Source organism: Spinacia oleracea, chromosome 3 (genome assembly GCF_020520425.1).
Source record: "Spinacia oleracea cultivar Varoflay chromosome 3, BTI_SOV_V1, whole genome shotgun sequence".
In the NCBI taxonomy this organism is placed as follows: domain Eukaryota; kingdom Viridiplantae; phylum Streptophyta; class Magnoliopsida; order Caryophyllales; family Amaranthaceae; genus Spinacia; species Spinacia oleracea.
This window is the reverse complement of record NC_079489.1, coordinates 5,356,115-5,412,890: the sequence shown is the minus strand read 5'-3', so window position 1 is coordinate 5,412,890 and position 56,776 is coordinate 5,356,115. Positions and strand designations below refer to the sequence as shown.

The 56,776-nt window shown below is 34.8% G+C and overlaps 5 protein-coding genes across 7 annotated transcripts; 2 read left to right on the top strand and 3 right to left on the bottom strand.

Moving 5' to 3' along the window:
- The first annotated feature begins 9,093 nt into the window (after positions 1-9,093).
- Positions 9,094-13,057, top strand: LOC110783100 (two-component response regulator-like PRR1). Its single transcript, XM_021987395.2, has 4 exons — positions 9,094-9,406; positions 11,243-11,740; positions 12,071-12,217; positions 12,576-13,057. Exons 1-4 carry the CDS (start codon positions 9,299-9,301, stop codon positions 12,660-12,662), a joined length of 840 nt encoding a protein of 279 aa, XP_021843087.1. The 5' UTR covers positions 9,094-9,298; the 3' UTR covers positions 12,663-13,057.
- Positions 13,058-16,224: 3,167 nt separating this feature from the next.
- LOC110783099 (histone-lysine N-methyltransferase ATX5) lies at positions 16,225-28,908 on the top strand. The gene is made up of 23 exons (XM_021987394.2): positions 16,225-17,923; positions 18,034-18,089; positions 18,182-18,392; positions 20,559-20,687; positions 20,838-20,906; positions 21,016-21,084; positions 21,169-21,257; positions 21,418-21,510; positions 22,229-22,364; positions 22,799-22,904; positions 23,046-23,145; positions 23,293-23,417; positions 23,813-23,958; positions 24,780-24,884; positions 25,221-25,285; positions 25,378-25,594; positions 26,038-26,124; positions 26,237-26,293; positions 26,378-26,467; positions 27,005-27,091; positions 27,795-27,869; positions 28,081-28,181; positions 28,274-28,908. Exons 1-23 carry the CDS (start codon positions 16,766-16,768, stop codon positions 28,362-28,364), a joined length of 3,462 nt encoding a protein of 1,153 aa, XP_021843086.1. The 5' UTR covers positions 16,225-16,765; the 3' UTR covers positions 28,365-28,908.
- A 988-nt stretch (positions 28,909-29,896) lies between these two features.
- Positions 29,897-36,053, bottom strand: LOC110783098 (uncharacterized). Of its 2 annotated transcripts, none has more exons than XM_056838420.1 (6): positions 35,566-36,053; positions 34,419-34,587; positions 34,194-34,325; positions 33,114-33,581; positions 30,884-32,424; positions 29,897-30,275 (listed from the first exon to the last, which is right to left on the bottom strand). In XM_056838420.1, exons 2-5 carry the CDS (start codon positions 34,520-34,522, stop codon positions 32,286-32,288), a joined length of 843 nt encoding a protein of 280 aa, XP_056694398.1. In that variant the 5' UTR covers positions 34,523-34,587; positions 35,566-36,053; the 3' UTR covers positions 29,897-30,275; positions 30,884-32,285. The 2 variants fall into 2 exon arrangements, with proteins under 2 accessions (XP_056694398.1, XP_021843085.1); XM_021987393.2 differs by having other exon boundaries at positions 29,897-30,272.
- A 2,178-nt stretch (positions 36,054-38,231) lies between these two features.
- On the bottom strand, positions 38,232-40,434 carry LOC110783052 (F-box/kelch-repeat protein At3g23880-like). The gene is made up of 3 exons (XM_056841141.1): positions 40,245-40,434; positions 38,896-40,076; positions 38,232-38,570 (listed from the first exon to the last, which is right to left on the bottom strand). Exon 2 carries the CDS (start codon positions 40,022-40,024, stop codon positions 38,903-38,905), a length of 1,122 nt encoding a protein of 373 aa, XP_056697119.1. The 5' UTR covers positions 40,025-40,076; positions 40,245-40,434; the 3' UTR covers positions 38,232-38,570; positions 38,896-38,902.
- A 6,895-nt stretch (positions 40,435-47,329) lies between these two features.
- LOC130470635 (uncharacterized) lies at positions 47,330-50,111 on the bottom strand. 2 transcript variants are annotated; one of them, XM_056841140.1, is made up of 2 exons: positions 48,710-50,111; positions 47,330-47,569 (listed from the first exon to the last, which is right to left on the bottom strand). In XM_056841140.1, the coding sequence occupies exons 1-2, from the start codon at positions 49,135-49,137 to the stop codon at positions 47,557-47,559; spliced, it is 441 nt and encodes a 146-aa protein (XP_056697118.1). In that variant the 5' UTR covers positions 49,138-50,111; the 3' UTR covers positions 47,330-47,556. The 2 variants fall into 2 exon arrangements, with proteins under 2 accessions (XP_056697118.1, XP_056697117.1); XM_056841139.1 differs by having other exon boundaries at positions 47,330-47,565.
- Positions 50,112-56,776: the final 6,665 nt, after the last annotated feature.

The following is a 56,776-nucleotide window of genomic DNA, read 5'->3' as shown; positions in this document are numbered from 1 at the left end:
TATATGTAAAAGTTATCCATTTTTTAGTGATAAATTTTTTCATTTTAATAAAACTTATTTCTTCAAAATCACTAATAATGTATAAAATTAATCATTTAACTCTTTAAAATATTTATCTATCAACGTTTTTTTACTAATATAAAAGTTAATCAAAACTAGGTTAAAGTTACAAAAAAATGGGTAAAAGTTATTTTGTTGTACAATAAATTTATTGCGCACCTAGTGCGCGCAAGACCTTTTGAAGCTATTGTGGGAGACTTGGACTTGTGGGGGTCATTTGACCCCACTTAAAATTTGTTTTTTCTGTTATAAAATACTTCCTCCGTCTTTTAATACTCGCAATGTTTGTTAGTTTCACGTATGCCAATGCACAACTTTGATCATTATATCTTAAATTCTCTTTATGCAAAAATTAAAAAAAGTTTATATTTTGAAAATACACATTGAGACAAATCTAACAAGATCTCACATGATTATGTTTTATCTTATACAAAAAACACTATGAATAGTCAAAGTAGATTATAGAAATAGTGGCAAAAGTCCAAACGTTGCGAGTATTAAAAGACGGAGGAAGTATGAAAAAATGTAAGTTTTCTATAAAAATTTGACCATTTACCCCTACTAAGTTTATCAAAAAGAATATTTAACGTTATTATTGTTTTGCATTTGGTTTGTTAAGAAGTTGTATTGAGTGAGTTTTTTTTTTTTTTTTTTGATATCGGAGTGAGTTTAGTTCTTAAGGATAACATACATTTGAATATGCGACTGATGTGGGATTACTTATTCTAAACATGAATGAAAATGACCGAGAAATGCAAATTTAGTGAACTAGTCAACCTATTACCAATTGGCGATATGATGGAACTTTGTTGGGTTGACAGAGTTGTATGTAGCCAAACTCTATTTCGATGTGGACTTAATCTAGCAAAATAAATATTTAACATAAATCTCCCTGAAATGAACATTTTTGCCAACAATTAAAGATGTTCATTTCAATAACTCACACAGATTAACATTTCAAGCATGTTTAATTATTTGGCATAAGAGGTGGGATAACACACTCACTTACTGCCTACTTATTTTGTCTGAATTAGTCTAGACTTTGTAGGTCATAATAATTTAAATAAAACAAGATCTTATACCAAAAAACTACTCCGTAAGTCATATACAAAGTAGTAAAATTACCAATTACCAATTACCAATTACCAAATACGGAGTATGCATTAAATAAATTTCCATTTAGAAAGAGGGATTATCATAATTTTTAATTAGGTTACACTAAAATATAAAGCTTCTAATTTCTAAATGTATTCAGTGCATCAAGTAAAAGGCAATCTTGTTGTTGATCCCATGTGCAGAGGTGTGTAGGTAACAGTGAACTAGTGGCTAGGCTACACAGCACCTAAAACCAATGCAAGATCTTTCATACTGTACATTAAATTATTGAGGGGCTGTTATTGTTATGGTGTACGGAATACTTTAATTTTTAAGTGTATAGGATTTCGACATTTGTACTCTTGAAGTATCTATCATAAAACGCCCGCGGTTAATTAGCGTTAAACTAGTATAAGTACCCGTACGATGCATAATTTACGATTTAAATTAGTCAACTTCACAATTAAATGAGATTTTACTTTAAAATAATATGCAGTTAAGGAGTTAAGGGAGTAAATTTAGCTTTATAAAGTGAATAATTCTTTTACTTTTTTAAAATCAATGTGTGACACTTACACGTAATTAAGGAAGCACACAAATAAAATTGTTCGTTAAAAATTTGTTATCAATTCGATGAATGTTCAGCTCGAGCTTGATTCTTAGACTCAAAACTCAATGGTGTTCGGCCAAAAACTCGTGGACTCATTAATTAATTTTTTTTTAATAATATTGCATATTTATGAGATTGTTATGTATAGTTTAATACCAACACTAAACTATCAATTGAATGACATAGAGGAATAATATTATACGTAGCATGTCCAAGAAAAATACTATTATTAATTAAAAAAATATTATATCATAGTACTCCGTACTATTGTTGGAATATGGTTTATCGAGTCAAAATTCAAAACTCGGCTCAAACTAAAAGAATTATTATCAAACTTAACTCGATGAGTATTTTTAAATTCGAACTGAGTTTGACATCAAGCTGGAACTCGGATAAATTTATTCAAACCAAGCCGAGACATGTTAGAGTTCGGCTTAGATCGACTCACGTCCAATTCCTACATATATTGTTTGACAAGGCTATACTTCAACAACTAGGAAGTATATAAATATATAATACATTAATTAAGGGGAGATATATTAATATATTATTAATGAACTACTCCGTAACATCTAAGTACGGAGTATTCTATAAGTATCTCAATAATATCTGAATTTTGGTTGTATTAAGCACGGTCTTGTGGGTCCCATATGACATACTTCTATGATAATACCTCAATTATTGCAAGTCATAAGTTATTACCATTTGCAAAAAAAAACAAAAACTATGGCCCCGGCCTCATCTTTAAACTCAAGTTTTAATAGTAAGCTCATTGGTTATTGCAAATTTGCAATCACATTTTGAGATGACTTGAATTTGAGATGACTTGAATTGACCTTTGATGGTGTAGTTGTGAGTGTGATCCTTCTAATCTATAAATTAATGTTATTTTAGAGGTTTTTAGAGTTAGATTATGTCTAATTGGTTTCGAGAAGTATTTATTACAGAGTATACATTTAAGTGTACCACACACAAAAACTGTCGACACAACTACATCTATATTTTTTTTCAATTACTCGTTTGGACACTCCTAATTACATGAGCAAATTTTGGTTTTCATTCGGCCTTTTAGGTGCATAATTATTTCTGAGGTTATATTTGAAATCACGTTATCAAATATGGAGTAGTTTTGAATCAAAGCATACAATGACAATTCATGATGTCTTATTGATATACAAATGACTTTTAATATTATGATTATAAAATGTTTTAGATCGACCGGAGATACAATCCACGAAAAAGATGAATATGTATATATAGTTACATGAAATCTAGCTAACTTTGACATGTCTACCATACACAAAGTATCTATGTTCTTTGGTCAATGGGTGATCGAGGAAGATTTTTTTTTGTTTCTTTTAAAATTTATGTCAAAAATTCAAAACCTAAAAGGATCTCAAGCTAATATGTAATAATTTTCAAAGCCTCCATACCAATTTAAAGTTTGATACTTCGTATCATTTATATCTATCGTAAGGGAGCTTGGAGCAATGACATATTTATTACGAAGTAAGTTTTTAGTTAGAGTAAAAGGTTCTAACTTTCGACATTTTACCCCTTTTGTAATTGACGTTTTAAGCCTTTAAATGTAAAATAAAAGTGGTAGATGCTAGTTAGTTTAATTAGAAATAATGGCCAATTGCTCCAAAATATAAAACATATTACTTCTTATAATATTCGAGGTATCGCTTGGACCATCACTAATCTGTTTGACAGTCTAGAAATGTATCGATCTATAGTAAGTTAGTAAATGTTCCACGTGATAATAACCGTGTGGTGTTTAACTAACTTGAGTAGATTAAACTAATTATTGTTTGCAATGAACACACTTTGGATGGTTTAAAGTTAATTAAACGAGCTTTAGGCCTTTACCCTTTAGTTACCTTTTTGTGAGATAACCGAAAGGGTAAAAGAAGCCCAAAAAGCCCATAAGTTAAAAGGGTCGGATAATCGTCCAAATTCATTTGAAAGTAGTGCCCTACACGCCGTTTTGTCACGTGAGGTAAACTCTAGGAAAATATTTTCTATTACTAAAACATTATTAATAGCCCACCATCACAATAGAATTGGAGTAAGCATAATTGCAAAAAGCCCCTAGCCATCAATTGAGCATTACAATTACAAATTTACAATGGAAAAAGTATTATTCTAGTGATTAAAATAATTAAAATTGAAGTTATGCATACGAACAATATTGAGGACAGTGTACATGGTAGCAGGTGAAATTTGGTGTGCTCCTAAGTCAACTCAGTAGCTCCTAATCAGAACATGTGATTTTGTACTACTATAGAAACAACCAGCCTTCTGTACCTCCATCCCTCTGATGGTAGCAACTCAATTTCAGTAGAAAAGCTTCAAGGTGTTTCTAACTATAGGTCGTGGAAAAAATCTTTGTAAATCACCCTTGCTGCTAAAAGAAAGCTAGGATTTTTAACTGGTGTAGTTAAAAGGGATCCTAATGATGCAGTTAAACAGGAACATTGGGATACCTACAACAATATGGTCATATCATGGATCATTGGTAATGTGAATGAATCCATCAAAAAGTCTATTATGTTTGTGACAAATGTTGCTCAAATCTGGACTCAACTGGACCAGAGATATTCAGTAACAAATGGTTCCAAAAAATACAGACTAAACAAGCAAATTTATGACTCTAAGCAGCATGGTAAACCCATTACAGACTACTACACAAATCTAAGAGGCATGTGGGAAGAACTAGAGTCCTTACAAAACTATCCACCCATTACCACCATGACAACAGAGATAAATGCCTTCATAAGAGCCCTGAATCAACAGCAAGTAGAGCAAAGACTGTTTCAATTCTTGAATGGAGTTGATGATACTTATGCAGCATTGAGAAGCCAACTGCTTATGATGAGCCCCTTACCTTCTGTTGACACTGCTTGCAGTACATTGCAACAAGAAGAATCTCATAGAGGGATCTTAAACCCGTAAAAGAAGAAGCTGAACCACTAGCCATGTACAACAAAGGTAATGAGGAGACTTGTGCAGCATATGGGAAGAATGATCATAACAAAGAAAAATGCTGGTCAGTTGTGGGATTCCCAAGTTGGCACCCTAGAGGTCAGAAAGATCAATATCAGAAAGGCAGAAATAGAGACTTTGGGAACAATTCAAGAGGAGGAAGATGGAATAGAGGCAGAAATGGAAGGGGTGGTGGAAGAACTGCAGCTAATGCTCAAGGGCATGCAAGTTCAAGCTCCAGTTCTAACACAAACAACACTTTCACCACTCAACAACTTGCAGAACTCATGAAGTTGCTCCCAACTCCTTCTAAAGCAAGCAATATTTCAGATTCAGAAGAAGATATGGACACAAATTATGCTGGTATGGTGAGCTGTCACTATGCAGATAGCATAAGAACATAATGGATCATTGACTCCGGTGCTTCAGATCACATGACAAGATCATTTGTCATGATCAAAGATGCAGAGAAAAGTAAAAATAAACAAAAAACCAACCTAGAATGAAACAAAGTCACTGCTAAGCTAATAAGCAGATGACATCAAGGCAAAATAAAACGGCTACATAGTATAGAATCACATGTTCTAATTAGGAGCTGCTGAGTTGGCTTAGGAGCACACCAAATTTCACCTACTACCATGTATACTGTCCTCAATAAACAATTACATGTTCAAATCTATACTATTATTAAATCTCAATGGCATTTCATGCCATCTCGCCACATGTCGCCGTCATTAGATGACAAGTGACATCACTGACATGGCATAGCCACATTGACATACATGTCGCCCCCATTAGATGACAAGTGACATGACATAGCCACTTTGACATATAATATTGTCTTACAAAAAGATGAAGAAATGCAAATATCAATGCTTGAAGCCATGACTTCATGTTCATAAGTTAGAACTTTAACTACTAATCTAATAATATAACTTATGATATTTAAGCAATCGAAAACATATAAGTTATATGTTTATTAATACATTGTACTAATTCTTTAATGCCTACCATAATTATACATTTTAATAATTTACATTTTCATTTAGGTTCATTTATAATTACGTTTTTTAGCAGGCCAGTTCATGTAAGTTTACCTAGAGCAATAAAAAAAGAGTATTACACATGACAAAAGACTATTCCATTTTAAATTTAAATTTAGTTTACTAAGATGTTTAACCAAATTTTATATTGAATCACCCTTACATAAATAAAATATAAAAATAAATTATGCACAAATATTTATCTCATGTTATATGTAAGTATTTAATATCAAACTATTGTAATTATTTTTATTTAACTCAAATTTTATCAAGATTAGTTCTCAAATTATATATAGTCACCGGGGCATCGCTCGGGGCAATAGCTAGTTTCTTTTTCTATTTATATAGAGTAATTGGTATTTATGTATATATAAATACTAAATTAGGTCCCATACATGTACGAGTATTCAAAACTTATTATTTGACAATGACTTTAAAGAAAATATTTAATTGAAATATTTATCCTCTAAAGCTGATATATAATTAATAAATCTTAACTTATTTAATCATTTACTATGCAATTTCTGTCCCGTATTACATAATTTATATGCTTAATATGATAACTTAACCAAAATAGTCGACATGCTTAATATTCTAATTTGACCAAAATATTGAGTAAAAATGAATTTTTGTTATTGATATGTTGTTTTGACTAAAATTTTACCAACATCATCTATCATTATTATACTCTATATCCGATATTTTTTTTCCATATATAAATTGTTTATAAAAAGGGGGAGAAAATAAAATAAAATAAAGTAATGTGTTTTTCTTTTCTTCAGGAAAGAGGTTTCTTGGCGAGAATATTTTGTACCAGAAAATTACATATGTTATTCATGATGTCTGATTTAATATAAAGTAATAGATGGATTATAATGTTATACTAAGTATAGAAACATTAACTATTATTTAAAACAATATTTGACATATATTTATGAATCGTGTAACTGTGATAACACTAACAGGGTCGTATATGTATTTTATAAGGAAACACTAAAAAGTCAACCTCATGTATTCGTTTAAAATAGAGATTTTTTTATTATTCTTATGGCTCACTTGCTGGGAAAAAAACAAAAACAATTGGGCATTACTCGCCGTCCCTTAATACACGTTCCACTTTCTTATAAAGTCGTCCTTAATACTCGCCCCGTTTCCATAAATAGCTTATGTTTATAAATATTACATCATTTATCCCACTTAATCATTGACACACATATATTTCTACTTCCTAAAAAATCATTAAAAAATTGAAATACCCCTATCCCATCTCGATGAAGTCATATATGATATGTATTGAAAATGCATATCACAACAAAAGACAAAATAGGAAAAAGACAAAAATTAAATAAATTGTTGTTAACTTTTTTTTGGAAACTAATATTTTATGTTTACTTTATGCATGAGATTAATTATGAATACGAAAAATTGAAAAAATGTTACTTTTTTTCTAAAAAAAATGATTTTTTTAAAATGGTACTTTCTCTCCCCACTTGTTCACTTTCTCTCTCTACTGCCGTCTACTTTTCTCTCTATTTTTTTCATTCTCTCTCTGCTTTTCCCCCCCCCCTCTTTCTCTCTTATTGTTCTCCTCAAGTGGTCGTGTTTTGTCATTTAGTGTTTTGTCTTTATCTATTACAATTTTTCTTTTTTTGTCATGTTATGAAGTGTGTTCTGGCATGTTGTGGGGTGATTTGTGTGGTGATATCCGCCTCTCCAACCTCACCCCACCTCCACCCCTACTTTGTTTGACACATTTCTCATCAACTATATTAAAAAAAATACCATACTACCTAATAAATTAACTAGTCAATTAAATTGTTTAAAACTCTATGCCGGTCGAATCGGATCGGATATTAAGGAACGGATGTAGTACAATTTAATCATGACATAATTACGACATTAACCCCAATCAAATTTTTGCCTATAAGGTAATAGGGACTAGACTAGATGTTAACAACTTTGTCTTCATGATATATTGGACTACATTCACTTCTAGAAACTAAGGTACCCTCAATAATAGGGCAAGTTACATCAAACTTTTTTTTTTTTTTTTGGGGTGGGGGGGTGGGGTGGGGGTTTACATTAACATTAGTATATGTAGAGAAAGCTAAATTTTTGAGTATGTTTCAATTAGTTGCTCCGTATTTAACAACATTAACCGTTATAGGAAATAAGAGAAACTATTTGATGTATGTGGAGGATAACTTTCGTTAGAGAATAATATTTAGTTAAACTCCGTATAGTCTTACACACACAAGATTGTACAAGTTCATCTAGAAATATGTACATTTATATTTTCTAACATACCTAAAGTTCTGATAAGCTAAGTAAATCATGTACATAGAGTACATGTGATCAAATAACTATATATCCTATTCAATCAGTTAATGAAGAAGAGAATATCAATAATCATACTCAATACTTGATAACATGAGTTACATGACAAATTAATTTGAGGATGTAAATTTTCTTATTTATCATAGTTGAGATTGCATTGAGTTACTTGAAAAGTGAATAGCCGAAATCTTTTACCTTTTCCATCATTTTAACTTTGAAGTATCAATCTACTTTGAAAAGTATAACATTACATTGTTTTTAGCTATGATATATAAACTAATAATCTAGAAGATTTAACACAAATTAGAATAAACAATATGATCTTCACCTTCTATATTCACAACAGTTGATCTAAAAAATGGATCATCCAATTCATCTAAAAATGAAAAGGATGTTCAACTTGTTTTGATTTTTGTCGTTAACTATTCACAACCATTGATCTAAATAAAAAAATGAACCATCCAATTTTTCATAACCATAAAATCAATAAAAAAACTTTATTTAATTCAATTTATTATGTACCTTATATTTGTTAGATTTATATTTCACTTATAAATTTCATATGATTCTTTTTTATTCGTGAATTATTTTACATAAAAGGATCCCCACTCGAGTGAGAGACATACCCATTAAAATCAACTAGGAAGAAAAAGAGAAAAAGGGAAATTCCAAAACATTGGGGGCTGATGTAACAACAATCAAAATGATAAAATAAAGGAAGAGGCATTATTTATAAATTTTTATCATTAAAAAATTGAAAAAAAGGGGGGACATGTTTGACAGTGCACAATAATATTGATGATATTATTATTGTCCTTTATGCCGTTGTCCTTATTGTGTACTGTTCATATTGAAAAGCAAAACCAAAATGTCTTAGTTTATTTTACTTTATTTTAATTTTAAAATTTTGTTTTTTCATTTTTCTCCTATAATTAATTTACAACCCCACTTCCCAATTTCCATACAATTTGTGGGAGTAAAATTTTCTTGTATAAATTCTCTCTCCTCTTCTCTATGACTCTATCCCCACCAGCCTAGAAGAAGGAACCATCCCATTTCAGATTCTCTTTTAAGGCTGCTGCTCTTCTGTTCTTCTTTACTCCTGCCACTCACTCTTTTTTCTCCAACTGATTTTCTGCAAAAAAGTTATCATTTTCAGGAAAAAATGTATGCAGAAACAGGTTTAATGTATCCATATTTCCAGAATTTCTCTCATGAAATTCATCCATTAGAGGAGCTTTGTTGTTACTCTCAAGAACCCACTTCTTCACTGGTAAAAACTTCTATCTTTTTTGTTCATTTATACTAATTTCTGTTTATTGTTCTAATCTTTTTGGGTTTTGGGTATGTAATGTTGAAATGGGTATCTGGGTGTTTCTTTTTGGATTACTCAATTTGGTGATATATTTTTTTTTTTGAGTACTCAATTTGGTGAAATGGGTATCTGGGTTATACACTAATTACTTAAAGTTCCAATTTTTTTTTTTGGGTTTTAGGCATGTAATGGTGAAAAGGGTATCTGGGTTTTTAAGTTCTGATTACAAGTTTGGATCTTTTTACTGGGTTAATGTTAAATCATGAATGCTTTGAACTTCTTTTTGTTTGATTTTGACCACATTTATTAAGTCTTTTAAACAGTGCTTAATCTGTGCTTAAACTTGATTAAGAAAATGATTAAATATTTTTTGGGGATTTTGGGTGTATGTCTTGTCATTTGATTGATGCATGGTTTTTTATTACTTGATTTGAGTTATTAGTAATTGATTTGATGGCTCTGATTTTATGTTAAATTTGGAATCAATGGAGGTGTTTGAAGTTTCTATATAAAAAAAAATCAAGAGTAGAGAAGTCTGAGTGATTTCATAGTCATAGCTTGCGTGTGCTTTATTCTCTTTTCCATTAAAAGGTTTTGATCAGAATTGCTTTTTCAATCCACTAAAACAATGACAAAGACTCAAAGAAACTCTGGAGGTGATAACTAGAAGTGAGAGATGTCTTAAATGTTCATATGGAGTTTTCTGGTTTTGTGAGTTAGCTAAATTTGGGAATTTTTTTATTTTAGAAAATAACCCTTTTTTTAAAGCTTGAAGTTGATCTTTGTTGTACTGGGTATAAAAATTGGTGTTTTTTTGAGGTAAAGCATTATTCTTCGTTTGTAATTTACAGCATTTTCGGCCGAAAACGGGTTGATTCTCTTAGTTACTTCTCAAAAATGTGAATTGGTATAATGTGGAAAACTTGGACAAAGTGGAAGCTAAAGCTAAATACTTGTTGGTACTAATGGTTTAAAGTTAAGTATGTAGGAGTTTGTGTTTGTATAAAGTAGGGTTTCCCTTTTGCAGTTCATAGAAGTGACTGAATATCTTAACTTCTGCTTAGCTTTCTTAGATATATCATCAAGTTGCACTATTGGAAATGCTTTAGCAGTTTAGCTCTTACCTTATGATGTTTATCACCATCGAGTTCTTTGAGTTAACGCGGATTATATGCTTGTGTTAAAGCAGTGAATAAGTATAGGTTTCTGATTCAGCCAATCAAAAGCTGGTTTAGAGGGAAAATTTGGATTCAAGTTCTATGTTGTACTAATAAACTTAATAGCTGGTTTTGTTAAAGAACTACTTGTATATTAATTAGCCTAGGGCCTTGTAACATTCTGTTGAAGACATGTACTCTCAGATTAATTATTAAGACTGTCATACTGTGTGGTTGAGATATTTCTTAAATGAAAATACAAGTACAACCACATGCTTTCCACACAAGTTGGAGAGCCTATCATAGTTTCTGTCACTGTAATGGTGCCCAGCAAAAGAACTTTCGTGTTATGTGGCCTGCTAACTAAGGGCGCGTTCGGTATCATTTTTTGTTTCTAGTTTTATGTTTTTACAAACTAAAAACCAAAATATGAAGACCACAAAAAGTAGTTTTCAGTTTTTTGTTGTCAGTTTTCAAAATCAACATGATTACTATAAGTATGCTTATTTTTTAGTTCATGATTCAATCTAAATCATATGATGTACTACACAAAAAAACCAAAATCTGGAAACTGATGGTTAATTATTTCAGAGATGACGTGACCGTAATTGTTTCTGTTTTTTTTTAACTAATTCAGGATAGCATCATCACAAGCTCTACCATTTCAGACTATGACTTGGGAGGTGAAGGGGACCTCTTCAAAGCACCCGAACCCATAATTGAAGAGCCAATCGGGAGCCTCGATCCCATGTCAGCGGCTATTGCGATGATATCTTCTGTGGAAGATTCAGGCCTCAAAGTTAGTGACATGGAATCCCTGCAAAATGAGCAGTTTTTGTGTGATGTTTTCGACGGTTGTGAGAATGAACTGTTGGCGAAAACTACATCAGGAGAATCAACTGTCTCTGATGTTATGGACATCAAGTTTCCTCTCATGATGACAAATGAAGTCCAGACTGAAGAAAACAAACCGGTTCCCGCTTTGCCGTTTCCAAAATGTGGTAGCTCGGGTTCCTTAAACTCAATGGAATGGGTAAGTAGCACAACAATCAGGCCGAATTTCTTAGATTTTCCTGAAATGGATTTTGGAGCTGCTTATGGGATGAGGAGGGCGTTCAGTGAAGGAGATATAAAGGTTAGGTTGAGAAGTCTTCAGCATTATCTTGCTTTGCTTTACCTGTAATATCAGGATCCTCTATTGGACAATCTGTTGAATCATATGTGAAATTGTGAACAAGATATATCTTTCACAATTTGTTTGTCTGATTAGTATGCTTTCTTTGAAGTTAGTTTAAGAAAGAACATGCTAGATGTTGTGTTGTGGTGAATCATGTTCAGTACTGAATATCGAGCAACGAGCATTTACAAGCTATCAGACTGTTTAGAAACCGAGAAATGTTTAGATGTTTGTCATCAATTTCCATAGGAAATGGGGCTAGGTATTGATTCTCGGTTTTTATGACAGGCTCTCGCGAATGGAAACGTTAGTCTCGTCCAATCTACTCTCCAGCGGCCACTTCTGATTGGCAATTGCACCTCTGAAGATCGCCTGCAGAAGCTTTCTAGATACAGAAACAAGAGATCAAGGAGGAACTTTGGCCGGAAAATCAAGGTAAAAACATTTTTGACCATTCACTTGTTTCTATAGGTGATCGTTGGCTGGCTTAAGGTGATGTTTGGTTGGCATGAAAAACCATAGGAAGTATTACTTTCTAGGAAGTGGAAGATTACAGTATCGTTTGGTTGACAAAACATGAGAAGTCACACTTCCTGCAATATTGAGGAAGTTAAGTGGAACTTCCCATGTTTAACCAAACAATATCACACACTTCTTAGGAAATGCTTATACACGTGAAAAGCTTTTTCCTAGGAAGTTCTACTTCCCACGATCAACCAAACGACCCCTTAGATTTACTTCCTACTTTTGAGGATGTCTCGGAATATAGTCTTATACAGTATGTATGCTTCAGTATGCTTGCAGGAAGGCACTAGCTGACAGTCAGCCAAGGATCCGCGGAAGATTTGCAAAGACTGAAGATGCTGATTCCAAGAAGTAAATGAGTAAAAATCAACAACAGATCTTAACGAGCAAATGTAGGAAAGAACATAGAGATAGACTTTGGGAAAAAATAACGGTCTTAGAATCCCGGTAGTGGTCTAAAGGCATAGCATCTATCAAGTACTCAGTATATGATACAACACCCCATATATCAGGGTTTTGCCTAATAACTGTAAGACCACTAACCCTTGAAGAAAAAAAAAAGAAGGAAAAAGTACTTAGGTAATTCTCTTAATTGCTGTGATAAAAGTTTCTTTTCTAGTTTTAGCATAATTAGCTGCTTAGCTTAGAGTTGTAAATAGGGAATGAAATAAGGTTTTATGATGCTAATACCCTGTTGCTATCAGCGTCGCGTGTAACGGTAAAAAATGAAAATGTCTGTTGTTACTGTTAGCTTTGTGTACTGGTTTTTCTCTTTTGCTGCATTTTTGAAGTCCCAAAACAATATATCTTTGTACAACACAGGGGTACAAGAATGGGGCTAAGTTAGGTGTATGTTTGTTATTGAAAAATTGACAGGAGCAATTTGGAATCTTAGCTTGATACCTCAGCAAGATGGGAGGTATTTGGCTAGGTTATAATATGTACAAATAGAGCAGACAAAAGTTTACATTTGGTTGAGACAAGTCAAGTGGGTCACTTGATGTTTTGTTTTTCCAATAATTAGTGGTGAATGATAATACAAATTGAAAATGTTTTCCGTTGAAACAAACGGAGCCCTAGCACGGACCAGGACGAAAAATAGTTTCTTTTGCTGTTGGGTGGAGTTATGTGCTGAATGTAACAGAAACAAACCTTGAATTCAGAAACTGTTTGTTGGATATTATGCAGAATCTTTATTAAGAAAATAACATCCACATACTTGTTCAATTGTTAGGCTTTGCTATTTCACTAGAATTTTGCATGTTTTTGGTTCAATACAATGCCAACGATCCATATTCATGGTAACTAATCGAGTATCCAACACGGGTATTTGAGGCGAGAGTAACTTAACAAAACAAATACCAGTCAGTAAAACGATCTTATAATCCGACTTATAGATCCTTGTTAGATTATCTTGGTAATTTTTCCCTCGATTCTCGAGAACACGAGGTTAGAAGTTTAATGTTCATGAAATACTGTTCGGAGTATATATTCCACAATGAAGAGTTTATTATAACTGTTGTTTTTGTCAACCTTATTCAATACCACATTTTAGATATCCTCCATAATAGGAGATAGTATCTTGCAGAGTTGCAGAAGGTCAATATTGGCAGAACCAGTACAAATTCTGACATTCGAAGAATCTGTTAAGAGGAAGCCCATGACAAACCATTTAACTTAGGCCCGGCCCGGCCCTAACCCGGAAAGTCTACTCCTCTCTCCCATGTCTGATAGTCCTAACCGGAAAGTCTGCTTTGGGAGAGTGCAACTGCAACACCATAGCTGTATCGTAGGCACCATTTTCTTCAAGTCCAGAGACTTCACTGAAATTGACCACCAAAAACACCAGGTTTTCTAGTTGAATTCATAATAACTTACACCAGGGGAGGATGTCCCATGAACAAGTCTCACATGCAGGTCAAAGTCATCCAGCAGTTTGCCTGTTGTCCCCAATTCAAGTAAAATCAAGCAATTAATGAATATCTTTGGAATTAAATAACAGTTACTGCTAATAATGCCATTCAAGCATTCAACTCTACAAATAACTGTTCAAAATTATGCCAATTTGCCAGTTCAAAACAAAGCACCTACATGACATGAATGAAGTATGGAAACACACGAAAGAACCACAATAGCACACGAAAGAACCACAAGGACCAGCATAGTTATTGTTGCTTTATCTCCATCTCCAACTAAAGATGGCCGTGGGTAGAGACGGGTCATGCTTCGGGCCGAGCCCATGGCAGTGGCTTGAATGGGCCCGACCCACACCAAAAGCCCACTCTGCAATTCTGCATCGTGCCGGGTGGGACGGGCCAAAAAGTACAAAACAAGGCTCAGACCTACGGGCTGTTGTGTCTAAACTTAATTTTACTAAACTTAGCGTGCCGAGCCGATTCATGCCATGCCTTGTCTTGCTTTTTTCAAAAAATGCGGCCCAAGCCTAACCCACGACTTTGTGCTCGTGCTGGACCGTGTTTTTTTTGTGCCGGGTCGGCCCGGCCCTTGCCCACAACCATCTTTATCTCCAACCCCTCGTTCTCCCTCAGTACCAGACTATGGTCGGCCCTTGTGACTTTTTATGACGCTTTTAGGCTTTGGGATTGTTCCCTTGCGTTCTTCATCATCTTCTACCCCAATTCATCTCACTTTCTTCCACTATTCATCTAATTATGCTTCATCTAATTATCAAATCAACATAACCCATCATCTTCATCACGACGCCATTTCAACAACCCACCTTCTTCCATTTCAAAGCTTTCCCACAAAATCAAAAACAAAAAAGAAAAAACAAATTTGCCCCATTAAATAAATATAAGATCAAAAGTTTGGTAAGACCGGTCAAATATTAACAGAAGTCAATTATACTCTTTTTAACTCCTTGACTCTATTTTGTAATTTTGTTCATCTCTTTCTACCATTGTTATCCCCCTCCATCAAATCGTGAACTCAATGAACAATATTGTGCTCCACAAATTAACCCAAAAAATGTAACAAAACAAAACAAAAAAAAAAACTCAAAACACCGGAAATTTTGCTAGAACAAAATTAAATTAAAAGGGGAGATAAATTTGGAGCTTAAAAATTCTCAACCACCCTCTGTTAAAATACGCCATGTTGGTTGAACAAAAGTCATTATCAAAATTAGTCAAATTAATCTTATCCTTAACACATGAACCCAATTTTGTTCTAGTCTTGCACCCGTAGAAATTGTACACTATCATTCTTTGATCCATAACTATATAAAACCAAACTATAATACTGAAAATTGTAGCTTAAAGTCATGGCAAACATGGGAAAACCAAAACCCAAAACCCATTACTTCATTTTCACTCACTAACATCATCAAATCAAATGCCTATGCATCTCGAACCACTCGAATCGATAAGTATTCATGAACGGAGGTAGTATATGTAAAAATCGATAAAACTTGGAAATTTGTACAGTTTGATTCATAAATATATAAAACCAAACTATAATAAGTTAATAACAGTATTTGTTTTCATTACAAACCTCTTACTAACAAAAACTGCAACTTAAAGCCATGTCAACCATGGAAAACAAGAAACCCATAACTTCATTTTCAGCCACCAACATCATCAAATTTGATATATGGCTACACATTTTCGGACCGATTGAATCGATAAGTATACATGAACGGAGGTGGGCCGTGAAATCATCTATAGTTGCGAAACCATAAACAAACCCGAATTTTTTTTAGTGTTATATACATTTGCAGACCAAGTTACTCCAAGTTTTTTGGAACGAAAGTGTAAATTTACTCTCACTGACCTTCATCCATTGTTGCAATTGAACGATAAACTGAAACTAACAAATAAATTCAATCTAAAAAAAAAGATAAAAAGAAAAAACAGAGACAAATTACCGGAATATAATTCCAAAGTTTTAATTTTTCTTTTTCTTTTTTGTAAGTTTCACGGAGGATAACGCCGACCCCCATATCCCTTTCTTTCTCTTTCCTCTCTCTCAGTAGTCAATCCCCATTCTTTCTCTCTCTACTTTCTCTCTCTACAACTGATGAACATTTCTATTGATTTTGATTTTTAGGGATGTTAATTCTCTAATTAGCATCAAAGTTAATCAAACCCCGGAAAAATTAGATCCCCTTTTCTCCTTCCTTTCTCTCTCTGTCTCTGTTTAATTCAACTTTCTGCGAAAAAAAAACATTTCCCCCAATTTCCCGCCTAATTATCTCTCCCTGCACTTGGTCTTCAAATTCCCAGAATCGAAGAACCCATATTCGCATTCGCTCTACTATTGGAAACTTCTGGTAATATTTGTGCTGATTGAGTGATTGTTCCTCTGTTGCTGCATCTGCGGATTTTTTTCCTTCTTTATTTTGAGATTTGGTATGTTAGGGTTTGTTTATTAGGGTTTCGAATTGGAAGATTGTTTGGTTTCCGGATTCGGAATTTCGGGTTGGGTTTGATAGTTGAGATGATTATCAAACGGAGCTTGAAATCGACAATGCCTACCCTAAAACGGTGTCGTGTTATTCAACCGTCTAACACCGAGGATGAAGATAGCAACGATAGAAAGAAGCGGAAATCGAAGAGCTACACCAACACCAATGGAAGCAATAGTAGTAATAGCAATAACAATAATAATGGTGGTGGGAATTATTTTCCGTTAAGTTTACTCGGGGAAGTTGCTGCTGGTGTCATTCCTTGCAGTGGGTTTCATCGGATGTTCGCGGAAAACAATAACAACAATGCCGATTTCCGGGGTTTTGCTGCGTCGTGGTGCAGCGAGGTTTCTTGCTCCCCTGCGGAGGAGGAGGATGATGATGATGAGGTTGAGGAGGACGAAGAGGGAGGAAGGAGGGGGAGTATGAGTAAGGTGAAGACTCGTCATGTTGCCGAGGTGGCGAAGGAGAGTCCAAGACCGCCATTGGTAAGGACGTCCAGAGGCCGAGCTCAGGTACTTCCTTCTAGATTTAATGATTCAATTCTTGATGATTGGAAGAAGGAAAAGACTAGTAGTAAGACTAATAATGCTGCTAGTTTTAGAGAAAGTAATGGCGATTTTGATTCTGATAATAACGAGGATGATGATGATGATGATTATGTTAGTGTAAGGAAAAATGAGAAATTTGGGCTTAAAGCTCAGAAGGGAAAGGTTAGTGGGAGTAAAATTAGGGGCAATATGCATAAATTTGAGGACGAAACTTATGGAGTGTCGACCTCCATGGAGGAGGGTGGGTATGGTAATGGTTTCTACGATGATGAAGAAGAATATGGGTGGAGAGATGGGAGGTCGAAAAATCATGAGGTGAGGCGGTACTCGAGCTCTCGTAGTGCTCTAACATCAATGGGTGATCGAGGGCATTGGGTGGAGTATGATAAACCTTCTGTAGGTTTGCATGGTAGTAGTGGGAGGTTGGTGGTGGATCGTAGAAGAACAAATGGTGTGATGGGTATGGATGAATTTGTACCAGGTGATGTTGTATGGGCAAAGTCAGGGAAGAACGACCCAGCTTGGCCAGCAATAGTTATTAATCCTGCAACGCAAGCTCCTCGACATGTTTTGGAATACCGTGTTCCTAGAGCAGTTTGTGTGATGTTTTTTGGGTACTCAGTGAACCGGAAGCAAAGGGTGAGGATGAATCTCATCTGTTTGTTGTTACTTGTTATATATGATTTTTATAGTTTTGTGTTAGATGCATTTATGATTTTTCAAATTTGATAGAGTTCTATGCTAAGCAGGACTATGCTTGGGTAAAGCGTGAAAGGATGTTTTCGTTTGCAGATAATGTGGACAGGTATATGATGAACCTTGATTTCTGTTTGTTTTAAGGTGAAATTTTGTGCTTGTATGTTTGTTGATGCCAAGTGTTCTTTTTGATGGATTCAGGTTCCAGGAACAGGCCTGCTTGAATGGTTGTGATCCCAGCAATTTACGCAGGGCATTAGAGGAGGCTTTTTTGGCTGAAAATGGATTTATGGAAACAACACAGGAGATAAAAAGGGCAGGTGGAAGTGCTTCTTGCATTAATTCCGTCTCTAGAAGGGCACACGAGGTCACTGGTTCAAATCGGTACCAAGAATCTTACAGTTACAGCCAGGTTAGTCAATATCTTTTTTTGACCCTGAAGTTCGATGATTTCTGTGTTTGGATATGTGTAGTTGCGGATCCAAGATTTTCAATTAGGACTAGCACTAACCACAACAGTGAACAATACTACAACATGAGTCACTTCAAGGAACATTTAGTCTAATTTGTAACCATTCAAAAGTTACAATCACTTCCAGTAACTTGCATTTGGGTTGTATTTAATTATGTTAACACGAAAATTGGGAGGCTGATACTTCAAATAACTATATACAATAAAATACTTGTAAAATTATAGAATATAAATAAATTACTCCACATAGTATTATTATTGTGGTATTGTATTAAAATCATCTTCATCTAGGATTTTGAACAGTCATAAATTTGTCTTGACAACTTTTCACAAAAACAGTTACAAAAATTTCATGTCATTGATTTCGTATATATATATATATATATATATATTAAATAAGGTAGAGAAAAATGGTATAAAAAATAGGAGTTGCTTTTTACCAGTGTCCACGATAGGCATCCAAGATTCTCAATGCAGGCTCAGATACCACTACTCCTGGCAGAGTATTTTTATGATTTTTTTTCTATTTTTTAACCAAAGCAATTTTATGTTTTTTCAAAATTTGTGGGGGGTAGCACGTGCTCCTCCAGGTATCAACGTAGATCTACCAGTGGATGTGTGGTGTTGTCTGAGCAACCCGGGAGTCGTTAGTCATAGTTGAGGGATTGTGAGATGGAGGGAGTCGTTACTCACTGAGGATGATTTGAATATTTGATATCCCTTTGTTTGATAATTAGTGAGGTTTCTTTTTCTCCCTCTCTTATATGAATAATCTAGATGGAAACCTTTGGGGCGTAAGCTGGGATCTTGTTCTTGTGCATTTGAAAAATAAATTTTCCCAGCTTGGAAAATTTTCTCACTCCGGCAAACCTTGTGCTGTCCAAGACACCCTAACCCTGGCTTGCCCTGCATAGCACTTGTCTGGACTGCTTTATAAAGAATGTGTTCTCAGTCTTCCCACTGAACATGATTGGTTATCACTTTATTTTGTGAAATCGCTGTGTAATGAGCATTTTAGTTTTTCTTTTGAATTATTTGGTATCTTGCGAATGAACAATCTTACGGATTATGGGGTTAAACCTGATTGCACATAATGATCAAATCAAATAATCAGGATTGTGAATAAAGAACCAGACAGAAGAACCAATTTACAGTGGAAAATCCTTCAATCAAACACAGTAAACTAACTCACCGACAAAGGAGGACTTTCTCTACTGTATTCTGTATTAGGACAGTGTAAACAGATCAAAGGGTTTATCTCAATCCTCTGTCTCACACTCTCACTAGCAGTATTAGGTTTGATTTGTTTTCTTTCCAAATCATAACCGAAAGGAGTAGAGTTGAGAAAATTAGGCACCCTGATTGACTAGGGAGTATTTATTTGTAGGCATAGGGACTATTGGAGGTGCCAAACAACTTATATAGTATCACATAAAGCATGACCATGTTTGTCCACACAGGTAGTCTGTGAGTCACTGTGACACTGCCTGTGAATCAAACATCAGTGCCGGTAGCACTGCAAGGTTTTGTCTACCTGCATGGCTTATGCTGTGCTACCCTTTGACGTCTAACTGCAGTAGCAGGGGCAGAACGGAGGAACCGCTGCTCTGTGAACATGGCATGAACTTGTGTTCCTCTTGCTGATACTGCTTTGCTTCACCTCAAGAACTGCCTTTTTTTCCACAACCAAGAGAGCAGCTAATTTAAATTTAGCACTAAACAAAATGCCATGACGAAGATGTGAGTCAAATACGTCAAACAGTGTAGACAGTCACAGTTATAAAATCATAATAACGCACTTTGTATTTCATCGAACTTAGAAATTACAGATTCGTAATGATCTTTAGCCTTGTTTTGAAACAAATCCAATACATTTTGGCTATCGTGTAAATGTTGGTTGTTGTGGTTAGCATTGTGCTCACTGAGGCACCTTGCAGAACTAGCACTAGATGCCTCAGTCCCTTTCCAGCCTCTGACTTTGCTGGTTGAATTTTCTCATCGTCCTTTATGAGTGACCTTACATTTTTGCTTTTCTTGGCTCAGCCGTTTTTGTTGTCTAAGTTTGAGTCAAAACTTTTTATCATTTTAATTTTTTTGACGCTGCAGAATGGCTTCAAGAAAGAAAGAGACACACCATCTTGTGCAGGATGTGGTGCTGGCCTCCCACTTAAGATGAAGAAGGCAGGAAAGGCTTCAGGTTCTGAAGGTCACTTCTATTGTACGGCTTGTGCAAAGGTTGGTAGAAAAGCAAAACAATTCCATTTTACAGGCTGTATTATTTCTCAACCTAGCTACCATTTTACATAAACAACTACACAGAAAGACAAACTTTCTTGTATATGCTTGTCTTGTTAAATTGACTATTTTGTACTTTCTATTTCACAGTCACTAAGACTGAAACAATACTGTGGTATTTGCAAAAAGATTGGAAATTACTCAGACAGCGGGAAATGGGTAAGGCTGCCTACATCTTGACAAAGAATATGCTTTTTTTTTTCTCTTGTTTGAGATCTCTGCAATCTTGCAATCAAGTTAATGTGCTTTTGGTTGATGGTATTATCAGGTGAGATGTGATGGTTGTAAAGTTTGGGTTCATGCAGAATGTGACAGAATTTCAAGCAACCTTTTCAAGGTTTCTCTTCCTTGTTGAGCTACATTGGATTCCAAGTTAACAGAAATAAGGATCTATTCTAATGTTTCATCTTGATGCTGGCAGGATCTTGGGGCCACCGACTATTACTGCCCTGATTGCAAAGTGAAGTTCAACTTTGAATTGTCAGATTCAGAAAATCAAATTAGAGTCAAGTAAGTAGTCTTCTATTTTAACAGAATGATTTAGAATGAATCAATTTCCGTATTTTAAAAATATACTTTGTATGATTCTTGTTCCCTCGTTCTCTCACTTGTGCGCTCCTTTTGGGGCAAAGGAGTTTGACGGTACGACTCTTATTTTCTTTCAACGCAGGTGTTATAGTAATAATGATCAGGTCAAGCTGCCGGATAAGGTCAATGTTGTTTGTTCAGGCATGGAAGGCGTATATTTCCCTAGCTTCCATTTGTGAGTAACTTGGAAAATATTGTTAGTTTCTTTGCTTTCATATGCTATTGGATTGTACGTTGAGATTATTATTATGATGGCCTTAAGATAGTTAAAATCCATGAGAGTCATGACATCTATTAAGCACAATGAGGTATTGATTACTTTCATGATCCACTTGGTAGGTGTTAAGACAGAAGTAGGGCATGGTTATTGACCTTTTGCTTCTTCTGCGTGGATTTCTTAATTTTTAAGACTGGGTTGGTCGTGGTCATGAGAATAGTCTTATAGTCAGGTGCTTCTTGATGTGGATCCTAGTTGGTTTATCTTGATGAATTCAGACATGCTCGTCAACTGCTTATATACTCTCCTCGTTCACTTTTGTAAAGGAGATTAAGAAAAGTCGTTGATCGTAGGATAAAGATATTTGAAAGTGGGTGAGTAGAAAATTAGTCAGACAAAGCTTTGGAATAGAAATAGAGAAAAAGAGTTAATGTGGCTGGAGAAAAAGTGACTTACTTAAAAAGATGAGAAGATTATCTGCGAAATCCTTAATTGAAGTTTAATATGTGAAGGAGGGAGTTTTTTCTTTTGTCTGCAGAACTTGGATCAGCTGAATGTAATGCTGTAATTCTGTATAAGTTGTTCCTGTAATGTGCAGAATTGATTTTTTAAGACTACTTGAAATCTGTTGTTTGGAAAATTTCACTGATTTTCGTTATCCGTGCCTTTGTTTTAGAGTTGTGTGCAAATGTGGTTCTTGTGGGTCAGAGAAGCAGCAACTTAGTGAGTGGGAAAGACATACAGGCTCCAAAGTGAAGAACTGGAAGACGAGTATTAGGGTCAAAGGTTCCATGCTTACACTGGAGCAATGGGTATGTGTTTCTATATTTGGTTTGCAAATTTTTTTAGTTGTTACTCATGTTGCAGAAATGTATCTACTGTGTAAGGTAGCTTGTACAGTTGTACTGGAAACAAACGCATGGACCACTATCTTGGGCGGTTCTGTATATTTATGATTACAAGGAGGCTCTTTCTCTAGTCTATATAACTTCATTAATGTTTGAAATATATTGAACTGTCACTTGATAGTAGATAAGTTGATGTAATGGAGGGAGAAGAAGTTAAAAGTCTTTGCCTCTAGTTTTAATACTGTGCCTTTACGAGTCTCATATACTGGAGTAAGAATAGCATATTTGTCATCTTTCTGCTTTCTAATGTTTTCACATTGTTTGACTTATATTTCTTGCTATTTTGGAGTAACTGCTACCTGATTAACATTTCCAGACTTTTCCTTCTGCTTCTTCAGATGTTGCAGATGGCAGAATTTCATGCACAAGCTGCTGCTTCTGCTAAACCTCCTAAAAAACCTTCGCTAAAAGTTCGAAAGCAGAAACTGCTTTCTTTCTTGCAAGGTAATACAGGATACTTATCTGATACTTACCTACACTTATCGACACTTATCTGATACTTTTTCAATTAACTACAGGATGGAGATAGTATCCATATTGATTAATACAGGGAATAGTCTGACTGTATTGTTGTTGCGTTTACAGAAAAATATGAGCCTGTTTATGCTAAATGGACAACCGAAAGATGTGCTGTCTGCAGATGGGTTGAGGATTGGGATTACAACAAGATTATTATTTGTAATAGGTACTTTGTCTGAAATTTATTTATTTGCTTGTGAGGCGTGTACATATTCCTGCAATGTTATGGCTGGGTTTTGGACATTTTAGCCTTCTGAATGATGAGACATTCTCTTGTTCGTGCCTTTATAATCATTTGAATTTGCTGTTTTAGATGTCAAATTGCTGTCCACCAAGAATGCTATGGAGCTAAAAATGTTCGAGATCTAACCTCATGGGTATGCAGAGCATGTGAAACACCGGACATTGAACGCGAGTGTTGCCTTTGTCCAGTAAAAGGTATGCTATGATTGAGGAGACAATGCCCTTCTGCAATAAGTTTCTTTCCAGTTGCTTTACTGTTACTTGTCTCCGAATCTTGAGTCTGATTTAGACGTTGGTGATTGTGGAATCATGTGAGCAGGATTGATCTTTACTGATTGCCAATCTTTTTGAAGTGGCTAAGCAATTAAGCTTTTGTTTCTCCTTTCTTTTTATGGGTTTCTTGTTGGTTGATTTGGGGAGATAGCCTTTGTATTGACTGTGCTCCAGCATGCCAGCGTCATATATTGAACTCTTTTTCACCCCCTTTATGTTCCCTCTCCTGATGACGGAAAATTTCAGAATCAGTTCACTTTTTGTCATGTACCTCTTGTCTTTTGGAGTCAAGCTCACAGGATTTGTCGCTACCACAGGAGGTGCATTGAAGCCTACTGATATTGACACATTATGGGTCCATGTCACCTGCGCATGGTTTAGGCCTGAAGTTTCTTTTTCAAGTGATGAGAAAATGGAACCTGCTATGGGAATATTGAGCATTCCATCCAGCACTTTTGTAAAGGTATTTCATGATTCTACAGTGCCCATTATTATGTGTTATCTGTAAACTGAAGTGGGGTTTGTTGTCTCCTTAATTTTCTAAGCATTATGAAGTGTGGATATGGCATGGTAACCAAAAACTCCCCTGTCCTATAAATGGCATACTTTTACTAGTATTATATCATTCTTTCACTTAACCATGGACCCACAAATATTCCTACTTCCTAAAAAAACATTAAAAAATTAAACCCCCACCCCACCCCCACCTTTGACACATTTCCCACTAACTATATCAAAAAAAAAAATACCCCACTATCAACTACTTCGTAACACCTAATAAATTAAGTCAATTAAATTACCTAAAATCTGTGCCGGTCAAACCAGGGCGAGTTTTAAGGGATTGACTATTGAGGGAGTACTTAAATTGGTTTTTATAAATTAGTTGACTGATCTAAAGTCTACTGTCCATTTAAATAGTAAAGAAGAAAAAAGCAAAAGCGTTGATTGCTATTGTCTGACACCATTTTCACACAATCTTTGGAAGCATATTTCGAGTTAACTGCATTTATCCTATTTCATATTTTTCGTGAGAGTTGGGTGTCGATATGGACAGCAGGAGATGAGAGTTAAGGGAGTGTTCCTGCTAATAGATAAAATCTAAAGCTTAAAACATTCATTACTGTTTGCTATGAGTTAATTTCTTTTCTTCTTCTTTCTCAAGTGTTCTTAAATCGTAAAACTTGTATGTGAGCTTTTAGAAACCATAGTATTGGACTATTGGTTTCCGTAAAATGTATCATGCCCCATAAACATTAATCACCTTTCTGTTTTTGTGAACTTCAGGTGTGTATAATTTGTAAGCAGATACATGGTGCCTGTACTCAGTGTTGCAAGTGTTCAACTTATTACCATGCCATGTGCGCATCAAGGGCTGGCTACCGCATGGAGGTACTAGATTTCTTTTTCTATGGGTTATCGACGTATCGGTACTGTTTCACGTGTTTGCAGGCCTTCATTTTCATTTACTGTGATATCCTCCTATCTCCCATTCATTTGCCTTCCGCATTTTTTTTAATTTCCAAGTTGGAAAAGGTGTTTTAATGTTAAAATTGTCCTGCCCTGTTGTAGTAGTTACTCTAGTGACAAGTGAATGGCATTTTCTTTTCAAATAACAAAAACGTGTCATTGGATTAGTAGTAAAAATTGTTCAGCTTATGTGTGGAATCATATATTTGGGTTATTTGTGAATAATGGTGTTAAATCTGCCAATATCTTTGTTTGCAGCTGCACTGCTTGGAGAAGAGTGGGAAACAGATTACGAAGATGGTTTCATATTGTGCTTACCACAGGTAATTGGGAAAAAAAAGGTGTAAACGGAAATGATGAGGAAGTGTGAGAATCATATTTCCTTTTGTACTAATCCTGTATTTATTTGATGCAGGGCTCCTAATCCAGATACGGTTTTGATTGTACAGACTCCGACAGGGGTTTTCTCCACCAAAAGTTTACTTCAGAGTAAAAAACGTTCTGGTTCTAGGTTAATTTCATCGACAAGGTCAGAACCTGAAGAGGCTCCAATTCATGAGATCAGTGAAGCTGATCCAGACTCTGCAGCACGATGCCGGATATACCAACGATCCAAAAACAAGAACTGTAAAGTATGTCACTTTGACTTAAATGCTCATCTAATCATTTTCTTCTAGTCTGCCTCGGCAGTCTGGCCCTTAGAGGCTCTCGAGAATGTAATTCTTTTCTAAAGTGTTAACTTGTTGAAGTTCTTGATCGGCTACAATATTACCTAATAGGCTGTTACTCCTGGGGTTCTGTTCCTGGTCTTCCATTCATTCATATTTTTATTCATGGGTGTTGCCTTTTACTTATATGATGCCTACTGTGCAATATGACCAGGAACCTTGTAGGTGATACTATGCTTTGGTTTTGTGAGATTAGTTACTGTAGTTATATTCACTTTTAAGTGAAAGAGCGCAATATGATGCTTATCACTTCAGTTATTGTTGTCTTTTTTGCTTAATTAGTTTGTACAAGTTTATTTTTGCAAAAACCTTGCAGATGTCTTATGTTGTATTTTTCTTCTCTCTAGAGAGCAGGAGAAGAAGCTGTTGCTCACCAAGTTAGAATGCCGTGTCATCATTCTTTACGAGAGATGGAACGCGTGAATGTATTTAAAGTAAGCATTGTATATTTTAATATGCCATTGATGTTTGATTGTCCTCCAATTTTTTTTAACTTAGGTCTGAGACATTATTGAGGTGAGAGAATTTTCCTTTCTTATTCTGCAGGTGGTGGAGGAGCCTAAGTCATTTTTAACTTTTAGAGAGCGGCTATATTATTTACAGGTGAGGTTCAAATTTTATCATTTAATATTTATTGGTTCTAGTTTCTTGAAATTGATTCTGAAGCTTAGCATTTGCTCGGTGCAGAGAACTGAGAATGATCGAGTATGCTTTGGTAGATCTGGAATACATGGGTGGGGTCTCTTTGCTCGCCGTGACATTCAGGAAGGAGAGATGGTCAGTTTCTTTTAAGATGTCTTCTCATCATAATTAACTTTTAACCCTTCACTACTGATTTAATATTCTCCGTCTTGACTGTTCAGTACAATTTCAATGCTTTTGAGTAACTAATTGTAAGACCTTGTACGTTCCTCATTCCTTAAGTTACATAATTGTGACTTCTAAATTGCTGTCACGGTGTCACTTGTGCATTATTATCTGGTTTCAGTTATCATGTAATTTGCTATATAAGAAGATGAATTGTCAAAATATGACACATTCAGTCAATTCGTCTAATAGGTTTTAATTGTTCACTTGAAGCTGCTGATAGTTGCCCATATAAATCTTAAGTTGATCATTTGATACTTACCTTATGTATGAGATATTATAGAAAGACAAAGCAGGATACAGTAATAGGATATGTATTTCGGTTGCATATATTAGGAAGAGTTTCAATTTCTATTTCCTACTTTCTTCCTGTCTTAGATTTTCATTCGATCAATTAATTATGTGCCTTTTTCTCCCGAAATAAATAGTCTTACATGCATACTTCAGGTTCTTGAATATCGTGGAGAGCAAGTGAGGCGCAGTGTTGCAGATTTGCGGGAGGCTCGTTATCGTATAGAAGGAAAAGACTGCTATGTGAGTTACTACTTACTAGTGCTTCAGTATTTTTGTGCACCAAAACTGAGTCTCGACTGAACAATTAACTATGATTTATAATGACCTAAATAAAGTCCTCACTAAACTATCTCGAGCTTCTTAATTATGCAGAAGTAGTTGGTAACCAATAAGTTTCCAATTACCATGAAAACAGCCTCTTTTGTTTTTGTTGTTGATAAATATGAGAACAGCCTTTGGAGCTGCAAATCCTTTTGTTAGATGTAAGCGTGAAACCTTGTCATAGGCACATGGCACATATGCCTTTATATGATTCATGGATCTTACTGGGGGGATAGTGCAAAGTCGAGGTGTTGAACTTCTACAGCAATTTAAGTATTATGGCCATAGGGACATATTGAATAATTCTCTGTTTTGGGGCCCCACTTCAACCTAAAATCCTATACTTAAGCATGTTATCAGATCATTCTTGTTAATTTCATACTTAACATGTTTTAAGAGTTTCCTCTTTTTTTGAAATGGAGCTTGGCACTAAAAATGTGAAGTGTAGTGTCTCTCTGTAAATATCCCCTTGCTTTCATGAGCGGTAAACATTCATGTTTGGTATTAATGTTTATTCTATATATCCGTATATGTAGAACTGTGATCCATGACCATGAAGGAAACATAAATTTTCTTTCTATCAAAACACTGCAGTTAATTTATGTCCATGTTTCTGTAACAGCTGTTTAAAATCAGTGAAGAAGTAGTAGTGGATGCTACAGACAAGGGAAACATAGCTCGCCTCATCAATCACTCAGTAAGTTGTTCTTACTAACTTACTATGTCACTCGACTCACTCCCATCTCTTATACTCAGCAAATACCTCAGCAAATTTTTTTTTTTTTCTGCATTTAATAAAATGATTTGTCTTGCATTTTCAGTTTGTGCTTCTCATGTTAAATTCTTTTTCTTTTTCTTATATATATTTTAATTTGTTTCCTTTTGAAACTTCTCATCTACCATTACAGTGCATGCCGAACTGCTATGCAAGAATTATGAGTGTAGGTGACGATGAGAGTCGAATAGTTCTCATTGCCAAAACAACCGTTCCTGCTGGTGACGAGCTAACGTATGTCTCTTTTGTCTCACCTTTTTCGTTTTTCACTTTGATTAGTCTGAGTCACATTAATATTATATCATCATGAAATGTTCATATGACAGGTACGACTACTTGTTTGATCCAGACGAGCCTGATGAGTTTAAGGTGCCTTGTTTATGTAAAGCTCCAAACTGTAGAAAGTTCATGAATTAGGCTACATCATACACCATTGTTTCTCCTCGCTCCTCAGCGGAGGATTACTACTACTAACATGCTCGTCTTCTTCACCTGAATTTTAGGCTTAACCAATTTGTAACCCCCCTTTTTGGCCTCTTATAAAATGTGTATAAATCTGTTTCCCCTTTTACCATCCTCTTTGTTTGATAATAAAGCCCTCTCTCCCAAAAAAGAAGAAAAGAAAGAAAATATATGTAGTGCAGTGTGTTTATTAGGTGGTTAGTCTCTTAATGTATATGGTTAGTACACATTTTGTTATCTTAATTCGTTTTCGTAGCATTTTATTTTTTGCAAATAGCTTAAATATAATGTATTTTAGCATTTTCCTCATTACAGTTAGAGCAAGTTTTTAGTATACAGACGATGATTACAGTTCTTGTAATGGTGATTCCTTATACTTTTTTTTTATCTTGTTGGAGGATCCTTAAGGTCACTCTTTTGAGCTCTTATGCGGCAGAAGTCATATTGTATATATAAACGAAGCAAATTATGCTTTTGATTGACTGTTGTTATTGGTTGAGATGTTATTTCGTTTAATTCTTATAACTATAATCAAATTTTAACGATATTCACTTGGCTGTGGGCTTCAGGCAGGCAGAATGGGCCTGGCCCATGGCAAGCCCAAACAGGTCTTTTTTCTTTGAGGGGCAAACAGGTCTTACTTCTCCTCAAGTCAATATTGGAAATAAACTATTACTCCCTCCGTTCCTGATTACTCGCAACGGTTTGACTTTTTGCACTATTCACATAATTCACTTTGACCCTATTTTATTTATAGTATATGAAAATAAGTGTTAGTATATAATATATTGTTGGTTTCATTTTAATACTTCCTCCGTTCCGGAAATATCGCCCCATTTGTTTTTTACACTATTCACACTACGACTTTGACCACTTTTTGTGATTCATACGTAAGGAAATTTTAGTCATGTGGAGTCATGTTAGATTCGTATCGATATATATTTTCTAAATGTTAATTTTTTGAAATTTTTACTTGCACAACATTTGAGATATTAAGAGTCAAAATAATGGTTAAATGAGTAAAAGTCAACCATGGTGCGATATTTCCGGAACGGAGGAAGTATATATATTCAAAATATTAAGATTTTATAAGTTTTTATAATATAATTGAAAATATTGATGGTCAAAGTTGTGAATTGGCAAGCATGTTCAGTTAAACCGTTGTGAGTATTTCGGGACGGAGGGAGTACTTATAAGCTTAACACATTTCGTAATTACATGGTACTCCTCCAGTTCCTAAATAACTGTCGTTTTAGCATTTGTACAATAATTAGGGTGGGGGGGGTAGGGGGAAGGTAGTTTTTTGATGTAAAAAACCAAGGATATTATGAAAGGGCTAAACAAAAAGTAGCAGATATTGCATCATCATTCAAACTTAACTGTTAAAACAGCAGCTATTACAATCATCATTCGAACTCGGACCGACATCCATCCACCCGAATCCTATTAGAATAATCTAAAGGACTCAAGATAAGCCACAGTAGACGTTTTCTTTATTTTGTAACTTAAAACATTTGCTATGTAAGTATACGAATTTCCAATACATCATAATTATTGATATTCTGATGCGAATACTTAAACTTCCCTATATATTCTTCAACATAAATTTCATCATTACGGATCGTAGATAATCATAGAGTTGCATAGCTCAAAACAGAAGTTTATTGATTAGCAATTCGCACAAGCAGTTGTACCTACATTTCTTCATGGATACGCAGATCGAATATCATAACAGAAATTAAAGAGAGGTTGATCATATAATATAGCAAAGAGTCCCGTAGTTCAAAACCGCCTTCGAGGTTCACATCTCTACAGACACCGCCACAGCGGGAAACTGTCATCTGTTAGAATGGTTTATGCAACCTGCTTCATTAAAAACGAATCTGATGTTGGAAACAGGAACTGCAGTATTACAATCTAAGCAGTTACTTTCTAGATTTCATCAAATAAAAATATACAAAGTATATACTTTGTACGTGTTAAAGGAATCTTAAACAATAACATGTTTACCACATTTCAATTATAAGGAATAAGTGTTAAGCTGTGGAGGTATCCGTGGGAATTGCTTTCAGTCTTTACAATTGAGGTGCATATGAGCATTAGCATTATAAAACCAATTTGACCAATTCACTTCTACCTGATCAACCACAAGAATAAACTGCCCTAAACTTATGGACCCGACCTGTAGATACGAAATGTACATGGTAAAACTAGCATATGTTTAACTTGCAGAAATTTAAAATGCAGGCCAAATAGGTGCTTAAATGAAACTGATCAAGCAACTGAACAAGACTTCTTCAAAACCTCAGTTGCATATAAGTAATGTCCATCACAACAGAGTTTTGTCCATTAAGTAATGTGTTTGCAACAAAGTTTCCATATCAGAACCGAAAAAGTCATGAATTCCATCAAGACAATGAACTAAAAGGAAGCAGGTAAACTGAGCAAACAAAAGGCAAGGGCATAGAGGGTACCTGTCCTAATGCATCGGGCCACTGGCCTCCACAGGAGGAAGAGGTGAAATTTGACTCGGAACATAACCCTCTCCATTCGAGTGCTCCACTGACTTTGAAACGTCACAAATGATTTCTTTGAACTTGTAACAATCAAGCTTGGCACTAAGCAATGAGAATAAGCAACACGTATCTTGCCAGCCTTTGTGAGCCCAATCAAATTCATCACTCCATTCCAAGTCACAACAAAGAACATAAACCACCCTTCCCGGCCATTTCACAACGTCTATGACCGAGCCTTCATAGTTGGAAACACGTGTGGATACTGGATACGCACCCTCCCATGATAAACAAGATAGCACCCCCGGCTCACGCACAGACAAATGAAGAAACATGGAAACTGCCTCAAGAGCCAACTCAAAAGAAACAATTTATCATTTTCCTTTCTCCAGTACAAAGTCTCATTGACTAACCCTAACCTTGGTCTTCCTACTAATTTACATTCACCAAGACCAAATTCAATCCTCTTCCAAGTGTTTAGTTTTCAATGAAAAGACATGAACTGAATTGATCTCCGACTGATACGGGAATTGATAGATATTATATCATTCTCCACAGGTTTCACAAAAATTAGGGTTTCAATAAAAATTCTAGATATCACAATCAATTACGAATACAAATGAAGGGACTAGCTTAGGAAATTCCTAAGAATTGCAAGAACAGAGTAACTTCCAATGAAAGTAACTCATAAGTTTTTTATTCCGTATTTGTTTATTTCCCATAGGTGCAGTTGATGCTTTCAATTTCCACACTTCCTTTCGGCCAATTCAAAAATTCTCCGATACTCTGTTGCGTTTCGAGGGTAGAAGCACTAATGGCCTAGCTGACCCCACAAGAAGTCGCAATGGGAGTAGTACAATGGCATGATCAGTTGTATCTCTGTTATAGAGATGTGTATTTGAAAGAGCTCGAAACTGTTAGGGAGGCTAGATTGCAATATTTTGTTTATGATGTACCCTAAAAGCCTGTTCAATGCTTTGTATAACTCTTTTATTTTCTTAATTTAAGCTTGCCCATCTTTAAACCAAAAAAATAAAAATAAAATAGAGAGAACTCGAGAAGGCATTAGAGCTGAAGGGGAGGGGGGCTGATCACCAACCAGCAGCAACCATTGATAGTGACTATTGACTATTGAGAGTGCAATTGCTATTGCTTTAAACAAAACTACCGCTTCATACTTCATATTATCTTGCAAGTTGCGACACGCCCAGTACACTCCACTTCTCAAACAGATTCATTCCAGAAATTCCAACATATAACAATGCACAGAAGGGTATATGTAAGGGTATACGAGTATAAGATAGAAAGACTAGTAAAGTCGTTTATAATGTTTATAACACGTACCAAAATGACTCATCCTTTTTCATGGTAGGACAGGAAGCTCCACTTTGTCAAAAGAGAACAAACTGACTCGTCCTTCATCTATATGACCAACTTTTAAAGGGAGGCCATTGCTTTGTCTTTCCAGCTCTTTGATATCAGACTGTGAAGGTGGATGGCCGCTGAATAACAAAATATAATATGGAATAACTAAGTGCACATCTGAAGAAAAACATATCCTACAATATGGAAGCAAGTATCTAAAACAGAGCAGTGGTAAATCAATAAAACGCATACCAGATGATTGAGAATTACTTCTTAATTTGTCATGCGACTATCGAACTGTAACACAGTACTTAATACCACAATTTGATCACTTGATGTCTAATGCAATCACGGGGGAATTTTCTTTTACCATTCTTATTATCTCATAACAGCAACATCAATATGAATACAGACCTAACATAAGACATGGAATTGTTATTTTCTCTGATATTCCAAATTCTCTGACAGGGATTTGTTCACAAGCAGTACTCCTACCAATCCTCAGAAAATTGTGATAGGAGTACCTAGACCTGGCAAGGGTCATTTCAACCGGATTCGGATCGGGTTATTTTGGGACACTTTCACTTTGGATCAGATTCAGGTATGGGTTATTTTGCCAGTTCTAGGAGTACCTGCCCTCAATGTTCTACAAATCAGGATACTGGTCTCATCTGTTATTAGAGACGGGTATGCACTAGGAATCTAGGATTTTGCATAAAACTCATATCATATGATGACAATTTCAGAAATATCATTCAACTCAGAATTAAAATTTGCAAAAAAAAGCTACACAGACAGAAAAAATTAACTCTCCAGAAACATTTACCTGGTTGGATAGACAACAAAGTTTGGATCCCCAGGACATGTCTTCTCGAACTGGCTGTTTGAAAGATAAACTTCATAAACAGGTAAATGGACAACAAATTTTGATTCTTCAGGAAATGTCTTCTTAAACTTATTTGGAAGATCATCTTCAGATAAAGGATTTGCTTCATTAAGCTGTAAGTTGTTCAACGGCTGAACAATGGAAGTCCTAGCGAATATAAATTGTGTTACGTTATCCGTCTCGGATGTGTCCTCAAGTACCATTGTGCAATTCTTTATGCTCTCCTGGCTCCACGGAATTCCAACTCTCCCAACAATGTAGCCAAGGGACTTAAGATGCTGATAGATCTTAAAACCTTCCCAACTGCAACCACTCTTTTCTTCTGCAACTTTTGGATAGACCTCACTTAAAGTAATTGTAGTATCCTTATCATCAACAAGAAGCAATTCCCCTATTTGTACTAAAAACCTATAATATCAAGAAATTATAAGAATTTACTAGCTGAGCAGAAAAAAAGTGAACATCTGAGATCTGGGAACAACTCCATAAGCATCTTGTGTGTCAAACTAGCTTGTCCAAAACATAAGATGGATAAAATTTATTTGAGAAAGTAAGCTAATGGAAAAATTGCTTGCTTTAATGAAGAAGGATCAGAATCACTAAATATCAGTAACTATCCAAGAGAATGCTGTTTAGTTCAATAACCATTATTGTTCTACAACAAAATTAAGGATTGGACAATAATGATGACCTGGAATTTTCTTTTTAAACACACAATGTTCTCGAGAATAACAACAACAGCACGCCTAGGGAGAACCTCAAAGCTAGAAGGCTACACATGGTACTCGGAACAAAAAAAAATCACTTTGAATCGTTATTTGGCAATCGTTGTGGCTCAGATTATGTAAAAACAAGTTCCTATTACAAAAGGCAACAACTGAAAAGACATGCACAAAAATCCACTTGGCTTTTGGCAATGAAGTCAACGAGATATAAAAAATCATGCATCATTGTTAAAGGTAACGCAAATACATACGACCACCAAAAGCTTAAGCAAAAAATGGTCACCTGATAACTTACAGTGTTTCTTCAATTGAGAGATATATCTTGCCATTACGATTAATCCCCATCGTTTGCAACAAATTCCCCTTGTGATTCATAACCTCAGCCATACCCGTTTCATCTTTCCAACAAGCCTTCAAGACAACACTCCTAAGAATAGAAATATGATCTGTTGTTTAGTACAGAGAACTGCAGAGTATACTCGAAATCCCCCCTTAATTTTTACATGTTCGTATAAATGACCTGAACTGCAATTCGTCATCTGCAGAATCCTGGGAAGAGTATTCTGAATCACTCAGTCCCCCTAAAGAGTTTGACAACTCCTCTGCCTCCACTCTACCGTCCATTGATGAGTTTATCACCGATGTCCCAAAGAACAGAATCCTACTTTGGATTGTATTATTGGAAACTCCTACGAAATCAGCACATAAAGAGAAAAATGAACACAACAGTATGCTGAAAATGCTCGTGCCCAAAGTTTAATTTCATTAAACCTTCTATTTGTGACAGACCTAAATGATCTTATGGGGTCAACAGTGAAAATAAAAATAAAACCACAAGACAAAATCATATATTCTTAAAATTCCAACCATTAGAATCAATCAAGCACAAACACATACAAACACATACTTGAGGGGGAGAAAACCTTCTATGAAGGACCCCTCATACCTCAAGTCTACCCAAAATATCAAATAATAAAGCATAGCCAACAGGCCTAACAAACCCAACTTAAAGGTACCAGAAGCTAAACACTCAATTTACAAAAATTCAAACCATTCCTTGTCGTGATGATGGAACTTCTTAGTTCTTACTCATTATATTTCTTATCCTGGATCCCCTGAACCTTTTTAGCTACCAAGTTCACAATAGCCACCTTATCCTCTCATAAGGCTTCATTCCTAGCATACCAAATCCCATACACAGTGGCAGCAACTGCAGCAGTAGCTATATCGTCCAAACAATAGAACCCTTTCTTTACTTTACTTTACTTTCTCGGTCTCACTTATTCTCACTTCTCCAATCTAACTAGAACTTAATGAATTCTTTTGGAAACCATAATTGATTTTTCGAAACTTAATTTAGAACTAACATAGCATGTGTTTTATTTTAGAAACCCCAATCGAATTTCGTAAACATAAATAGCAATTAACGCATAATCAAAATACTCGTTTAAATTAATAAAAATCAATTTAGAAATTTATAATTGTATTTTTCTTAGGATTACTCTTTAGGAAAACAAATACAATCTTTGAATTGCTTAGTTATATTCAAATTTGCTTGATTGAACACAATTGAAATCATTTATATATACAAGTATAATAATAAAACATATACAACTTCCAAATGAATAAAAAAAAATAGAGGAGAATTGAATTGGCTTGAGGTATACCCTTAAAATAGCAGAGGCAGCAGAGCAATGACTAACAATAACAACCAAATCAACAACAGTAGGCAGGGTAGCAGGGTCGTCGGCGACTACTGCGGTGATCCGACAACCAGAGGAGAGAGAAGGCGGAGAGGAGCACATGAACAGAGGAGAAAAGTAGGGGGCGCAACACCAATGACGACGACGACAACAACAACAACAACAACAACAACAACAACAACAACAACAACAACAACGAAGGAAGCAGTTGATGGTGGTGGTGGTCGCGTATGGCGCGTTGTGGTGATGGTGATGGTGATGGTGGTGGTGGACGCGGAATCGGCGAAAGGTAGAAGAAGGCGAATTGTAGTTTTGAATCAAAATTGAAAGAATTTCTCATTTTTTGTCAAAGGCGGGCTCGGGCCTCGGGACTTGGGGAATGGTGTGTGGCCGTGTGGGGGTGGGTTTTGGGCCTAATTATTCTTTTTTATACACAACTGGTTTGGTTAAGTTCTTGTTATGGGAATTTGTCTCTCTTGATTCTGTAATCGATGCCTTAATTGAGTCTTAATGGTCATTATTCTCTCATTACTTTTTCTGCCCGTTTTGGCTGTTGATATGAAATCAAACACGTTTTTCTCAAATAATCATTGGTTTTGCTCTTTTAGGCATATGTTCTGATTTCATTCGGGTTTGTCAGTTTACACAAATTTGAAGTTGCTTTAATCATGAACGGCCATCGCTTTCTGTTCTACTGCACTGGGAGGTAGCGCATAATTTTCTATTAGGACACTGCGTGTCCATAACGCAACAATTGTTCAATCGATTCGTTCATCAACGATATGATATAAGTTTCTTCTAATTTTATTATTATTGCAACAGTCGTGACTCTTGAAACGAGGAAGAAGGGGGAAACTAGAAATAAAATTTAAAAAAACGAAAAATGTGAAATAATGAAATTTGCTATTAAATACATACTATGTAATTTGCACTTTTCATCGATACAATTATTGATTTGGAATCACCGTGGAGTATTGCTTAACTCGAAAACATTAGGAATCTCAAGTACAGGTGGATACTGGATTATGAAATAAGTTTTGAAAAAGCATCAAATTGAAATTTATTTAACTTTTAATACTAGATTGGGGCATGGTACTTATATAAATGAATAAGAAATTAAATAAAGAAGGAGCCCAACAAAATTAAATAGATGGGAATAAATTACTTTATTTATTTATTTTTGGTGATAATAATTGCGAAGCACTTAATTTATAGATGTACAGTTCTTCCCTTTCCCACTTAAGCCTCAAAAAAGAAAAGAAAAAAAGGGTAATGGAATGTAACTTTGAGTGAGAAGGAAGCATGGATATGATGGAGGTTGAATAATCAACTAATCATGGAGAAGATGATTAAGCTTTATTTTGATTTCTGAATATGGGGCTTCTAATTGGGAAGGTTATTGATCATCCGCTAATTTTGTGTCCCAACCGTAATTCGATGACGACACCAGCTATTTACGCACATATTTACAAAACTAAACCCTGCTAAAATTAAAAAGTTGAGGCAACGCCCAGACCACACCTTAATTAGAGTTTAAACGAGAGGAGGGAGAGGGAGAGGGAGAAGGAGAGGAAGAGGGTGAATGCTTTTGTGAAAACCAAGTTATCCAGAAGAAAGAACAAAAGACACAACAATTATGAAAATTTGATGATGAATTTAAAACATGACAGAACAAACAGTACAACAAGAAAGAACAAACGGTATAACAAGAAAGAACAAACAGTACAACAAGAAAGAACAAGTAGTCGACAAAAAAGAACAAACAATATGAGCGCGTTGTTTTTTGGGGTACAGCTAGAGCTGGCTGTACCCGGATAGAACAGTTAGGAGTTATGCAACCTGACCTATTCACTTGGTTGTGGGCTTCAGGCAGGCCAATGGGCCTGGCCCATGGCAAGCACAAACAGGTCTTATTTCTCCTCAAGTCAATATTGGAAACAAACTACGGAGTAGTACTTACAAGCTTAATACATTTCGTAATTACATAGAACTCATTTTATTCCTAAATAACTGTTGCTTTAGCATTTGCACAATAATTTAAGGAACACTAATTTTTTTATGAAAAAAAACCAAGGATATTATGTGAGATAGATATTGTACAAAGTCTAACCTTGGTTTTCCTACCAATTTACGTGAGATAGATATTAATCCGTATATCGTTCTCCAAAGGTTTTATTTACAAAATTTAGGGTTTCAGTAAAGATTCTAGAGATGACAATCAATTACGAGGACAAATGAAAGGAGAAGCTTAGAAAATTCCTAAGAGTTGCAGAAAGAAACTAACATCCGGTGAAACATATATACTTGTAAACCAAATATACACTACTCATTTTTGTATGTTTATTTCTATTGGTGCAGTCGATGCTCCCAATTTCCACACAAAAAAAAAATAATAATAAAAAAAAATCATGATGATGAACAATCATAGGTTTAAAAATTACAGTGAACAAAATAAGAACAAATATTTCCAAAAAAAAAATATACTTCGTACTCCATATGATTTATACTTATAGGTTTGAAATAATATACCTGTTCCGTTCTTGAAAATTGCAACATTTTTCATTTGTGTGACAATTGCAAATAATTCAATGGTAACATGCCAAAAAGAAAGGGTGATAGTAAAGAGAATGACAAGTTCACAATGGACATACACATCGTTAACAAAGTTACAACTTATACCATTAACAATCTGCAACAACAGTTAAACTTACATTCCATCATAGATTAGCAAAAACTTATATATATAACTCATAGATTAGGTTCCGAACAAACTAATAAGCTAAGCCATTAGTTACATACATTTGCAGCTATTCCTAAATTTCTTCATGGATCATTTAGCATAACAAAAGGCCGAAAGAGCTCGTTCATATTATAGTAAAGACTTCCACATGCAGGTCAAAACAGAGGTCGGTTGCATCTTCGAGTTTCACATCTTGAGCCTCTTGGAAGTCAAAATAGGTTTAAGCAACCTGCATCATCAAATCAGAACAACCTGCTGTTAGAAACAAATCTACACTAACACAATCAAAATAGTCGTTTTCTGTTTATATGTCCCCTTTGTAAAGATTTCATCAAACAGAAATGAGAATCAGAGCCATATGTTAAAGGAATCATCAAAACAATAACATGTTTTCCACATTTCAATGATATGGAATTTACAACCAAGTTTGGTTCGATTGTGTTAGTGTAGATTTGTCATTTACTTGAACTTGAAAGAACAAAGAAGAATGATATGGAATACTAACAGTCAAACAGTAAAAAAAGAAAGGCAAGGGATTTTTTTTTAAAAGGTACCTGTCCTCTAAGTCTCTAACTCTCGTGCATTCTGCAAATCCATTGGAGAATGCGGTGAAATTTGACTTGGAACATAACTATCAATCTTAAGTATCCCTTGATCTTCAGTTAAAGAAAATGGTTGCTTTGAACTTGGATCAACCAAGCCAAACATTCTGGGATTATGGAAAACAACAAAAATCTTGCCAGTCTTTGTGAACCCGATCAAGTAGTTGATATCATACCAGCTTGAGGCACAGGAAAAACAAACAGGAAAGACTTCTCCTGAACGCTTCACAATTTCAATTACCAAATCATTTTGAGAGTTGAAATCCAGCTTGGATAAGCAACCTCCCATGACACAGATACCAGGAGGCTTCCGCTTATTAAAAGACAAAAGAGGGAACCATTCAAGAGTCCCAAGAGCAAGATCAAATGCAACAATTCTCACTTTCTGAGTAGAATGACAAAGGGCAGTCCAGTGCAAAGTTTGATTGACAAATATAGGGTCGGCTAATAGAAAATATCCATCAAAATCAAATTCAATCTTCTCCCAAGTGTTAGATTTCAGTGAAAAGACATGACATTGTTTGCATCCTTTCCTGTCACTCATTATTCCAACGACCTTATAATCATCGAGAGAGGATACATACCCGAATCCCGAAATGTGAAGGTATGGTAAGCACATATATTTTTGGTATTGATTGGTAGCAGGATTCCATAGGATAAAGTATTTTCCATGATATGAAGTTAAACAAACCAACCCATTGGAACATCCTTCCAGATCAACCCGGTCTGTCTCGTCAATATCAAACTCAACATTTAATCTAACCAAGTTGTTATTGTTTTCCTCAGCATATGATTGAACATTATCCTCATGTTCACAAGAGTAAAGGTAAAAACTACCTCCAGATTCGATAAATACAGACTCAAGGGGTTTGCCTGGGTGAGAAAATAAGGGTTTTTTGGTGTAATTAAGGATGAAATTGGGAGAAGAGATAGAAGTATACCACTCTTTGGAAACAGCCTTAAATCGAGTTAATGGTTTGATGGGCAGCCATGGAAGAATTTGCTTGAATATGATATCGTCAGGAAGGTGCGGCAGGTGCCTTGGTGATTGAACATCATCTCTTTGAGATTTGCCTTCCATAATCAAACCTTTTTGCTGTTGATATTCACTCAAATACAACCAAGCGGAGATGCTGTAAAAGGGGAAAACACAACAAATCTCAAGAAAATAAGTATGGAAAACAACAATGCAACATCAAGCTACTAAATTGGAACAACAATCTTCCATAATTCATCACTAATTAATTAATAATGAGTGGCAAAATACAAATACATGGAGATTAGGGATGAAACCGAATTACCAAGTTAGAGAACACAAAATGACAATCCAACCGCTGGATATGGAGGTTGGGATGGAAGGAATGTTGTGTCCAAAATTGGCGTCGATCGGAGTTCGTTTGGGTGTTGATCGGAGTTCGTCCTCACTCTCTCTCTCTGTTTTTTTTTGCTGCTTGTCACACAAGCTTCCAGCAACCCGCAGGTATGGCCTAGTCTTGTTTAAGTCAACCCCCTTTCCTTAGTGAGTCTCTGTTTGGGCCCAAGTAAATAAGTTACCCACTTGGTAAACTAAAGTAATTATCGTAAGTGGGCTATTTCTCCAATTAGAAGAGAAATAACTAACCAAACTTCGGGTCGATTTTTTATGCCCAATATATGTTGATTCTGAGTGATTCGGGCTAAAATTTACGGGATTTTCGGACTAGCACAATTTTATAACCAAACTAGATTTTAGCCCGTGCGATGCACGGATTCTATTAAATTGATATGTTTAAATAAAAATCATATGTATATACCACTTTTATATATTAGATTAGATTAGTTTTTTATTTTGCATTGAATTTCATTATATATTTTTTTATTATGAAAGTATTTGTTTTGGGATGAAATTGTATATGCGCAATATTAATAAATAATTAATAAAAAATATCTATGTGAAAGTTAATCATTTCTTTACGTGGCACTCGACTTTTTTAATTCAAAATTAATTTTGAAATCTTATTTTTCATTGGCCGAAACCATTAGATTTTTCTATGCGGCGCTCTAATATTGGATTAATGTTTGATTTTATCATAGTGTTTGATTTTAGATGGAGTTGTATATATTAATAATTAATTAATTAAAATATCTACGTGGCACCTAATTAGTTATCTACGTGGCACTTGATTTTTTTAATTCAAAAAAAAAATAGAAATCTTATTTTTCATTGGCCGAAACCATTAGTAATCCTAGGTGGCGCTCTAATTTTTCAGCAAATATTCCTCCTTTATATATGTATATTAGATTATAAAGATAATTATAAGATTAAAAATTATTATTTATTTTTCTAATCTATTTTATTATTATAATCTTAAAATTCTATTTAGTGACTGGACAATCCTACGTGGACGCTCTAAATGCTCTTGAAAAAACTCCCCTTTATATATATATATTAGATTGTGGTTTTGAGGTTTCTAAAATCCGTCAAATAAAATAAGTCGGGCAGCGTCGTGCTCAAAAAAATGGCTTAAAAATCTGCCAAAAACCCGTCATTTTAGGCCCGGACTCAAGATGACAGGTTTAGGTGAGACGGAAAGAGAAATTTGGTGTATCTCGTTTCCGTATCCTTTTGCCTTAGTTTTCTTTCTTGGAACTAGTATTTATACCCACATGTGATATTTTTATACAGAGTATAAATATTGTAGAGACTAAGATTTTTTTTAGACGGGTAAAGAAAATTTTCATTAAAATAATATCATACGACATTTACAATCGAATTTTTCCTTAAACAAGAACAAGAACAATCCAAAATATAAAAACATTTTTTTTTTTCCTAATAACTAAATGAGTAAATACTGAAGAACGGCACCAAAATCATATTCCGGATTGATCTTACTCTTCAAATTGCATACGTCATAGAAACACCACAATTTCCACCATAAAATACACAAACAACACCCCTCGACTGAGTCGACTCGATATCAACACGAAAACGGAAAACCTTTCAAAAAGAAAGGAGAAAAAAACCTGTTTTTGAAGGGAGAAACGTTCCTCTCTTGAGAATGGCGTATTATTAGACCTACAAAAACAAAAAAAACAAAAACAAAAACAAAGAACACAAGAAAATACAACAATTGGAGCTTTCCACTTGTAAAAACCGATAAGAGCCCTCAAATATTACCAAAGGAAGCTAGGGTTTGGTCGTTTGGAAGAGAAATGAGAGATGCACGAGTTATTTGAATAAACTTTAATAGGATTTTTGTAACTAACAAGTTGACAAGGGTATAATAAGTGAGACATTAAAGTCCTTAAGAGTTTGTTATACAGCACACTCCATGGAATATAGATGAATCAAATGCTGATTGGAACTTTGGAAGGTCACTTTTGTGCTAAACTTTTATTTGAATTTATCTAAATTCAAAATAACAAGCTTACCACAATTTATTTTTTGATAAAATAAAAGAATTATTACACAACTACATACTACGAAGTAAAACTACACTAAGGTCTTTAAAGATCATTACATATACTAAAGTAACAAGCTCTTCTCCTTTCAGCCCGTGGATGATGGAAAGGCCTTTCGAACAGCCTCTACACGATGATATCCTACCAAGGCAATTTGTGGTTGGGTTTTCTTTTTAGAAGATGGCACTGATGTTGGGCCAATTACTAGTAGGAGTCTCCTTGAAGTACCGGTAGAACTTGAGAAACAAAGTTGATCAAGCAACTGAACAACACATCTTTGGAGTCTCATAAAGTCACAATAATCAAGTGTCCTTAAATCACTTGAACACATCAACTGCACCAAACTTATCGCCAAGTGAGGCATAACCCAAATCTTCAGATGGAAAAAGATCCTGGTGGGAGAACTTATGCACTTCATGTCACACGATATAAAGGAACCTTTCTTGGTTATTTTCTTGTCTATAATACACATTGCTGGGGATAGTATTCACAATTTTGAGAATCAACCAACTCAATTACAGCAACAGAACAATACTATATGAGCTAGCCAAAAGATGAAGATGGTTTCATGCCTATCCAATGGAACTATAATTATAATACTTCAGATACTAATAACAGAAGAAACAAAAAAAAAAGTCAGAAATTATAGTGGATTGGTGTTTAAAGAGATGAGTCTTATAAGGGAGCGGTAACCAGTCGGGTGGTGAGGCAACTTGATCAGCAAGAGGAGCAGAGTTAAAGATGAGTCTTCATCTTCTTTACACGAAGAGTTAACTCTTACAGATTTAAGTTAAATTGAGTTAGTATTTGATTCAAGCTTGATTTCTAAGGTATATGAACCTCCAATGAATCTGTTTGCTTAAATTTTATACAACAAAATTATATTTGACTCAATTTGACTAGATGTAGTAAATTACACTTACCAAGAAATGTACATTACAATATCAGTTCTTGGAAAGTCTGTTTAGGTGACTTGGGAGTAGAAGGAAGTTGTTGTTTCTGTTTAGACATATGCACACAAACTAAATCCATGGCGTGCCTTTATATACACTGCAGATGAGTGATGATAGGAGTGAAGCTTATAATGACCAAAAGATGAGGCTAACTAAAAATGGAGATGTATAAGGAGTGTATAAGGAGTGTTCATGCTTACTTCTGATTTTTCCATCCTAACTCACCACCTAGTCCGGGCTGCTGAGAGTCCTCTTCTCTCGAACAAAACTCAAACGACAAGAAAGAATATGAAGACTGCATCAATCAAGACACGTGTTTTACATCCTAAAAGGCAGTTCAGAGAACACAGTCCAATATAGATTGCACCCATCAAACAAACCAATCAAGTTAAATAAACTACTCAAGTCACATTATGCCTCAAAAACTTCCCCACACTGGGGTCGAAAGCTGGAAAACAAGTAGTGCCAAACAAATTAAACCCCATGTTATAAACAGACTTATAAGCTAAACCCAGACAATACTATTACAATGCCGCATAAGGCACTGTTATCATCTACTCAGATTATTTCGCCAAAACCTTACAAAGTACTTTGAACTGTACAGACAATGTACTAGCAGGGTAGCATCTCTGATCCTCAGGAAAAAAACCGAAACCTTTATCCAATTCTCTAGTAACATCATATTCTCCAATAACGCCATTTAACGCACTGTTTTTATATAATCAATTTATTTCCCCAAATCCTTTCAAACTACTTTGAACTATACTGACAATGTATTAGCAGATAACATCTCTGATTCTAGGGGAAAAGGCCGGAAATTTTATCCAGTTCTCTAGTAACATCATACCCTCCAATGTACCAATATTGGAAAAAATACATACAGATTCACATGATTGTAAAGCAAACTCTCACAACTTGGACAATTTAGAACAACATGAAAACCAAGTAAACAACTTAACAACAACTTCCATTTTGTAGAAATAAGAATTCGCAATGAGTAGAATTTCGCGCAAATATGATGGTGCAGGGGTGTGCACAGTGCTCTTGGTGCACTGGTGTCCAAACGACATGCAATAAATATAAAACGCGGATATCTTGTTGAATCCGGAGAAGAAAAGAACAAACGTTGTTTTTTTGATAAGAAAAAGAACAAACGTTGTTCTTTTGTTAAAAAAAAGAACAATGACTGCTCTGTCCCTTTTTTTTCGTTCTTTTGTTTTTCACTCCATTTTTCTGGTATATATACCTTCTTTTTTATAATTTTCGAATCAGAATTTGTGAAGAGGAGAGAGAAAAACTATGGAAAGGAGAGAGAAACTGTGAAGAGAAGAGAGAAAGTAATAGAAAATTCTCAGATTTTGGTTGATTTTTCTACTTCAATATCAAATTCTATTGATTCTTTAATTTTTCAATTTTTTAAAACGAATTACTTATTTATGATGATTTTGATTTCCATGTTCATTATTTTCATCATTTCAATTTATTTTGATTTTTTGGATCATTTCGATTTCTGCATTTCTCAATAACCTTGATTAATGTATTTTGATTCTATATTTTGATAATTTTGATGATTAATGTATCTTGATTATATATTTCTGATGATTTTGATTTCTGTTCTTTTTTCGATTTTATATGTTCTTTTAGTTTTATCTTTTGTTCTTTTATATATTGGTTCTCATATATGTATTAAGAGATTGTAATAATACAGAAAATAATTATTGAACATGTTGTTCTTTTTTGCTTTAGCTTGTTGTTCTTTGTTCTTTTTTGCTTTAGCTTGTTGTTCTTTGTTCTTTTTTGCTTTAGCTTGTTGTTCTTTTGATATTACACACTTCAGATCAAATTGTTCTTTTACCATTTTTGTTGTTCTTTTATCTTTTTTGTTGTTCTTTTTTCACATGGTTAAAATAAGTGTTCTACATGATATGTTCTTTTCTGCTATTTTTAATGTTCTTTTTCTTTACTTTATTATGTTCTTTTATGCTCTATTGTTGTTCGTTTTTTTATTGGTAATGTTGTTTTACATGGTTAAAATAAGTGTTCTACATGATATGTTCTTTTCTGTATTTATAATGTTCTTTTTCTTTATTTATAATGTTCTTTTAGGTTCATCCTCTTTTTGTTCTTTTGAGGAATTGCTCTGTTTATTCAGCCTCTCTTCTTGTTCTTTCAGCTGTTTTTGAAGATTTAACATCATTTGTTGCTGGTCAAGTAAAAGCTTCCTTTGCTCTTCAATACTGTACTTTTTGAAAAAAGAACAAAAATAAAAGAACATTAAGATTTATATCTAATAAACATAAAAGAACAGAACAACAAAACCCCAAAAAAAAAAAAACAAACAAGTGCACCGTTCTTATCATGAACATGGCTTGTATTTCTTCTCCTTCCCCCTCTTTTGTTTTATTTTTTTTATTTTTCATTTTCTATATATATAATATTTCTCCTATTGGATTCATAACTTCTCATTTTAGAAACACATTCTTGAGAGAGAAAAAGGAGAGCTTTTAGTTTCTCCCAACAAAAGAGAGATTTTATGAGAGAGAAAGTTCAAAACAAATTTTCTCCTCCTTCTTTCTCTGAAATGTGATTTTAATTGAATTACGTTTACAAAAAACTAGTTTATTAAGCGAAAAACTATTTCAATTTCGCTATTTTTTGAATTTTTTTTATTCATTCAAAGAGGTTTATGCTGTTGATGAAGGTGCATCGGGTGATTAAGGTAAATTTTCTCGTTTTTAATTCTATGTTCTTTTTAAATTTTAATGTTCTTTTCTTATAACTTTCTATTTCTGTGGCATCAAAACAGTGTGTTCTTTTTTAGAATCAGCAATTGTTCTTTTTACATATTTATAGTGTTGTTTTCAGATATCTTTTGATAAATAAAATAACGGAATTAGAACATAAATTGGTTGAAAAAGAACATTTCCAGAACTTAAAAGAACAAGAAAAAATATAGATCTGGTTTTAAAGTTCATCAAAGGTTCGTCGTTTTATTTTTTAATTAGAACATAAATTGGTTGGAAAAGAACATTTCCAGAACTTAAAAGAACAAGAAAAATTATAAATCTGGTTTTAAAGTTCATCAAAGGTTCGTCGTTTTATTTTTTAATTAGAACATACTGTAAATTGGTTGGAAAAGAACATTTCCAAAACTTAAAAGAACAAGAAAAAATATAACTGCTTTTTATATTTGTACTTTTTATCTGATTTGTCAATATTAGTGTTCTTTTTGTTAATGTTCTTTTTGTTAATGTTCTTTTGTTAATGTTCTTTTTTTTTTTGCGGTTTTTATTTTTGTTGCGTATTATTGTTATTTATGTGCGTTTTGGGACAGGTGCACCAAGAGCACCATGCACACCCCTGCACAATCTGAGCGTTGGAATTTCGTGTGTTTTTGTCATCCAAACAACCTTCCAATCTATATCAATAACATTTTAACAAAATATTCTAAAAATTAACCGAAAATTTTAAAATTTTAACTGAAAAACTCTAAAAATTACCTGCTGCACCGGACACTGAAATTATTGCAGGATTACACATTTTCACTCTCCATTCTCCCTATATAATTATGCAATTCAGCTTCCTGTTCATATTTTTGCACAAATTATTCAACGAAATTATAAGAAAAATTGCTGAATGAAGTATGGAACTGGAAGCATACCTCACTGTTGAGTAGCAAACTGTGTGATTTTCTCTCTCCTCTTTCTGTAGAAAATTATCGCCATTTTCTCATTTCTGTGAGATAGGAATGGCAGGGTAAAATATAGATTAATAAATTTTATTTTTATTTTCGTTTTTCAACTGATTAATTAAGCAACAATTTTCCAACTGTTGCTTGTCTGGTAACTGAAATGAAATTTGTCACACATGAAAAACAAGGGAAGAACTAACCACCCACGAAACACCCCTGCTAAATACAGAAATACAGTTTAAAAAGTTACTAAATGCAGATTTAGGCACTGTTCGGCCAAACTTCTACAAAACCTTTTTAACAAAAAGAGAAGAGCTATATTAGAAATAGATTTGTTGTTCGTTACATCATTAATTCCAAAATACATTGCATTAGGAATAAAACTAGAGGTACAAATACGCCAAAAACCTCCTTTTGGACCCCAACAAAAACTGATTTAGAGTCGCACAAAATATTCAGATGCATCTTTGAGCTTCACTTCTCAGCAGAAAACGCCACAGCAGACGAACTCTCTTTTGTCAAAATGGTTTATGCGACCTGCCTTACCATAGCAGAAGAACCTGATGTTAGAAACAAGTCTACAATTCCACACCAACACTCAAGCATCTATACTTCAATATCAGATGAGACAAAATTGGAACAAGTGATAAGGAACGCAGGTACTAGTTAGAATTTGCTTAAGCATTATAAAACCCACTTGACTATTTCGTTTCTACCTAATCAACAATATAGAAAACCCCTCCGGACTAATATTTGATTAAACAAAGTTGATCAAGCAACTTAATCATTTAAAAACCTCACAAGCAGATTAACTTAACCACCAAAAGTCCAAAACCAAGTATCATATTCTTTTGTTTGGGCAACTTTTGGCAAAGACAATAAAATGTAGGACAACAAAGACCAAACCCTGCGATAAGTATAAGTAACGTTGTTTGCAGCAAAGTTGGCATACCCGAACCAAAACAGTAAAGACATTGAACTAAAGGAGGCATTTTGATAAAACAAAACGAAGGGATAAAAGGGTATGTATCCTAATACATTGAAGAACTATAGTTGGAGGAAGAGGTGAAATTAACTCAGAACATAACTCTCCATATGAAACTTCCAAGTCACAAGTGAGTTTTTTGAACTTGAAAGAAGGAAGGTTGGCACCCAGCAAAGAGAACAAACAAAAATAGCATGCCAATCACATTTCACTAATATGGAATACTAATGGTCAAGCAGTGAAAGGTTGAAAGCATCTGCCATAATGACTTTGGAGTTTGGTCACTAAGACTGAGTTGCATCTTAGCATTAGCATTATAGGAACCATTTGACTATGTCACTTTTACCAGATGAACAATATATGCATGTAACTAGTTAAGTAATAAACCAAGTTGGAATGCAAAATAAACATGGTAAAAGTAGCAGATACAGAGTACATCATACTAATTAATAAGTATACAGAAATTTAAATGCTGGCCGAATAGGTTCTTAAACAAACTTGTTTAAGCATCTGAAAATATATCCTCTAAACCTCACAACCATATATTCTTTAATCCATACTATCAAAGTCACATCATTCTCATACTTAGAAAACATTGGACGAAGTCAACTCCAATTGAGAACACCACCCCTGCAATCGACAAGTAATGGTGTGTTGCATTATGCAAAAAGAAACGCAAGGGATTTAAAAAGGTACCTTTCCTCTAACTCTCGCGCATTCTGCAAATCCATTGGAGGATGAGGTAAAATTTGATTTGGAACATAACTATCAATCCTAACTATCCCCTGACCTTCAGTTATAAAAAAAAATTGCTTTGAACTTGGATCAACCAAGCCAACCTTCAAACGATCACCTAAAACAACAAAAATCTTGCCAGTCTTTGTGAACCCGATCAAGTCTTGGATATCATTCCAGTCCAAGGCACAGGAAAGACATAGAGAGAGGACTTCTCCTGGACGCTTCAAAATTTCAATTACCAAATCATTTTGAGAGTTGGAAGAACGCTTGGAAAAGCACCCTCCCATGACACACGTAGGACGCGGCGTCAGCATACACAAAGACAAAGACAAATGAGGTAACCATTCACGAGTCCCAAGAGCAAGATCAAATGCAATAATTCTCATTTTCTTAGTAGAACGACAAATGACAGCCCAGTACAAAGTTTGATTGACAAATATAGGTCCGTCAAAAAAAATAAACCTACCAAAACCAAATTCAATCTTTTCCCAAGTGCTAGATTTCAATGAGAAGACCTTCACTTTTGTTCACCTCCTTCCCGGTCATGAATTGTTCCAACGACCTTATAATCATTGAGAGAGGATACATACCCGAATCCCGAAATGTAAACGTTCTGAAAACACATATATTTTTGGTGTTGATTGGTAGCAGGATTCCATAGGATAAAGTATTTGTCATACATTTCTTTTAAACAAACCAACCCATTTGAACATCCTACCAGACCTATCAGGTCTGTCTCATCAATATCAAACTCAGCATTTAATCTAACCAAGTTGTTATTGTTTTCATCAGTATATGATTGAACATTATCCTCATGTTCACAAGAGTAAAGGTAATAACTATCACCAGATTGGATAAATATTGACTCAATGGGTTTGCCTGGGTGAGAAAATAAGGGTTTTTTGGTGTAATTAAGGATGAAATTGGGAGAAGAGATAGAAGTATACCACTCTTTGGAAACAGCCTTGAATCGAGTTAATGGTTTGATCGGTAGCCATGGAAGAATGTGCTTGAATATGATATCGTCAGGGAGGTGCGGCAGGTGCCTTGGTGGTTGAACATCATCTCTTTGAGCTTTGCCTTCCATAATCAAACCCTTTTTCTGTTGATATTCACTCAAATACAACCGAGAGGAAGCAAGTTAATCGCACTTTGCCGAAGATGCTGTAAATTGGGAAAACACAACCAATCTCAAGCAAATAAGTATGGAAAACAACAATGCAACATCAAGCTGATAAGGGAGCTCCAAGATTCCCTTTAATGGTGATCAATTGATCTCAGAATGAAGAAGAAGAAGAAATTACAGAAGTAGAAATAAGGAAGAAGAAGACTTCAGACGAAGAAGAAGATCATTAGGAGAGAGAGAGAGAGATAGAGATGAAGTTGTTTGTATTCATTGAATTGCTAAATACAATTACAAGTTTGTTAATATATAGCTGTCATAATGAATCAGCTAACAAACTCTAACCAACTTCCTCATTTTAAGGAAACTAACAAACAAAAATGGCTAACAACTTTTCCCGCCAAAAGTTAAACAACAGCAACTAACTTTGTTTATTTAAAATTGCTTAACCAACATTGTTCCCATATCACAAGCTACTAATTTGGAACAACAATCTTCCATAATTCATCACTAATTAGTGAGTAGCAAAATACAAATACATGGAGATTAGGGATGAAACCAAATTACCAATTTAGAGAACACAAAATGACAATCCAACCGCTGGATATGGAGGTTGGGATGGAAGGAATGTTGTGTCCAAAATTGGCGTCGATCGGAGTTCGTTTGGGTGTCGATCGGAGTTGGTTTGCACTCTCTTCCTTCCTCTCTCTCTCTGTTTTTTGTTGCTGCTTGTCACACAAGCTCAACGCGTGGATGGTGCAGGGGCCTGCACGTAGATCTACGTGTACCTGCACCAAAACGCAAAAACATTAAAAGAAAACGCAAAAAACAAAAAAACGAAAAAGAACATAAAAAACTAAACAGAAAGAACTAGAGTAAACAAAAAGAACATTAACTAAACCTGAAAAGAACACTAATGTCAAAAAACTAAAGAAAATGTACAAAAATAAAAATAACATATTCTCTCTCCTGATAACTATAAAAAGAACAACTATTTTTCAAAAAGAACATCGTGTGAAAAATGCAATAGAAAAACAAAAAAAAAATACATATTATCGATAATATTATTAAATATTAAAAAACTGTAAAAAAATTAAAAAGAACACAAAATAATTATAAAAAGAACAACAACTTTTTTACAAAACACAAAGAACAAAATTAGAAGAAAAATAAAATAACAAAAACTCAAAAAAACAAAACCACAATAAAATAAGAAAAAAGAACAGAACACATGAAAAAAGAACATCATTTTCTTTTTCCTTATCAAACAAAAGAACAAAATGAAAGAGACGAAAAGAACAACAAATCTATGTTCTTTTATTAGTTGTATTTGTTCTTATCAAACCAATTAGTGTTCTAATTAAAAAGATGAAAACGACGATACTTTGATGCACTTAAAACTAGATCTATATTTTTATTTAAATGTATTTTTGTTTTTATCCCACACATAAGATCTATGTTCTTTTATTAAGTGTTATTTGTTCTATTCAAACGATTTTATGTTCTAATTAAAAAGACAAAACGACGATTTTTTGATGCACTTAAAACTAAATCTATATTTTTAAAAAAAAGTATATTTGTTCTTTTACCACGAATCAGACTATGTTCTTTTTTAAGTGTTATCTGTTCTTTTCAAACCATTATATGTTCTTTTTTAACAATCTATGTACGTTGATATAAAAGAACAAACTATGTTGATGACACAGTAAAAATAAAGTTGTGAAAAAGAACATAACAATCCGAAAAGAACATTAGATGAAAAAACAAGGAAACGTACCTTAAACACTTGATCAACATTTATTAGGAGCATCAACATTGAACTAGTGTTTTTCTTAATTCACTCATTTTCAACAAACGAGAAACATTCAGAAGGAATTTTAGAGAGAGAATAAGGAGAAAATGTATTTTTTTACTCTTTCATTTACCATCTCACTCTTTCTCTCTCGAAAAATCTCTCTTATGTTGAGAGAATATAAATCCTCTCCCCTCTCTCTCTCTCTCTAAAATGTATTTCTAAAATGACTAATGGTTATGACTCATAAGTACAATTATTATATATATAGTTGCTGAAAAATAGAAAATGAACAAATAGGAAGTAGAATCAAAGAATTGAAGAACAGAGAAGGAGAAAAGAAAAATTGTTAAAGAAGTGCATAATGAGAACCGTGCACGTGTTTTTATTTTGTTCTTTTAACAGAGTATTATGAAAAGAACAAATGAAAAGTCTTAAAGAACAAATATAGAGACTAAAAGAACAAGTCAAGTACTTTGTCCCACAATAACATATGATTCGGAATCATCATTTTCATCATTCTGTTATGAATTATCAAGCACATTATTCATAATATCTGAAAAAATAATAGGTTAATATGTATAAAAACAAGAAAAAGAACGCAATCAAAATAACAAAGGATAAATAAAAAGTAACAAGAAAAATAACACAATAAAATAAAAAGAACAAGTTATGAAATGCAAATAATATTGAAAATAATAAAAAAGAAGAACACAATAAAACAAAAGAACAAATTATGAAACGCAAATGGTCTATTTTTCTACTATAATGAAACTGTTCTTTTAATACGAGCATAATGTAACTGTTCTTTTCATTCGAGCATATGTTCTTTTAATACGTAAAACTGTTCTTTTCTGGAAAAAATCGTAATTACATAATCAAAATCTTCAAAATCAACGATTTCAACGAAATCAGCGTGTTATTACATAATTTGATTCATTAAAATCATCAAATTCATCAAAACACGATTATTACAAAATCAAAATAGTCAAAATCATCAAAAACACAACTATTACAAAATCAAAATCATCAAAACATGCCATTTGTTATTACAAAATTGAAAATTTACCTCCCAAAATCTGATTATCAGCTGTAGAATTCAGATTTGAAGAAGAAGAATCAATTTAATTTGATGTTGAAGCAGAAAAATCAACGAATTTTTGGGGATTTTCATTAATTTCTCTCTCTAAAACCCATTTTAGAAAACCTAGACTTTCTCTCTCCTCTTCACAGTTTGAATTCAAAACATAAAACCCAGAAGAATATATATCGCAAAAATAACAAAAATCAAATAAAAACGCGATAAACATAACTGAAAAGAACAGAGCCTTTAATGTTCTTTTGTTCAGGGGTGTTCTTTTGTTCAAGGGCATTGTTCTTTTTTCTGAGAATTTAATGAAAACGCGCGTTTTGTGTTTAATGTTGGTCGTTTTAATCCCGGTGCACCTAGAGCTACGTGTACACGCCTGCACCATCCAAATTGCGCTTCCAGCAACCCTCCCACTAATACTGTCTCGGTTTGGGCCCAAGTAAATAAGTCGGCTCTTTCTCCGATTAGGAAGGAAATACCGGGCTGAACTCCGGGTAAATGTTTTTGCCCAATATATGCTGATTCGGGTTAAAATTTACGGGCTTTTCGAACTGACACAATTTTATAACTGAAATTGCGGTTTTGAGTTTCTTAAGACCCGTCAACAAATATTTAAGGCAGGTCATGTCGGGCTCATAAAAATTGCCCGGCCAAAAACCCGTTATTCTGGGGCCGGATTCAAGCTGATAGGTTTAGTTGAGAGGGAAAGTGAACTTTGGTGTATGTCAGTTTCGTACCCTTTTGTCTTAATTTTCTTTCTTGAAACTAGTGTTTATACACACGTGTGATATTTTATACGGAGTATGAATATTATAGAGATATAATACAATTTTTTATTCATTTAAACAAATTTAACAAGTGCGCTCGGTATAGCCGCTACCACCTTTATTGCTGATGTTTTTGTTGCAGTTAGCCGATAAACTCAGTTCTCAAAAATTGAGTTGTTTCTAGTCTTGGTGTATTTGATTTAAGCCTACATATACATATTTTTTTTAATTGTTCTTCTCAACTTATTGTAATTGTTGTATAGGCTTAACCCACAAGCTATACAATTTTTTTGGAATTTATCTAAATTCAAAATAACAAGTTTACCACCTTTCAATGATAAGGAAATACTAATTGTCATTTCTCAAGCATTTGTACTTTAATAATAGTTGAAAGTTTGAAACAATATTGAAATAGTCAAATAGGTACGATTGAGTTGCGTGTGAGCATTACTATTACCAATCTAATTTGGCCAATTTAGTTCTATTTGATCAACTTGTAAATATCATATACAACTTGTATATATGGAAAAACCAAATAAGTTCCTTAAACAAAGTTGATCAAGTAACTGAACAACACATCTTCAGAACCTCATAAAGTCGCAATAATCAAGTTTCCTTGAATCACTACCCGAGCCTATGAAGAACCTGTGAGTCTGTGACCGTCAAGTGTCCTTGTGTATATCAATCTGTTTTCGTCAAAGTCCAACTTAAACACATCAACTGCACGGCTGAACAATGCCGGCTTGTTCCTGGCAACAGTCCTTATAACGTACTGTTACGATAGAATATATATGTTAATATTGTAAAGTCCTAACTATGTTAAGTTCCCTATTTAACCTTACTAGGTTATTTACGCTGTAAGATATATACATTGGGAATTAATGAGAAGAGATGAGATTGAGCCGTAATTTGTCATGGTATCAAGAGCTTAGGTTAGAAACCCTAAATTTTTTTTCCGCAAAATTTGTCGAGCAAGCAGTCGTCTCCTTTGATGGGAACCGACGGTGAGGATATTCCGAAGTCACCTCCGGCTGTCGATCTGGACTATCATCTGGGCTCCGGCGATGGACCGGGGATTGTGATTACTCCTATCAAATTGAGAGGTGCAACGAATTACGATGAGTGGGCGAAGGCTATACGTAGATCGCTGATTTCGAAGTTCAAATATGGTTTTATTGATGGTTCAATTACGGAGCCTACGTCCGATGCAACCACGATGAAGCTGTGGTTGGTGGTTAACTCTATGGTGGTGTCGTGGATAAATAACACCATTGATGAACACTTACGTTCGACTCTTGAGGATTTTGATATTGCTAATGAGTTATGGGCTCATTTGAGGAAGAGGTTTTCCGTTGTGACGGGAGCACGAGTTTGCCATATAAAGATGGCATTGAGTGGTTGCACCTAGGCAGTTTCTGAGGGTGTTACGGAGTATTACGGCCGTCTGTCCAAGCTATGGAAGGAGTATGTCATGTATGCTAGGGTTCCGAGGTGTTCGTGTTCCAAGTGTACGTGCAACATAGCCAAACAGGTGGGCGAGATTCGTGACGAGGATCAATTACATTATTTTTTGATTGGCTTGGAGGATCATTACGAGGCTATTCGAGCCCAATTGTTGGCTCAGACTCCATTACCATCGTTGGATGAGGCGTATCAAACGGTGATAAACACCGAAAACTTGCGTGCCAAGGGTGAAGGAGAGTGTGATGGCGTTTAAGGTGGAATCCAAGCCTCGATCGAAGTACGGAGACACGAGCGAGAGATTTTGTACTCACTGTAATCGAGGGGGACACGAGGAGGAGAGTTGCTATCAATTGATAGGATTTCCCGAATGGTGGGATGAAAAAAAAGGGGTGGGAGAGGTCCTGGAAGAGGGGGCAGAACAACTGGCCGTGGAGGCAGGGGCACAAGGGGAGCTGCTGCCACACCAGCGCGCGCCAATGCTGTGACCAGCAGCGTCCCAGCAGCTGCGGCAACATCAAACGCAGGGAAGCAGCAGCTACAGAGCAGTGATGCAGCTGACTCGTACGGTCTCATTGGTGTGACAAATGCACAGGTTCAGCAGATTGTGGACATAATGTCTAAACCATCCATAAAATTGCAAGGTAATAATGTAGATTTGCGGTGGATTGTTGACTCTGGAGCGTCGACTCATGTGACGGGTGACGTCTCGATTTTGAAAAATGTCAAAACATCAGTAAATTGTCCGGTTGTGTTACCGGATGGTTACTCCGCAAACTCAAATCAATATGGGTCCGTGACTTTGGAGGGTGGTTTGGTGTTGAACAATGTTTTATTTGTGCCTAAAATAAACTGTAATTTAATTTATGTCACTCAGTTATGCGACGAATTAAAATGTTATGCTCAATTTACTGACAAAATGTGTGTGATACAGGACCGCTTGACGAGGACGGTGATTGGCGTGGGTGAACGACAAGAGGGACTATATTTTTTCCGAGGAGTACCGCGAGTAAGGGTGTGTGTAGTAGAATGTGTGGTCGATCTGTGGCACCAACGAATGGGACAACCTTCGGATAAAGTTTTAAAGTTACTCCCTCCTGTGAGTACTTCTAGTAGGAGAAATAATAAAGTTTGTGATGTATGCCCGCGTGCAAAACAATGTCGGGAGAGTTTTCCCAGTAGTAATAGTCATGCTAGTAGAATGTTTGAACTAGTTCATCTTGATTTATGGGGTCCCTATAAGACACCGTCTTCGTGTGGTGCAAAATATTTTTTAACAATCGTTGATGATTTTTCTAGAGGTGTGTGGATTTATTTGATTAGAAATAAAACAGAAGTTGAGTTGATGTTCCTTAATTTTGTTGCTATGATCAAACGCCAATTTAATCAAGAAATTAATATTGTGCGTAGTGATAACGGGACAGAATTTAATTGTTTGCAAGGCTATTTTTTTAAGCATGGGATGTTATTTGAGTCGTCGTGTGTTGGCACCCCACAACAAAATGGGAGGGTTGAGAGAAAACACCAACATATACTCAATGTGGCCCGAGCATTACGTTTTCAAGGTAATTTACCTACGAGATTTTGGGGTGAATGTGTTTTAGCCGCTTGTTACTTAATCAATCGAACACCGACTCCGTTACTTGATAACAAAACTCCTTATGAAATGTTGTATGGTTCGGTCCCCTCTTATGTGCCGATACATGTTTTTGGGTGTTTGTGTTATGCATATAATCAACGGAGTAAAGGAGATAAGTTGGAGTCTCGTAGTAGAAAGTGTGTTTTTCTTGGC

Excerpts from the sequence above, each read along its gene's own strand:
- LOC130470635 (XM_056841139.1), bottom strand. The coding sequence starts at position 49,137 with ATGAGAATTATTGCATTTGATCTTGCTCTTGGGACTCGTGAATGGTTA.
- LOC110783098 (XM_056838420.1), bottom strand. The coding sequence starts at position 34,522 with ATGGACGGTAGAGTGGAGGCAGAGGAGTTGTCAAACTCTTTAGGGGGA. Across the intron at positions 34,326-34,418 it reads GATGACGAATTGCAGTTCAG|GAGTGTTGTCTTGAAGGCTT; the intron begins GTCATTTATACG and ends TTCTATTCTTAG. Across the intron at positions 32,425-33,113 it reads TTTGTTGTCTATCCAACCAG|CGGCCATCCACCTTCACAGT; the intron begins GTAAATGTTTCT and ends TTTGTTATTCAG.
- LOC110783099 (XM_021987394.2), top strand. The coding sequence starts at position 16,766 with ATGATTATCAAACGGAGCTTGAAATCGACAATGCCTACCCTAAAACGG. Across the intron at positions 20,688-20,837 it reads ATTGTACGGCTTGTGCAAAG|TCACTAAGACTGAAACAATA; the intron begins GTTGGTAGAAAA and ends TCTATTTCACAG. Across the intron at positions 23,418-23,812 it reads TTGCCTTTGTCCAGTAAAAG|GAGGTGCATTGAAGCCTACT; the intron begins GTATGCTATGAT and ends TCGCTACCACAG.
- LOC110783052 (XM_056841141.1), bottom strand. The coding sequence starts at position 40,024 with ATGGAAGGCAAATCTCAAAGAGATGATGTTCAATCACCAAGGCACCTG.
- LOC110783100 (XM_021987395.2), top strand. The coding sequence starts at position 9,299 with ATGTATGCAGAAACAGGTTTAATGTATCCATATTTCCAGAATTTCTCT. Across the intron at positions 9,407-11,242 it reads AAGAACCCACTTCTTCACTG|GATAGCATCATCACAAGCTC; the intron begins GTAAAAACTTCT and ends TAACTAATTCAG. Across the intron at positions 11,741-12,070 it reads TCAGTGAAGGAGATATAAAG|GCTCTCGCGAATGGAAACGT; the intron begins GTTAGGTTGAGA and ends TTTTTATGACAG.